General features: G+C 39.8%; 2 protein-coding genes and 2 pseudogenes across 2 annotated transcripts; 2 read left to right on the top strand and 2 right to left on the bottom strand.

Moving 5' to 3' along the window:
• The first annotated feature begins 11,613 nt into the window (after positions 1 to 11,613).
• LOC107796587 (syntaxin-22) lies at positions 11,614 to 17,815 on the top strand. The gene is given in 8 exon segments (XM_016619381.2): positions 11,614 to 12,141; positions 14,688 to 14,781; positions 14,995 to 15,134; positions 15,313 to 15,384; positions 16,282 to 16,439; positions 16,517 to 16,617; positions 17,378 to 17,384; positions 17,387 to 17,815. Coding segments are annotated over 8 exon segments (822 nt in total). The 5' UTR covers positions 11,614 to 11,953; the 3' UTR covers positions 17,449 to 17,815.
• A 1,785-nt stretch (positions 17,816 to 19,600) lies between these two features.
• On the bottom strand, positions 19,601 to 20,767 carry LOC107796583 (mitogen-activated protein kinase kinase kinase 20-like). The gene has a single exon (XM_016619378.2). It carries the CDS (start codon positions 20,730 to 20,732, stop codon positions 19,737 to 19,739), a length of 996 nt encoding a protein of 331 aa, XP_016474864.2. The 5' UTR covers positions 20,733 to 20,767; the 3' UTR covers positions 19,601 to 19,736.
• A 2,318-nt stretch (positions 20,768 to 23,085) lies between these two features.
• LOC142176523 (premnaspirodiene oxygenase-like) lies at positions 23,086 to 25,384 on the top strand (annotated as a pseudogene).
• A 5,521-nt stretch (positions 25,385 to 30,905) lies between these two features.
• Positions 30,906 to 60,410, bottom strand: LOC107796582 (mitogen-activated protein kinase kinase kinase 20-like; annotated as a pseudogene).
• Between the last annotated feature and the right edge of the window lie 11,679 nt (positions 60,411 to 72,089).

Genomic DNA, 72,089 nt, shown 5'->3' on the forward strand with positions numbered 1-72,089 from the left:
CGAATTATCGGACGAAAAATGAGAAGTTGCTCTCATCCAATTGGCCGCCCAAAATCAATGAATCGAAAGATACTATAATCAAAGAATCAAGCTCCACCATTTTAAGCCTGGGGACTTAGTGCTAAGGAAAGTCATCCTGAATACTCGAAATCCGAATGAAGGAAAACTAGGACCTAACTGGGAAGGACCATACCAGGTTCTCGAGAACGACGGAAAGGGATCATACAAGCTCGGCATTATAAACGGCAAACAGCTATTAAGCAATCGGAATGTGTCACATCTAAAATGATACTACTGCTAAGGTACGACCCTTCCATATTCATTTATATTTCAAAATTGACCCCTGCAGAAGTCCGAACATGAGCTAAGATGGATCCTTCGCCATAGATCTGAAAGCACGCGTTGCACTCTTTTTCCCTTAGACCGGTTTTATCCCAAATGGGTTTTTTGGCAAGGTTTTTAATGAGGCAACCAAAGATCGTGCTGCACTTACAACAGTATCCGAGGCGCCCTCAATTATATCAAGTTCTGATGCAAGAAAGTTATTTCGCAACAACGGGGTTCCAGTAGGAAAAGTTGTAAGAGCCAAATGGTCAAAACGAACCATGCTCATGTAGTTGCCCCGAACCCAGGCGCAAAACATGAACACATGTATAGTGACTTGCAAAGAAAGTTCTCCTCTTTACCGACATCTTATATCCAAGAAAAAATCCTATATTTGAAGATTTATTACACAAACAGAGTTAAGATAAATTCGACCACTAAGCCTACATGCTACTTTATTACTATTACACCTACGGGCTATATTACTTCGAGTTCGAATCATTCACTCGACTACTAAGCCCACGGGCTACTTTATTTCGAGTTCGAGCAAGCACTCACTCGACCATTACACCTACGGGCTACATTACTTCGAGTTTGAATCATTCACTTGACTACTAAGCCTACGGGCTACTTTCATTTCGAGTTCAAGCAAGCACTCACTCGACCATTACACCTACGGGCTACTTTTATTTCGAGTTCAAGCAAGCACTCACTCGACCATTACACCTACGGGCCACTTTATCTTGAGTTCGAATCATTCACTCGACTACTAAGCCCACTTGCTACTTTATTTTGAGTTCGAACAAGCACTCACTCGACCATTATGCCTACGGGCTACATTACTTCGAGTTCGAATCATTCACTCGACTACTAAGCTCACGGGCTACTTTATTTTGAGTTCGAGCAAGCATTGGCTTCGACTTCTACGTACGCCGAGCGCTCATGGAGCGATTTTTCAAAGGGCCGATGGGAGGCCAAAATTATGGTAATCTCCTTTCCCACATCATTGATAGTTCGAACTGTTTTCCATACACTCAAATCAATTTTCCTGTGTATAGGTCTGGGAAAGGATGCAGTTTTGAGACCCCTGTCCGGCGAGGAGGAAACTTTGGCCCCAGTTTCTAAACCGGCGAAGGACAATAAGAGAAAAGGGCCTCTACTTCTGAAAAACCAAAATCGAAGGCTCGTAAGTCGAGGAAGAATAATATCCCTTTAACCTTAGAATCAGTTTGGCATCTAAGGGATGAAGATGAGGAAGAATAAGAAGAAGACGGGTTCATACTGGTGGCCCGAGTAAAGAAAACCATCGATGCCCCACAGGCAGCTGGATCGATGATGGTTTACAAGGCTCCGCCTCGAACTGAGGGTATATCGGAGAAAGATTCGAGCAAAGTCCCAAAGCCGTTGGAGATCGAGGATATCTCCAATCGAAGTCAGCGGATGGTGGATATGTTTGGAGGGGCCATCCCTGAATCTCTTCGAACCAAAGAGAACACCCCAAGCGACTCTTGGGGCAGTAGTAATCGGAGACTCACCTACTTTCCTTGCTTTTTCCGAAGGCGCGATTCGGAAATCCCAAGCTTTGGGGGCCCTCGAGGTAGATGTATCTCATGAGGGAGAAGACCTTTTTTGTGATTTGTTTACCGATGCCGAGGACATTGCTGGCACTAGTGATGCATCAGATCTTTTCCTCGGAGTGCAGCAGGCTTTGAATCGGGTAATCCTTAACTTACTTCGTTGGTATTACCTTTATGATTATTTTTCTTTTCTAACTTCGTTTCTTCTTTCTTTGCAGGCCACAACAATTCATCAAGAAGCATGTTCTCGGTCTCGAGCCGAGTTGCATCGATACGAGGCCGACCTTCAACGGGTCATGGAGGAGAGGAACGCCCTTAAAATCCTTTTAGGGCAAATGGGAGAGGAAATCAAAGACCTCCGAGCTGAGTTGGTCAAGGCTCACCAAGATCAGACCGATCTGTCCGAGCAGGTAATGATACTATTAAAAGCCTATGGGCTCGATATCGGAATGATGACTAATATTTCGGTCTCACAGCTGCAACAAAAACTTGAGATGATCGGGAAACTCCGTGAGGAGGTTGATGTGATAAAGGCGGAGTCCTTGAAGTGGAAATAATTTATGGGCCGCTTTGCTGCAAAAAAAGAGGCTATTCGAGCCCAATTATCATCAGCCGAAAACCAACTTCAAAGAATGAAGGAGAAAAGTTCGGTTCAGGTAAGAAGAATAGAGGAGTTCGAGGCTCGGTTGGCCTCCGAACTTGTCAAGGCCAAATCTGATGCTGAAAAGGCAAAGGCCGATGCGGATGCATTCGTGGTCGTCTATCGGGCCGATGCTGAAGCTTCTCAGGCATAAGCAAGAGAGGCAGCCGAAACCGCCAACACTCGAGCACATTAGGTTGCTGAACTTGCTAAGTGCCGATCTCGGAGGGATACCCTCGAGAAGATCCATGCTCGAGGTTTGGATTTCACCGAAGAGATAAAAGGGCTAAAAAGCTCGAAGCCGATACTGAAGTCTTGGCTTTCGATGATGATGATGGTGACGCTGATGATGATGGTAATGATGGTAGCAAGAGTGGGTCCGAGAGCAGGGATGTGCCCGATGGAGAAGAGACTGCCCCCGTAGATAACCAAGAAACTTAGCCCTTAGTTTTCATTTTGGTTTTTTGTGTAGGGTCCTGTTCGTACATTGTAAACATTCTTGTATATATATATAAAGATCTTTTCTTTTCTAGACTTTCATCTATTTTATTCTCTGCCTCGTGAAAATTTTGTTTCATTCATGCATTATGAAGATTTTCATAAGGTTTTAGGCAATTTGATCGTATTTGGACCTTGTAGCCTTTATAACCGAGTGAGTGCTTGCTCAAACTCAAAATAAGATAGCCCGTAGGCTTAGTAGTCGAGTGAGTGATTGCTCAAACTTGAAGTAATATAGCCCGTAGGCTTATTAGTTGAGTGAGTGATTCGAACTCGAAGTAATATAGCCCATAGGCTTAATGATCGAGTGAGTGATTTGAACTCGAAGTAATGTAGCTCGTAGGCTTAGTAGTCGAGTGAGTGCTTGCTCGAACTCGAAGTGATGTAGCCCGTAGACTTTATTAGTCGAGTGAGTGATTCGAACTCGAAGTAATGTAGCTCGTAGGCTTAATGATCGAGTGAGTGATTCGAACTCGAAATAATTTAGCCCGTAGGCTTAATGGCCGAGTGAGTATTTACTCAAACTCGAAATAAGAGTAGCCCGTAGGCTTAGTAGTTGAGTGAGTGCTTGCTCGAACTCGAAGTGATGTAGCACATAGGCTTAATGGTCGAGTGAGTATTTGCTCGAACTCGAAATAAGAGCAGCCCGTAGGCTTAGTAGTCGAGTGAGTGCTTGCTCGAACTCGAAGTGATGTAGCCCGTAGGCTTTATGGTCAAGTGAGTATTTGCTCGAACTCGAAATAAGAGTAGCCCGTAGGCTTAGTAGTCGAGTGAGTGCTTGCTCGAACTCGAAGTGATGTAGCCCGTAGGCTTTATTAGTCGAGTGAGTGATTCGAACTCAAAGTAATATAGCCCGTAGGCTTAATGATCGAGTGAGTAATTCGAACTTGAAGTAATGTAGCCCATAGGCTTAATGGTCAAGTGGCAGTCCCCGATTTGTGGGGTAATCATCGGCCCTTGAGCGTGTTTACGTAATAGATCATGAAATAGAGGATGGGTTGTGAGACATGAGATATGGGCAAAGAAGTTTCTTTTCATGTCGTTATACATGTGTTTATATTTTGTACCAGTGATCGAGCAATCTACATGAGCATGGTTTGTTTTGACCATTTGGCTCTTACAATATTTTCTATCGGAACCCTGTTGTTATGAAGTAACTTTCTTGCATCGAACTTGATATATTTGAGGGTAATGCCCCACCAGTATTCAAGGTTGATTGTAAAGAGGTATCGGATACTGTTAAATTGTTCTAAGTTAGCACGATCAATGGTTGCCTCATTAAAAACCTTACTGAAAAACCCATTTGGGATAAAATCAGTCTAAGGGAAAAAGAGTGCAACGCATGCTTTCAGACCTAAGGCTTCATGTTGAATGATCCATCCTTGTTCTTGATTGAACTCCTGCAAGGGTTAGTTTCGAAATATAAATGAACATGGGAGGGTCGTACCTTAGTAGTAGTATCATTTTAGGTGTGACATGTTCCAATTTCTTGGTAGTTGTTTGCCATTTATAATACCAAGTTTGTAGGATCCTTTACCGACGTTTTCGAGTACTTTATACGATCCTTCCCAGTTCGGACCCAGTTTTTCTTCGTTTGGATTTCGGGTGCTGAGGGTGACTTTCCTTAGCACCAAGTCCCCGATTTTAAAATGGCAAAGATTGGTTCTTCGATTATAGTATCTTTTGATCTACTACTTTTAGACGGCCAATTGGACGAGAGCGGCTTATCGTTTTTTATCCAATAATTCGAGGTTAGTATTCATAGCCTCGTGATTTGACTCTTCTGTTGTATATAGATACGTGGCACTGGGTTCCCCGACTTCGACTGGAATCAAGGCTTCGAAGCCATATACTAAGGAGAACGGGGTTGCCCCCGTACTAGATTTTGGTGTTATTTGATATGCCGAAAGAACTTCGGGTAGGATTTCTCTCCATTTTCCCTTAGCGTTGTTCAACCTTTTCTTTAGGCTTTGAATGATAGTCTTGTTCAACGATTCGGCCTGTCCGTTCCCACTATGGTGATACGGTGTCGATAATATCCTTTTTATTTTGTGGTCTTCGAGGAATTTCGTCACTTTGCTGCCGATAAATTATTTCCCATTGTCACACACAATTTCGGCGGGTATCCTAAATCGACATATGATATGATCCCAGATGAAGTCTATAACCTCTTTCTCTCTTCCTTTCTCAAATGCCTGTGCTTCAACTCATTTAGATAAATATTCAGTCATAAATAAAATAAACTTAGCTTTACATGGGGCCGATGGAGAGGGCCGACGATATCCATTCCATATTTCATGAATGTCCATGGGGATAGGACTGAGTGAAGTTGCTCTCCGGGCCGATGGATCATCGGTGCAAACCTTTGACATTTGTCATATTTTCGAACAAACTCCTTTGCATCTTTGTCCATATCGATCCAATAATATCCTGCTCTGATTATTTTCGGACTAATTAATCGGCAGCAGAATGATTTTCACAAGTACCCTCGTGAATCTCACGTATGATGTAGTCAGTGTCTCTTGGACCTAAACATACTGCCAATGGTCCATTGAATGTCCTTTGGTATAGTGTTCCATCTGCAGTCAATGTGAATCAAGCAATTTTGATTCGCAGGGCCCTCGAATATTTACGGTCCGATGTGAGTTTTCCGTTCACCAAGTATTCAATATACTTATTTCTCCAATCCTAGGTTAAGCTTGTAGAATTTATCTCGGCATGGCCTTCTTCGATCACGTACCTCGAGATTTGAATGACAGTCCCCGAGTTGATCTCATCTTTCTCGACTGATGATCCTAAATTTGCAAGTGCATCAGCCTCACTGTTTTATTCTCTAGGATATGTTGTAAAGTCCATTCTTTAAAGCGGTGCAAAGTTACCTGTAGTTTGTCCAAATACCTTTGCATTCTATCCTCTCAAACTTCGAAGGTTTTGTTTACTTGATTTACCAACAGTAAAGAGTCACACTTGGCTTCAATGACTATTGCTCCGAAGCTTTTAGCTAACTCGAAACATGCAATCATGGCCTCATACTCGGCCTCGTTGTTAGTTAATCTAGTAGTTTTGATAGATTGCCTAATAGTGCTACCCGTGGGTAGCTTTAAAACGATGCCTAGCCCCGACCCTTTTAGGTTCGAAGCCCCGTTTGTGAAAATGGTCCATACCCTCGATGATGTACCCGATTTCAACAAGAGTTCTTTTTTGACTTCAAGTACGAGGGTTGGCGTGAAATCGGCCACAAAGTCCGCTAAAATTTGAGACTTGATGGCCGTCCGGGGTTGATATTCGATATCATACCCACTGAGTTTGGCGACCAATTTGGCCAATTGGCCTGATAGTTCGAGCTTGTGTAAAATATTACGAAGTAGGTAAGTAGTTAATACGCATATGAGGTGACATTGAAAGTATGGTCTTAACTTTCTAGAGGCGCTTATCAGTGCTAGTGCCAATTTCTCTAAGTGTGGATATCTAGTTTCTACTTCCCCTAAAGTTCGACTTACATAATAAATGGGAAATTGCGTACCTTGCTCTTCTCGAACTAGGACACCACTTACCGTGATTTCCGATACTGTCAAGTATAAGCAAAGTTTCTCGTTTGCATTTGGAGTGTGCATCAGTGGTGGGCTCGATAGGTATCGTTTCAATTTCTCTAATGTCTGTTGGCATTCCGGGGTCCAGGCGAAATCGTTCTTCTTTTTTAGTAGAGAGAAAAATATGTGACTTCGATTCGACGACCTTGAAATGAATTGGCCTAAGGCAGCAATCCGTCCTGTTAGCCTCTACACGGCTTTTACACTGTCCACGACAGTGATGTCTTCGATGGCCTTGATTTTATTGGGGTTGATCTCGATCCCTCGATTCGATACCATGAAGCCAAGAAACTTGACCGAACCGACCCCGAAAGCACATTTCTCGGGGTTGAGCTTCATGTTGTATTTCTTTAAAATCTTGAATGTTTCCTGCAAATGAGCCAAATGGTCCTATGCGCGCAGAGACTTAACTAGCATGTCATCAATATAAACTTCCATTGATTTACCTATTTGTTCCTCGAACATTTTATTTACTAGGCGTTGGTAAGTAGCTCCTGCAATTTTTAGCTCGAAGGGCATTACATTATAACAATAGGTTCCATACTTGGTGATAAACGAAGTCTTTTCTCGATCCTCCGGGTTTATTTGGATTTGATTGTACCCGGGATAGGTATCGAGAAAAGTAAGGATCTCGTGGCCGGCCGTGGCATCGATCATGCGATCAATGTTAGGCAGTGGAAAAGAATCTTTGGGGAACACCTTATTTAAATATTTATAATCTACACACATTCTAAGTTTGTTCCCTTTTTTGGGACTACAACTACATTGGCTAACCATTCGGGATATTTTACCTCCCGAATGGACCCTATTTTAAGAAGTTTAGTTACATCGTCCTTTATGAATGTGTGCTTTACCTCGGGCTGGGGTCTTCTCTTTTGCTTCACCGGTTTGAACCTAGGGTCCAGGCTTAGCCGATGTGTCGTTATATCCGGTGGGATCCCTGTTATATCTAAATGGGACCAAGCAAAATAATTTATGTAGTCGATAAGAAATTGAATAAGCCTTTTCCTGAGTTCGGGGGTTAATCCCGTTCCCAGGTATACCTTTCGTTCGGGAAAATGCTCGATTAGTATGACTTGCTCCAGCTCTTCAATCGTTGATTGGGCAGCGTCGGAATCATCGGGGACCACGAAGGATCGAGGGATCCTTTGATCATCATCTTCGTCAATCTTCTGATTTTCTAGTTGGGTCGAAGCTGACGTTTGTGATTGCTATTTGGCATCTAGTTCCCCTTTTGAGTTCGACCCCTTTGTTGACGAAAGTGAGGATATCGGAATTGCTTTTTCGACGGCAAACATTTCTCTCGCGGCCGGTTGTTCTCCATACACTGTTTTGACTCCTTCCAATGTTGGGAATTTAAGAACCTGGTGGAGGGTCGAAGGTACAACTCTCATATTGTGGATCCATAGCCTTCCAAAAAGGGCGTTGTACCTCATGTCGCCTTCTATTACTTGGAACTTCGTTTCTTTGATTGTCCCAGCCACATTTATCAGCAGAATTATCTCGCCTTTGGTAGTTTCACATGCCATATTGAATCCGTTTAGAACCAGGGTCGCGGGTACGACCTGGTCCTGTAGACCGATTTGTTTTACAACCTTCGATCTAATAATGTTGGCCGAGCTACCTATATTAATTAACACACGCTTAACTTTAGTTTTATTGATAAGTACGAATATTACCAATGCATCGTTGTGAGGTTTCATGACTCCTTCTACATCTTCATCATTAAAGGACAAGGTTTCTATGGGTGCGTAATCCTGAGTTCAAGGTCACTTTTCTCTCATAACCGACGTCTTATGAGTTTAAGTATCGGCCCCTAAGGGGTATCGACGCCACCGATGATCATGTGGATGATATGCTGTGGTTCTTCCTGTTCGTTTTGTTTACCGAAATCCCTGTTTTTGAAATAGGTTTTGGCCTTGTCGCTTAAAAATTCTTGAAGGTGCCCTTTATTGAATAACAAGGTTATCTCCTCTCTTAGTTGCCTGCAATCTTTCGTTCTGTGGCCATGGGTGCCATGATATTCGCACATTTGATTGGGGTTCCTCTGGGCAGGATCGGTCTGCATGGGTCAAGGCCATTTAGTGTCTTTGATGCGTCCGATAGCCGACATGATGGCGGATGCATTGATGCTGAAGTTATACTCCGATAACTGTGGTGCTTCCTTAGGTCCGGTAGGCCTGTCAAATCCATTTCTGTTCATCAGCCCCCGAGACCCTTGACCTCTATCACTTCTTTTATTTCTTTGTCTGGGGTTACGTCTTGATTCATTGATCCTGTGGTTTCCACTATATGGTCGGTATCGATCCTTGATCGGATTGACATCCCTTCTAGCAGCGGGTTCAGAACCCAACCGATCATCTTCGACTCTAATTTTTGGCTGGTACCGATTGTGCACGTCGGCCCAAGTAATAGATGGGTACTCGATCAGGTTATGCTTCAACCATCGTGAAGCCATTGAACTTCGTTCGTTCAAACCTTGAGTGAAAGCCTGAACAACCCAATCGTCTGTGACTGGTAGCAGATCCATCTGTTCCATTTGAAGACGAGATACAAACTCCTTTAGCATCTCGTTATCCCTTTGTCTTACTTTGAACAGGTCCGACTTCCTGGTCTCGACCTTTATAGCCCCAGCGTGTGCTTTTTACGAAGGAATCTGCAAGCATAGCAAAAGAATCGATAGAATTAGATAGTAAATTATGATACCATATCTCGAGCTGCAAATCGAGTGCCACCATAAATGTTATTTTCAGGTTCAGAATGTAGATTTGCCTCAATGGCCACATGTAGATTAACGTCTAATGGCACTTCGACTCTAGCTCCAACGGCGTCGACAAACAGCCTTTCGATCCTGGGCGTCAAGTTGTTGTTCTCACCTTGAAGACCGGTTTCGTTGTCGATAGGTAAGGCCATTTAATTGATAGCTCGTCGTTGTTAATCCGAAATCAAAGACACTTCCAGAAACAAGCGTAAAATGGCGTGTTTTGCGGATTCGTATCAAATAACCACTGCTATCCTTAGCCCCACAGTGGACGCCAAACTGTTTACCCAAAAAATGGGTAGAGTTAAATTTGTACGTAGTTCTAAGGGTATGTGGTATAACTTGACACAAATCGTAAGAATGAATAGAAATATCAAGTGTTGACTATAGAGAATCAAAAATAAGCAAAGTTGGAAAGAAGATGATTTATGGATTAAGCAAGATGAATCAATCTATGAAGCTAAAAAAGGATAACTCTTCAATATATGAGTGTATGATATCTCAGTTACAATGTATGCAAAACTTGCTCCTTTACATAAATAATAACCATCCCCTTTATAGTGGAGGGATCCTACTTTAGATATAATTAAAAATACATAGTGGGAGATCCATGATAAATCAGCTTTTCCATAATTCCTGCCATGATTCTCTCCTCTAGTGCGGTTGCAACGGCTCTTGTCTATGAGCTCGATATTGACTCGAGCTTGATATCGAGTCGAGCTCTCGATCTTGACTCGAGCTCGATTCTGACTCAGATCCTTGTATTGATTCGGGGTCAGTGTTAGTCGGTCTCTGCCTCATAAGCTCGATAACTTCACTTCACATCATAGTTCGATTTGGATTCGAGCTCGATAATGATAACGAGCTCGACATTGATCGGTTCCTAGGGCTCGAAGCTTGATGACCTGACTTCGGACCTCAACCTGATATTATGAAGACGCTCTTCGATCCAATGCATTAGCATTTCGACCAGTTCGTACGAAGGACTAACCGGTTTTGATCGTATACACTATCGTTATTTACTTTCGCTTCTTAATTCCTTCTTTTATTTTCTCCTAAAATTATTTCTATTTCATTTCTCATATGCACTTTTATTAGTTAATGTTCATAGGATTATATTTAGGATGATAATTTTTTGGTTTAGTTGGAGTAGCTAACTGATTAAACATATGTTATTGATAGTTTGTGTCCACAAAGCAAAGATCTCCATCTCAATTAATAGGGGAAAAAGAAGAAAAACATCATAATAATGTTTTCTAAGTCGAGATAAATCTCAATTTTCAAACATCTCTGTAAAACTAAATAACAAATAATCTTTATAGGTATGCAACTGTATCAAACATGTTCAAGCGCTTCAGCTTTTAACAAAGATGATCAAAGAAATTTCAAGTTCTTAGTTTGTGAAAGTTTTGATAAGAAAGAGTTCATTTAGAAGTAAACAAAAATTAAGAGAAGAGTAAAAAGTAATTATCCAATTATTGCACCGTCAAGTGAAATAAGGACAGATGAGGAGATATAATACTTCTATTTAAGTGAGTCAATTATTTCATTAATAATTTCGTACTACTATGATTTTTTGACTTCATTCAATTTTTAAAGATTTTCTTAACTTGACAACTGTTGAAGAATTTAGATGAGTTAGTTTGATTCGGCACAGAGTTTAAAAAAAAAAAGAAGAAGACTTTTAAAATTTGTGGTCTTAAAAATTTAAGGGGGTAAAAGCTTTGTGGTTAAAAGCTTTATGTGGTCATGACATTTGTGTGATTATAAAAACTTTTCATTAAGGGTAAAATGGGTAAACTGAAGAGTTTAAAGTTGAATTATTTCCAAATTTAGAAATGTGTCATTTATTTTGGAACAGACTAAAAAAGAAAGTAGCTCATCTAATTTGAAACGGAGTGAGTATTAATTATTACCACCCGAAAAAAACTTCTTTCATCGCAGAAATAAAGAATAATTATGGATATGATTTTAACTTTTTTTGGTAATAGGCTTTAATCTTTCTCAAAACTGTCGAATATCTTGCTAACCAATTTTTGTTTTAATGAAATTAGTTAGTTCTTTTTACTTGATGTTTATTTTGTTATACAATTCTGTTTTGGAAATTAGTGAAGCACATGACGAATATCTAAAAAATATTGATCTTTTTATGGCAATTATTTATTATTTTCTTCATTACCGCGAGCGCGGTTAAATTAACTATATATGCAGACCAAAAATACTATTCTAAAGTTGTAGTGCACTTGAACGTGTCACACAATCCCATCGCTCTCTCATCAAATCAAATGATAAAATATTAAGATCTGGTTTCTATTGTCCAAAAATTCCTTCCTCAATTTTCGCCCAATTTCTCAAATTTTGGCGCAATTTTCCACCCTTTTTACCCACCAAATAACTACTACCTTATAATTTTCCCGGACAAAATTCTCCAAACCCCAAATTCTAGGGTTTTCATATTACTATTGTAATCCAGTTTTTTCCCCTTGGAAACGCATACCTTTAGGTTTGGATTCTGAATTTTTGGGCGAATTTTGATCAGAATTCGAAGAAATAAGAGAAAGAGATGAGCTTTCAAGATCTAGAATCGGGTCGATCATTGGGTTCCCGTCGTGGCTATGTGAATGGGAAGCAAAACCCGACCCAAGCCGTGGCCTCAGGAATATTCCAGATAAACACCGCCGTCTCCACGTTTCAGAGGCTGGTTAATACCCTAGGTACACCTAAGGATACCCCCGATTTACGCGACAAGTTGTGAGTTCTTTCGACATTTCGTTAACATTTTGATTAAATTAAGTTTTTTGTTCCATGATTTTGATAAAATTTTGATAATTGAGGTACATTTAATATTGAATTTTGGGCTTATTAGCCTTTTAAGAATTCTTTGCAAGTGTGTACGTCAAAAAATAGAATTAGATTTTTACGAGTTTACTTTATGCTTCTTTTGTTATGACGTTCTGCAATTGCAACTTTTTTTTTTTTGGAGATAAAATTAGTCAAAATGATACTCCTTTAGTGCTATTTTGCTGGTGATTTAGTCTTCATTGGCTTATTTGGGAATTTTGTGTGATATAGGATGAATTTATTTATCAGCTTCTGCAGAGAGGCAGCTGTATGCTTGACATTATATAGTTCAAAGCAACTTGTCTAAAATATCTTACGTGCATGACAAATGGCAGTGACTATAAATAAAATAGTAAAAAGAAATGGCAATGTCGCACTTATCTGGGAAATGTTTTGAAGGACTATCTCGGCATGAGAAATATACAGCCTGGAAAGAGAGTTTTGGAAGCTTTGAGTAGGAGAAGAGCAAAGAACAAACCTGGTATATGTTGAGAGTGGCATTACATGATGACTAGGATACCATAGTTAGAAGTTAACTGTAGTCAGGGTAGGATCAGTTAATTATTAACAGAATTAGTTAGTCGGTTAATGAGTACAGCTGGCATTGTATATATGTACTACTTGGATGATTAATGAGAAGTAGTTCTTCATTTTACCCAATTACATTTCAGCTTACAGCATACGCTCTCTTCTTCATCCTCTCTAGTTCGTAATCTCCATTTACAGAAAAGCTCAATCCCAGACTCCCAGTAGTATCTGGAGAAGATGGGCTGAAGATCCAGTTTAAGAGTATATACGAGAATGATGAACTTACTGTACATAGAAGTGATGGACCTCTATCTTGGGTTTTCATCAAGAAAACTTGCGTAGAACAATTTTTTTTTTTTTGAGAAGAACTTGCGTAGAACAATTTGCAGGTGTTGGATACACTTTTAATGATAAATGTCAATGTCAACATCTTAATTGAAAGATGAACAAAATGCTTATGTTCTAAGAGATAGTACAAAAAGAAGTTTTCCGTTTAAAAAGCATGAAAACATAAAAATCATTAAGGGTTCGTGAAAACAAAAAGATGTTGTATGGGGCTGAGTGTTGGCTAATCAAGATCGCTCATATGTCCAGAAGATGAAGGTAGCAGAGATGAGAGGATGTTGAGATAGATGTGCGGGCACACCAGGTTAGATAGGATCAAAGATGAGGTTATTCACGACAAGGTGGGTGTGGTCTCTATTGAGGACAAGATGCGGGAAGTGCGGCTTAAGTGGTTTGGTAATGTGAGGAGGAGGAGCACAGACGCCCCGGTGAGGAGGTGTGAGAGGTTAACATTGGAGGGCCTACGGAGAGGTAGGGGTAGGCCAAAGAAGAGGTGGAGCGAGGTGATTAGGCAAGACATGGCACAGCTTCAGCTGACCGAGGACATGACCCTTGATAGGAAGGTATGGAGGTCGAGGATTAGGGTAGTAGAGTAGGTAGTCTAGAGTGTTCATAATAGTAGTATTGACATGCAGTCTTGCTTTCTGTCGATAGTAGGTTTTTATGACTAACCGTTGTTTTCTTTCATTGTTGATCACCTTATTGTCTTGTTGTTTTTATTCTGCTTTTATATGGTTTTTTGGTACTGTCCCTTCTTGTCTATATTTTCATTAATGTGGTTCTTATGCTTTCTTGAGCTGAGGGTCTATTGGAAACAACATCTCTATCCTCACAAGGTAGGGGTAAGGTCTGTGTACACACTACCCTCCCCAGACCCCACGGTGTGGGATAATACTGGGTATGTTGTTGTTGTTGGTTAATGTTGCTCCGAAAGTGGCAGATGTGCTTCACTCCAGTAAAGCATGCAAGTTGAGTAATTAATTTTAAGCAGCAACAATGATTTGCCCGTAGCTACAATAACAAAATAGTTTTTCTCAGAAGGATAATAACAGTAATAGTTAAATTGTGTCTCTACAAAATCCATAAACCTTATTAAGCTTGAATATATATAAAGGCAATAAATATGCTACTATTTGCTGCTATTAGCTGATCTGAATAATTGTTTCATATTTTGCATATGTGCCTTTTGTCCTAGCAGCCTCCTTTCAGAAATCATTTCTGTAATTGGGTGAATAGGTAGTATACCCCAGCGAGGTTTGCAAACCAATTCCTTTAGATTGAACAGGGTGAATATACCTCGCAAGTTTCCCAGGGTGAGTAGTGGACTAAGTTATGGGTTGGTAACAAGGAAAAAGAAGCATTGAGAGGTGGGATTAATGCAATTAATTGATCTTTGGGGTCTGCTATTATGTGTTCAATCATTATTAAGCGCATAATAGATACTAGCTTTGCAGTCCAATGTCTGTGATCCGAACTTTGTGCTGCAGCAACAATAATAGTGTGTTAATGAGATGAAAGGTGGTTCAGTGGAATAAAAATAAATTAATTTTTTTTGGTACTTGTACTGATTTTCTCAACTGCAGGCACAAAACAAGGCTGCATATTGGGCAGTTAGTGAAAGATACATCTGCAAAACTTAAACAAGCCAGCGAAACAGATCATCGAGTTGAAGTCAGTGTAAGTTTCAAGAAGTGATCTCCTTATTTCTCTGTGTTTGTCTTGGTGGGTCTGCGCTTTGATATGTATGTGCAAAACATTAATTCATCTCCTCTCTTTGCGAATTATCCATATTTTAAACATTTGCTAGCCTTATGTGTATTTCTCGCTCTTCTTCTGTCAGACTTCTCTCTTTTGCTTATAACTGTGAATTTGTTTTTTTGTTGCACTCAGGCTAGCAAGAAAATTACAGATGCTAAACTTGCTAAAGATTTTCAAGCTGTATTAAAGGAGTTTCAGAAAGCTCAACGCCTTGCAGCTGAGAGGGAGACAGCATACACACCTTTTGTTCCCCAAGCAGTTCAACCTTCTATGTAAGTGATGGTTATATTTACCGGAATTTTCATACAGTAACCAAGCTAGAAATATGAAAAAGTACATTAAAAGAAACTTGTATCTCGATAACTGATCTTGCTCTTTGATATTGTGAAATAAAACTTTTTACCTTCATTTCACCTCTCATTTCTAGTTCATCATTCTTTTGGTAAACAGTTACTCAGACGGTGAGATAGATGTTACTTCAGATAAAGGTCCAGAACAGCAAGCTCTCTTGGATTCTAGAAGGTGAAGTCTGATATTTTTACTCCTTTATGCTTGCTCGTAATAATCATTATTGTTGTAGTGGTGATGGTTCAATTAATTGCTAAAAGTTCACCAGAAGTTTGCTGTCAAGTTTTTGATGCACAAGGAATTGAAATTGGACTTTGAATTTGGACTAAAGTTGACATATGGTCTAGTGTAAATTAGATGGAGGATTTTTTGGTGTGTAGAGAACTCATTTCAATGTTTGGGATTAGGGGTTGGGATTTTTGGTGATTCACATTGTGCAACACGGTGTAAGGTGGCGTAAATTTTCTTAGTGTTGGTTTTCTGCCAAGACAAATTGTCCAAAAGAGCTGTTGCACATGATTGAGTCGAACTCAGATTCTTCTGAAACAAACCTAACTCTTTTGAAAATACACTAAAGGCAAGTTGATGTTAATGTAATTATGACGTTTTTCCAAATGTGGGCTTGTTATCGATTGTTAGCCGGAATGTGAATGTGAATGTGACTCCTATACTTTTTGTGAGAAGACAAGCTATGATTATTCTGACATCTGCAGGATTCAAGGGATTACATTTGTCATATACAACAATGAATCGAAGTCAGAGGAGATAACTGTAATTCACCCTTAAAATGGGCACTGACATGCAGAGTTATTTGCTTGCATGACAACAGAGTTAAACTTCCAATTTTTTCATCTGCTAAAGTTACAATTCCTTGATCTCAGACACCTCAAATGAAAGTATGCTTGTGATGCAAATGTCATATAAGATCAATGATTTTACCTCGTTAACACATACAACATGCATATATATAATTTTATATATATATATATATATATGTATATATATAAAATTGTAATTTCTGGCTTGCTGATTCTTAGTTTCTGTTTTATCCTCCATGTACTTGTGCTGCAGACAGGAGGTTTTGCTTTTGGACAATGAAATTTCCTTTAATGAAGCTATTATAGAGGAACGGGAGCAGGGAATACAAGAAGTACAACAACAGATAGGTGAAGTGAATGAGATTTTTAAGGATCTTGCCGTGCTTGTTCATGAGCAAGGAGCCATGATCGGTATAAATTCCTCTCCTTCATCTTAGCATTCAGGTACCAAGGGGGAACACATTTTGATGTTTGCAATTCTTTTGCAGATGATATTGGTTCCAACATTGAGAATTCTCATGCTGCAACTGCACAAGGGAGATCACAACTTGCTAAAGCTGCAAAGACCCAAAGATCAAATTCATCTCTGGTAAATCTTACACATCTCACACTTCTTTATCCAGAAGATAAAAATCTGGGTTTGGTGTGCTTGAATATGCTGTACTTTAGTGTGGGGCCTGTCTGTTACTCTTTCCTTCCCCAAAAAATGGCACTACTATTTATTTGGAGCATAATATTTTTTTCTTTTACTAAGATTTTTTCAACTAATTTAGAAGTCTCGTTGACCAAGAAAATGTAATCTATAGTACCATTTTTGTACTCTCTAAGTATGTAGTTTTATTTACCAAAAATTAATGTATTGACCCTCATATCTTGTACCTTTATATTCTTTTTGGGACGGAGGGAGTAGTATTTCTTTCGGTGTTTTACTTGATAAAGGTTTTGTGGATTTTTGAGGAATTTGATTAGGAACACTGGTGGTTTAAATGTAAAAAAGGTATATAATGAACAAGACCACTCAGACAGTGGTCGACTTTGAAATTTTATCATTATTTTGTTATAACAAGTCAGATCATGTAATTAGCTTGTGGAGAGGAGGAATTTGTGGAAGAGCTTAGTGGTTAGGTTATGTGCTTAAAATTTTGGGGGTGGGTGGTGAGGGATGGGAAGTGCAGGAATTTGATAAAATTTCAACTTCTTTTGTGAAGCTTTTATTATTTAATGTGCAGTCACTCCAATTCTGCTTCCCTCTCACTTTGTGCGCATCAGTATTATTGTTCCACCTTATTTTCCCCGAACTAAACAATTTATTGTCTTTATGATTTCCTGACATAGTGTACTTTCTGCAGACCTGCCTACTCCTGGTGATTTTCGGAATCGTGCTCCTTATTGTTATCATAGTACTTGCAGCCTGATTTGAAGACTTTGAGATATAGAGAAGGATACTAAACTCTGTTCAGCAGTGGAGTGATCTTTGTGACTCAAGTTGTTTGCAGGCATACCTGCGTTCGGTTGTGCTGCCTCAAATCTTTGGTCATAGGAGAAAGTTTACTGTCAAATGAAGTGTTGTTTAATCTGGGGGAGGGGGAGGCAGGGTTTGTGTTCAATATTGTAAATTTGGTGCTTGGTGTGTTACTGCCTTGTAATGGCAGTATGGCAGGTGTGTGAATAAAAATAGATTCTTTGGAGGGTCTGCTTTTCTACTTGCATTCTATTATTTGACAAAAGCGTATGACGTTTTATTCTTTATGATACTAGTATGGTGAATAGATAATTTGTCTTGTTTGTTTTTTGCCTGTCTAAATCTTGTGTGGTAGGTTTGTACTTCTGGTTCTGTTCCGAGGTAGTTTTCAAAAAGTTACAACCTAAGCCAAAACTTTTTACTTGCTGTCTTGGAGTTGTTTTTCAGTTATCACTTCCCAAAGGTATTTGTACTGGAAAATATCATAATTGCTTGGATATATGCTTACCAGTTAAAGGGAGTAGCTAATTAAAATTCTACGGTAGTATTAGGATGTACAACTTGGGTATACTATGCTCCTCAATTCGCTGATCTTGAGATTGTTGGTCTGTTGAATCTAAAGTAATGTCTTAGACTAGAAAGTTTTTGAAATATGTATCTGCAAAATGTTTATAATCAATCTGTCTTCCTCTTTATTGTAACACCAAAGTGTTATAGCTGGAATTCGAATTTGGGATCTCTGGGTTGTTACTTGTTACTAACATATTTCAAGAACTAATCTATCCCCTTTGGTACAAGATGTTACGTTCCTTTTCATGGAAACTTCAAGCTGCCACCTCCTCTCCCAGAATTCAAATAAAAAGGGAACATATAAATGGAAATGGATTCTACAGGTTCAGTTAGATCCCATCTCTAGACGAGTATTCCTAGAATCAATTGTTATACAGTCAGACCTCTCTATAATAACATCGCTATATAACAACCATTTATTATCAAAGTTAAGTTTTTTTTGGAATCAATTTCCATGCTGTGTTATAATATACACTTCGTTATAACAGCCAAAAAAATCTGGAACGAACGAGATTATTATAGAGGGGTTTGATTGTATGTCATGCACAGACTGGGAATGTACACTGGACCTTACAAATTTTCATGACAGAAGCAGCGAGTAGTCAGATTTCATACAAGAAATAAAAACCGAAATGAGAGTTTTGGTGTACAAATTATTCTGCAGAAAAGAAATGCGGCAATACTCAAATGAAGTTGTTTGAAGCAAATAATTATTGAGAACTAAAAAGGCAAAATTTTCAAAAAGGGAAGGAACCAGTAGCAGTAACTGTTGTAGGTCACCTAACATCTCACGAATATGGTCAATTCACAAGAGGGACACCTGTAGCTTTTCTTAAAACTACTTACGACTGTTTCAAGTCATCTCTCATCACAAGCTGTGTTACCAGAATTATAAATAGATGCAACAATGATAACAAGTGCTGATACAATAGCAGACAGAAAAGTAACAGCAGATACGACTAACTCTATCAATTCATAATAGCTGAACAAGTCAACAACTTGTAATGCCAAAGCAAAAAATCATAAAGAAGCAGGTCTATCTGCTGATTAACAAAACAGCAAATCTTTCCAAGAAATGACTCAATTTAAAGAGGGTAGGGGTATAATTAAACCCAATGCAAGAAGACTACAGGATCACAACTTCACAAAGGAATTGGCCATTTTTGGCTTAAAAAACAACCAGCAATACAAATACCAATACTGAGGCATGTACTACAAAACAGGTGCCACTAAGCGATATCCAAAATTCACATACAACAAGAAACCTTTTCTTTGTAAGGAGTGTTCATCAACTATAAGCATAGACACAGTTTATTTTTTTGACTAAAAAGGGGCTGCACCTGAGATCATCTTAATCACAAGCTGCCTACGTACCCCAAAACAAATCCTAATTAAAGAGGGATCAAGCCCACACGTAGTTCTTTACATATACAGTATTCAATTGTATTGTTTTTTAACTAAGAAGGGGCTGCACCTGATCATCTTGGTCGCAGGCTGCCTACGTACCCCAAACAATTCCTAAAGGGGGATCAAGCCCACACGTAGTTCTTTTACATATACAATAAATCAATTTTCTAATATGAATCAGCTATCTATTGTTAGTTATAGCTAGGAGCCTTTCACGAATTCCGTTCTCTACTTCCTTCAGATTCAGCAGGTGCATTCTGATTATTGCATCAATGTTCTATAACCAAATCGCGAATGTGTGGCTGTGTCTTGAATGCTGTCTTTCGATGGGGTCTGCGCAAAAGAGACATGTAACCACTTTGCTTCTTCCTCGTCTTTGTTGCAGTTTGGACATTGTTGGCTGACTTCAGAAAAGAATGATTCAAGAGCATGTCCGCCGTCCAACGCAAACTCGGATTCTTGACCAGACAACTTCTCACAAAATCTTTTGCCTCTGCTGACAGTTTCTCATTCTCAAAACTTGGTTCCTCAGACCCGATTCGGCTTAACACATCATCAACCTTTGCATCAGAATTGGATGATTCCCAGAGGGGTTTCCCAGTGATCAACTCGTAGACAGTGCAGCCAAGAGCCCAAATATCCGCTTCTGGACCGTACTCCTGCTTAAGCACGGATTCAGGTGCCATGTACCTTTTAGTTCCTCTCAAACCCTGTTTTTGTGTCCAGCTATCTTCCAAAGTCATAGCAAGCCCGAAATCAGCGATCTTGGCAATCTCTGTTGTATCATCATCAGTAGGAGTAACAAGTAGAATGTTGTGAGGCTTTAAGTCGCAGTGAATAATTCCGGAGCCATGAATACGACTAAGCCCTAAAACGACGTTTTTGGTGTGTTTTTTAACTTCAACCTCTGGCATTCCTTTCCCTGAACAATTCAAGCGATCAGCCAAGCTTCCACCGGAAGCATATTCTAACAATAAGTTGTAGAGGAGTACACCGTCTTCTAGCGTGACTTTAACACCGAAAGAGCGAATAATGTGAGGAGAGTCTTCAAACATGCGGAGAAATTCCCTCTCTAATTGAAGCGATTCAGAACGGCTGAACATACAAGATTTTACCGCAATCAGTGGTGGAATTAGACAATGATCAACAGTACCGGCGTTATCAATATTATCAGTGGAAGCTAAGGAAACAAAGCCAAATCCTCCTTTCCCCAATGTTCTCCCTCTCTTCCACATAACTTCTACTTCTTCTTCTCCTTCCGCCATTAGAACTAATTAGGTTACTTCGAATGTTATGTGAATATCCTCTGTCTCTCTCGCCTCTGCTGCGCAGTGTAGTTTTTGTAGTAAAAGTTTTGTTTCCTATTTGGCTACTAGTCTGATTTACCCTATTTTATTCGGTCTCCTCTCCTATTCCTAAACGGAGTAGTACAAATTTTTAGTATGTGATTTCAATTTTATATTTATTGTTGCATAAATTATTCTAGAAATAATGTGTAAATTAATAAATTAAAAATCCTGAAGAAATTTTATATAGAAATGGAATTTATCCTCTATTATAACTCGTAAACACTTTTTTTTGTTGTAAAATTGTTACCTTTTTAGGTACGTCCATCTATGTAAATTAATTAAGTTGTCCTCAACTTAACCACGGGATATACACCAATAAAAATGCTGATATTTTATTTCAAATGAGACTAATCAAGTTCATTCAACGAAATTTGTTATTTCTACTTTAAGGAAGACTAAAGAGCAACAATTAGAGGAGACATAGCAATTCTTTTTCGTTAATAGGACTATTCTGAATATTTTGTCAATTCCTATTTTTATACATTACTAGACGTAAAATATTCTTAACTCAAAGTTCAATGGTTATTCTTACTCTTTGAGATAATTACCTATTTTTCCATTACAAATTGCTAATTAACGTACTCTTTTTGTTTAATATTGTAAATACTTTGTTTTTACTTATCAGTTGTGATGTATAACAATATAAGTAAGAAATATTTTTTTCATTTTATTTTTATATCTAAAAGCACATTAACAATCCTTTTTACTTTTACTTGAAAGTTGAAATATATAGAATATTAATGCATAAATCCTCAATAACAACAATTTATTTTAAAGCACAAGTGTGAAGCATAGTTTATAGGAGATTTGAAAAATTTATTTAGTAATTGCTAATTATATCTTAATTTTTTTTATTTTAGATATTTCCTTTAAAATAATTGTTAGGATCGGGTTACCGGGTATTGCGGAATTTAGCCAAACAACGTTATAATGATAATAACAAAGACAATACAAGTTGATAATAACAACAATTAAAGAAGACACAAATTTAACGTGGTTCGGTCAAGGTGACCTACGTCCACAAGCGGAGAGGATTAATTTTACTATACCAACAAGAGTACAAAAGAGAGTACAAAATTAGAGTAAATTCTCTAATTAGTCCCAAATACCCCAAGAGAATAACCTCACAAGATCACTCCAAAGAAATGGTTCACACAATTGTTTCCCAACACTTACTCTCTTACAAAATACTTTATAATGAAATAAAGGAGGAGAAAGAAAGACAAGAGTGAAAAGCTCTTGAATTGGTGTGTTTGCAAATGAGGAGAAACTCCTCTATTTATAGCAAAACATCCTTGGACTAATAGTAGATATTATGTCATGGCAAATGTCATGATCCACAAATTTTGTTATAATGGATATTATGTCATGACAAATGTCATGAAAATTTGGCCATATTACAAATCTCCACCTTGGCCTAATTCGGCTTATATATAGTAAATTTGTTCCACTTTCTCTGTAAAAACCTCCAATGGGCAAAATCATTCTTCATAAATGTCAATTAAGTTAGGGAAAGCTTGAACTTGGACACTAGAAGAGATTTTGTGAACATGTCAGCAGGATTGTCTCTAGTGTTATCTTTTGAACAGAGACTTTTCCTTCAGCAATGGTTTCTCGGATGAAATGATACTTTATATCAATGTGCTTCGTCCTCTCATGATACATTTGATCTTTAGTCAAGTGAATTGCACTTTGACTATCACAGAAAATGGTAATACCACCTTGGTGTAAACTGAGTTCCGCAAATAGACCCTTCAACCATAAAGCTTCTTTGATCGCCTCGGTCACTGCCATATATTCTGCTTCGGTAGTAGATAAAACTACTATATATTGTAATGTAGCTTTCCAACTAATAGCGCAACCACCGATGCAAAATACATAGCCTGTCAGGGATTTTCTTTTGTCAAGATCACCTGCATAATCTGAGTCTACAAAACTAACCAAAGTGTTAGTATTTCTCCCAAACTCCAAACATGTGTTTGAAGTACCTCGCAAGTATCTGAGAATCCATTTCACAGCATGCCAATGTGCTTTACCAGGGCAAGCCATATACCGGCTTACCACGCTCACTGTTTGTGAAATGTCTGGACGTGTACAAACCATTGCATACATAATACTGCCGAACAGCTTTAGTTGGATGCAAGCCATCAAAATAGACATGGGCATTCGTCTTTGAACAACCATTTCCTCCCATTTTGCATAAACTTGCAGTTTCACCTTCTTCTATTGATGCAAGTCTGTAGCTTTTAAAGAATAGCTTTTTGCTAGTGATACTCAACTGGTGCTGAGAACGAGTGGGAAGATTTTGTGACCATATTAGTTACTCCTATTTTCAATAAATTACTATGTCTAAGTGACTTTCATATTACTTAGGTAAAGTTAAATAATTTCTTCGTTAAAAAAATATTTTAACGAAATTAGTTGTTTTTGTCACTAACTTCTTCTTCTCTGTATATTATAAAGGGTCAAATCTATGTCAATCCCATCTCGGTGATTAGTTAAGTGGTTCTAATTTGACAAAACAAAAAATTATAGAAGTTCGGGAGGACTCTTAAAAGGGGTACAAAATGCATATATAATTATCATTCAAATGTATGTAGCTAAATAGAGATGTTTAGGTGGAACTCTTCTCATTGCATTGTTCTGATGTTGTTATTTATTATTTGTTGATGTAGGACATGTTTACTGCTGAAACTGAAACTTCATCTACAGCTATTATTTGGGCATTGCCAGAACTGATGAAGAATCCAAACGTCATGGCCAAGGCACAGAGTGAAGTGAGACAAGCCTTCAAAGGGAAGTCGAGTTTTGATGAAGAAGATCTTGATAATTTGCCATACCTAATGTTAGGGAATGTAGGGAACAAACATGTATTGATGGATATACAATGCCTTTTAAGGCCACACTACTAGTTAATACATGGTAACATGGGTAATTGGAAGAGATCCAGAAGTTTGGCATGACCCCGAGAGTTTTATACCAGAGAGATTTGAAAATTCTTCTATTGACTATATGGGAAATCACTTTGAGTTTATTCCATTTGGTTCCGGAAAAAGAATTTGTCCAGGAATGCAGTTTGGTTTAGCTAATTTTAGATATCCTCTGGCTCGGCTCCTCTACCACTTTAACTGGGAGCTTCCATATGGAACTAGTCCGAACGATTTGGATATGAGTGAGATACCTGGAATGAGTGCAGCGAAACAGAAAGATTTGTACTTAATAGCCAAAAACGATGAATGTTTGGATGTCGTGCTTTAGTTTGATGTTTATTTGTGACTCTTTTTTTGTATTTGAAGTTTACCCTGAAAATGAGCAAAGAATAAGCTCCACAATTGGTTTTACATTTTTGGTTCAAAAGGTCAGATCAAAGATGCTGTTGTGCCATTTGTGTAGTATGTAATAATAGGATCACATTTTGTTTCTCATTTCTCTATGTCATTGTTTTTGGTCCACATTGATATCCCATATTTAGTTCAAAAGATCAGATCAAATCCCTTATCGACAAAATATATATTTTAAAACTGATTAATGATTTAATATGTAACTTTCTATCAGGATCTCATTCATTTCATTCTTATCATGAAATTATCAATAATACATTTTTAACATAACCACATTCATATCATTCTAGTTGTAAGTATTGTATAGCAATCTATGAAGGTATTTCATCTTTTTATGTCTTAGGAGATGTCTTGCCTTGTTCTATTTCATTATACATATCTAATTCCACATTCATCCAAGAAACAGATCAGATATGGCCAGCAATACGTAACGGTTATTATCAGTTAAACAATACTGCATATTTGGAAAATCTAAGGCCGTATTAATACATTGGAGATAAGCATCACTGCAGGATAATATCAACAATAAGCAAGGCAAAACTGAATTTGAAACTAAAAGCTAAGCAGCAATTGAAAGAACCAGTCCAAGGAACAATCTATTGAACACGTTACACGCCAAGAAACTTTTGTGATGAATTAACTGCATAAAATGGCATTCCAAAGCTCACTCATGCAGTTGCGAGTTGAGAATGAACCTGTGATATTCACTAGTTTAGACATTTGCAGCTAGAAGACTACTAAACTTTCTCAGTATTGCAACAATGCTTTACTGTTCCAGCAGCAGTGATCTCAAGTCGTGCCATAACCCTGGATTGAACAATAATGACGAACAGTTCTGGAATGTAAAGGCAAAATATACAAATATAACTTCGGGGAACACTTAATTAGTGATGATAAATCATCTGACATATCACAATAAAGGAAGATATAAATTCTCTGCTACCCTGTGTGGCATTTAACACATTTTAATTTCTCTAATTTCATCCATTTAGGGGAAAAATGGAAAAGAAGTTAGCAGATCAAGGGCATAAGGAATGTGCTATTCTACAAGACTGTGCTATTTGTTGGGAAAACGTGTCAGGCTAACAGAAGAAAAAAAATATTTAAAAGAGAAAATTAATAAATTGCATAAGACAAGACAAAAGAAGATTTACGTGGTTCGGCAATTTTTGCCTACTCCACGGCCACACAAAGAATATCTCTTTACTAATTGAAGAGAGAAAGAAGAAGTTGAGGGATGATATACAAATGAAAATGCACACCCCTTTTATAGGCATTTGATGCCCTGCCGACGTAAGCGCTTACATCATAGGAATGCCGATGTAAGCGCTTATATCATACGAATGCCGATGTAAGCGCTTACATCATAAGTTCATCTCTTTTTGACTTTTCTTTCTTTTGTTTTGTCTACTTTTTTTTCCCACATAAAATAACAGGTTTGCTACTATCAATCTCCCCCTCAAACCTATGTTACATCAAGAAAGAAATAAAAAAAAAAGATTTGCTATTCTCTGGTGGCGCCTTCACGCTATTAGTCTTGAAGGCTAACTAAGGCAGTGCACAACCTCAGTTTGTCAACACCGACAACTTTGGTCAACATGTCTGACTAGTTCTTTGATCCTGGTATCTTCTGTAGGGAAAGAGTTTCTTCACTTATCAACTGTCGGATATGATGATACCTCAACTGGATATGCTTCGATCTTGCATGAAACACTGGATTCTTGGCAAGATGAATTGCACTCTGGCTATCGCTGAAAAGCTCAAAATTGTCCTGCTCTTTACCTAGCTCTTTAAGAAAATTCTTAAGCCAAATCATCTCTTTTCCAGCTTTTGAGATTACCGTGCACTCTGTTTCAGTGGTAGATAGAGCAATACTTTTCTGAAGTCTGGACATCCAGCTAACAGCAGTACTGCCCAAGGTGAACACGTAGCCTGTGGTACTTTTTCGACTATCCAGATCGCCGCCTAAATTTGCATCAGCAAAACCTTATAAGATAATATTGCTCCTTTTAAAACAAAGTGTCACACTTGAGGTGCATTTGAGATATTGCAATATCCATTTTACACCTTTCCAATGTTCCTTTCCTGGATTTGACATGTTTCTACCGACAACTCTAACTGCATGGGCTATGTCAGGTCTAGTGCAAACCATAGCATACATCAAACTTCCTACTGCTGAACCATATTCAACTTTTCACATCTACTTCTTTTCTTCATCTTTCTTAGTTGATTGGTCCTTCGACAGATTAAGATAGCTTCCGAGTGGAGTGCTTCTAGTCTTTGTATCATGAAGACTAAACCTGCTTAGTACGTTCTGTATGTACTTTTCTTGAGATAATTTTAAGGTTCCTTCAGGCCTGTTTCTTCTAATCCTCATCCGAAGTATTTGCTTAGCTGGTCCTAAGTCTTTCATTTCAAACTCCTCCGCCAGTTGTTGCTTAATCCTGTTAATCTCATTTATGCTAGATCCTGCAATTAGCATATCATCAGCGTACAACAGTAGAATGATATAGGATTTATCATGATTTTTGATATAACAACAATGGTCCATCTCACATCGCGTGAAACCATTATTATGCATGAATCCATCAAATTTCTTGTACCATTGTCGGGGTGCTTGTTTTAAACCATGCAAGCTCTTCTTCAACTTACACACAAGCTTTTCTTTACCAGAAACTTGAAAACCTTCAGGTTTCTTCATGTAGATGTCTTCTTCAAGGTCACCATGCAAGAAAGCAGTTTTAACATCTAGCTGATCCAAATGTAAATTTTTTGCCAGCTATGATACTTAGCACCAATCTGATAGTAGTTAATTTGACTACAGGAGAGAAGATCTCGGTGTAGTCAATCCATTCCTTCTGCTGAAAGCCTTTTACTACTAATCGTGCTTTGTATCTCTTCTTACCATCATGCTCTTCCTTGATCCTGTATACCCACTTATTTTGCAACGCCTCTTTCCTTTTGGTAAATCTGTAAGTATCCATGTTTTATTCTTTTAAAGAGAATTCATCTCTTCTTTCATGGCTAGCTTCCACTTATCAGAGTTTACCACCTGCATTGCTTCAACAAAATGCTCTGGTTCTCCAGCATCAGTCAGAAGTAAATAGTGGAGAGAGAGAGAGAGAGAGAGAGAGAGAGAGAGAGAGAGAGAGAGAGAGTTAACCTATCTGGAGCATTCGTGACTCTTTTAGATCTCCTTAATGTAGGTTCAGAATTAACTGATCCCGAATTTGATTCAAGTGCTGACTCCAGATCTGGTTTTCCGTCTGATTCTATCTCTGGTTCCGGTTCTGGTTCTGATCCAGATTCGACTTCTTGTTCTTCATCTTTAATTTCAGAATCAGTTGTAATCACTCTACCCACTTCATTTTAAAAGATTTCTTCTAACTCAACTGTTTCAGATGTCTGTTTGCTGGTGCCGGTTGGTTCTACTTCAAGCTTATTTTTGTACATCATATTTTCATTAAATGTGACATTCTAGTGTATTAGGATCTTTCTATTCTGATCATCCCAAAATCGATAACCAAAATTATCATCACCATAGCCAATAAAAAAATATTTCTTGGCTTTAGGATCAAACTTATCTCTATCATTAGAGTTTACATGCACATAAGCAACACAACCAAAAATTTTCAGATGTGAGAGAGTTACCTACTTTCCTGTCCATACCTCCTCAGGAATTTCAAAATTCAGTGGTACAGAGGGTCCCATGTTTATTAGGTAAGCTTCCGTGTTAACAGCCTCAGCCCAAAAATACTTCGGCAATCTAGAATGTATTCTCATACTTCTGGCTCGTTCATTCAGGGTTCTGTTTATCCTCTCAGTAACGCTATTTTGTTCCGGTGTTCCAGGAAATGTCTTGGTCATTCTGATCCCATTCTCAGAGCAGAATGCTTTAAACTCTTGTCTATCATACTCTCCTCCATTATCAAACTTCAGACATTTTAATTTTAGACTTGTCTGATTTTCAACTTCAGCTTTCCATCTTTTAAAGGTAACAAACACGTCAGATTTATTTTTCAGAAAATAAACCTATACCTTTCTTGTGGAATCATCAATGACGGTGACATAATAGCGTGAGCCTCCCAGAGAAGTTATAGGAGTTGGTCCCCACAGATCCGTATGCACTAGTTTCAGCTTCTCTTTCTTTGGCATCCTTCCCGCCTTTGAGAAACTAACTCTCTTTTGTTTCCCGTAAATGCAATCTTCGCACAAACCTAATTCAACATGCTTCAGGTTTTTCTTTGGATGCCAACAACTTTATTCTCTTCTCACTCATATGCCCCAGCCTCTGGTGCCATAATATTGTATCACGACTATGATTAACTATTGCTATAATATCTTTCTGTATTGCAGTTGTATACAGTGTTCCCTTCTTGAAGCCTCGTGCCACAACCAAATTTTCTTGGGTTATCTTTCACGATCCATTACTGAATGTTGTTGTATATCCTTCACTGTCAATCTGACCCATAGATATCAGATTTTTCTTTAGGCTAGGAACATGTCAGACATTTTGCAATTTCCATAGCGTGCCTTGTGAAGTCTTTATATGAACTTCACCATTCCCGACAATGTCCAGAGGTTCACAGACTGCTAGATAAACTTTTCCAAATTTTCCAGCAATATAATTATGCAATAATCTTTTACATGATGTAGAGTGAAAGGATGCACCTGAGTCCAGAATTCAAGATTCGACTGGACTGTCTGCATAACAAATTAGTGCATCACCAACTTGTTCATCCTTGTATTGATCGTTCTTCTTCTTCTTTGGCTCTCTACACTGACTACTGTACCAATACCATACTTTTCTAACAGAATTACACTCTCTGTGCTCTGATACCAATTTTTGAAAAATGTGTCAGGCTAATAGAAGGAAAAAATATTTGAAAGAGAAAAGCAATAAATTACACAAGACAAGACAAGAGAAGATTTACGTGGTTCGACAATTTTTGCCTACTCCACGGCTATACAAAAAATATCTCTTTATTAATTGAAGATAGAAAGAAGAGGTTGAGGGATGATGTGCAAATGAAAATGCATACCCCTTTTATAGATATTTGAATGCCCTGCCGACGTAAGCGCTTACATCATAGGAATGCCGATATAAGCGCTTACATCATACGAACGACGATGTAAGCTCTTACATCATAAGTTCATCTCTTTTTGACTTTTCTTTCTTTTGTTTTGTCTACTTTTCTTTTTTTTCACATACAACAATAGGTTTGCTACTATCTTGTCTACTTTTTTTTTTTCCTTCACATACAACAATAGGTTTGCCTGCGTGAAACGTACGGGGGAGAATCCTAGAGAACTCATCAATGCATTTTGTGACATGAAACCAGTTTCAGGCCATTTATTAGACTGCTGAGAAGTGGCAGGAACAATATATTCCCGATAGATATTACCATCTCGTCAGCATTAAATTTTCTTGTAACAACAACAATAATCCCATAATGTTGGTATAATAGTCAGGTAAACATTTTGGTACTCAAATAATGTTACTATGAAACTTCAAACCTCACAAACAGTTTTATTAAGGGCTTTAAAATTCCCATGTGTCAAGATAACATCTTTATCGGGTACTATTTTGTTATGTCTTGCTGACTAGTTTTAGACCTTCAAAGACCATTTGTGATCACTGGAAATGAGCTTTTATGGAAAACATAACTTTAACTATCACTTGAATTAATGCATACCGAAGTTTCCTCTAGCCTATCTACCAGAATGTTTAATTAATCCATTCATCAACTATGATAGCAGTGATAAAGGCCAGAGTTACACTGTGAGGCTGTTTCTGCCAACTATTTGCTTAAGAATCTCCTTGCGTTCATTATTGTCTAAAATATTTCTGGAAGTTTGTTCTTAAACTTATTATTTTTCTAATAGTTTCCCCTGATGTTTTCAGATTCTTCTTTATCACAAAAAATGAATCTACTAGGAAGCCAGTTGTTCTAAATTGGTTGACAAATGACCGGGCACTAACATGGAAACTAGAAGTGCAGCAGATCAATCATGCTAACAAACTCAAATGCTGAGTAGCGTTTATAAATCTGCAACAGAGTTTGCAGTTTGAAAATCGACTAGCACTTAACATTAATTAATGAAACAGAATAGAACTCTGTCAAATTTACTAAGGTATGTACTAGTACTACCAGTAGCGAAGTTAGGAATTTACTCAATGGTATTCAAATTTGAAAGAAGTGAAAAAATATTCCGACAAAGGGTGTTCAATATGTGTTATATACCTCTAAAACGTAATATTTTTTCTATATACACCGTGCAATTTTTCGACAAAGAGTGATCAACTGTTGTAACCATGTGGCTTCGACACTGTGTACTCCAAACTGATGCCACTCATAAATGACCAAAAAAAGCTTACAACGCCCTTTTTTGTAAGGAGCATTGATCAACTATGACCATATAAAGAAACTTACTTTTATTAAACTAAAAAGGGGCTGCACCTGAGATCATCTTGATCACAGGCTGCCTACGTACCCCTAAAAAATCCTTAGGAGGGATCAAGCCCACACGTAGTTCTTTACATATACAGTATTCAATTGTATTTTCTTAAACTAAAAAGGGGCTGCACCTGAGTTCATCTTGGTCACAGGCTGCCTACGTACCCCACTAACAAATCCTAAAGAGGGATCAAGCCTACACGTAGTTCTTTTACATATATTACAAATCAATTATCAATCTGAGTATCTACTTTCAGTATCGCCAGCAGCCTTCCGCGAGTTCCCTTGTCTAATTTCTTCAGATTCCCTTCTCTGATTATTGCATCAATGTCCTATGATCAGATCACGCTTATGTGGTTGTGTCTTGAATGCTATCTTGTGCTGCGGTCTGCGTAAGATGATCTTTAGCTTTTTAGCTGTCTTTGTTGCAGGCTGGACTTTATCTGCTACTTTGGAGGAATTCAGAAACGGATGGTTCAATAGCATGTCGGCGGCTGTCCAACGTGAACTGGGATTCTTGATTGCTGTCTTCTGCTGCGGTCTGCGTAAAATAATCTTTAGCTTCTTAGTTGTCTTTGTTGCAGTCTGGACATTGTCTGCTACTTTGGATGAATTCAGAAACGGATGGTTCAATAGCATCTCCGCTGTCCAACGTGATCTTGGATTCTTGACTAGACACCTCTTCAAAAAATCTTGTGCTTCGTTCGACAACTTTGCATTCTGAAACATTGGTTCCTCAAACCCGATTCTGTATAAAACATTCGAATCTTGACTATCTTCATCTGATTCCCACAACGGTGTCCCCGTCATCAACTCGTAGACAGTGCAACCGAGAGCCCATATATCAACTTCTGTTCCGTACTTTTCGTCAACCACGGATTCTGGTGCCAAATACCTTTCAGTTCCTCTCAGTCCCTGATTTCCTGTTCTGCTCTGTTCCAAAGTCATAGAAAGTCCGAAATCCGCAATCTTGGCAGTTTCATCAGTGCCCGCAAGAAGAATGTTATCGGGCTTGATGTCGCAATGAATAACTCCTCTGTTGTGTATGTGAATGAGACCTAAAACAATGTTCGTCGTGTGTTTTCTAACTTCAAATTCTGACAGTCCTTTCCCTGAGTTGTAGTTGTGAAGACGATCTGCTAAGCTTCCTCCGGAGGCATATTCGAGTAGTAAGTTGTAAACGGCAACGCCATCTTGAAGTTCAATATTAGGTCTGAAACAGTGAATAATGAAAGGCGAGTCCGCAAACATGCTGAGGAATGCCTCTTCATATTGCAACGATTGAGAGCGATGGAGTAAGCAAGTTTTCACGGCGATGAGAGGTGGAAGACGCTCTAACGTGGGAGGTTGATTATCGGACGATGAAGCTAAAGAAACAACCCCATATCCACCTTTACCCAGTATTCTCACTCTCTTCCACAAGAGTGAAGCCATTTCTGAAAGTAATTTGTGAACGTCTGCTGCTGCTGCTTCGTACTCTTATGTTACAAGGTGAAGTTGAGGAGTATTACGACGTCCCAATCCTTTATTAAGTAGGATTCTGACTTTTGTTTCCTATTTTTACTTTCCATATTTCTGTTACAGCTAGCCCTATTCATTTTTTTTATTTTCTCAAAAGATGACCCTAGTCATTCACGTATTTAAATTCCTTTCCTCTCCAGTCTCCAGCAAAAATTCAAAAAAGAGAACTACTAACTTTTTATTTATTAATTTCCAAAACCGTCCTTTTAAAAAAAAAAATATAAACGTATATAAACGAGAAGAAAAGTCATGTTAACACATAATTAGAAGTCATATGTTAACACATTAGTATAATTAGGCCTATTTTATGAAATTTTGGATGAATTGTTAATTTCTATTATTTTTTGTTTAATCTTCTTCTCGCTTTTACACAATAATTTGTAAGTAATAATTATTTTCAAATTAATATTCGATTTACCACAAGACATGCACCTTAAATTTTGTTGTGTAAGCAATAAAAATGCAAATATTTTATTTAAAATGAGACTAGGGTCATTTAACGAATTTAATTATTTCTAATCTAAGGAAGACGAATGAACAAAAAATAAAACAAATATAACAAGTTTCTTCTATTAATAGGCTGAATGCTATGTCAATTCCTATGGTTATACATTCTAGAATTAGACTTGTTTACCCGAAAAACGGATAGAGTTGAATTTGTACGTAGTTCTAAGGATATGTGGTGAAGAAGAAGATGGCTCGTAAGCCGAACAAGAATGCCATTCCTTTAACCGTAGAATCAGTTATGCGTCTGAGGGATGAAGAAGAAGAAGAAGAAAAGAGAACGATGGGTCTGCTCTGGCAGCCCGAACAAAGAAGACCACCGACGTTCCACAGGCAGTTGGATCGATGGTGGTTCATAAGGATCCGCCTCGATCTGAGGATATATCGGAGAGAGATTCGAGCAGAGTCCCTGAGTTGCTGGAGATCGAAGATGTTTCCCATCGAAGCCGACGGGTGGGGGATATGTCTGAAGGGGCTCTTCCCGAACCAAAGAGAATGCCCCAGATGACTCATTTGGGGCAGTAGCAATCGAAGGCTCGCCTACCTTCCCTGCTTTTTTCCGCAGGGGCAATTCGGGAAGCCCAAGCTTTGGGGGCCCTCGAATTAGATAGGCCTCATGATGGAGAGGATCCTTTTCGTGACCTGTTCATCGGCGTGGAAGACACTGCCGGTACAAGTGACGCATCAGTTCTTTTTCATGGAGGGCAGCAAGCTGTGAATCAGGTAGGCCTTAAATCATATAACGTTACCTTTAAGTTTGCTTTTCTTTTCTGAATTCGTTTCTTCTTTCTTTGCAGGCCGCGACAGTTCATCGAGAATCATGTTCTTAGTCCCAAACCGAGCTGCGTCGATACGTGGCCGAGCTTCAACGGGTTACGATTACGGAGGAGAGGAACTCCTTAAAGCTCCTTTTGGGCCAAAAGAGAGAGGAAACAAAAGACCTCCAAGCTGAGTTGGTCAGGGCTCACCAAGATCAGATCGATCTATCCGAAGAGGTAATAATGCTTTTAAAATCCTATGAGCTTGATACCGGAACGATGGCTAATCTTTCGGTCTCACAGCTGTAGCAAAAAATCGAGATGATCGGAAAGCTCAGTGAAAAAGTCGATGTGATAAGAGCGGAGTCTTTGAAGTGGAAAGAAGGAATGGACCGCTTTGGTGCAGAGAAAGAAACCGCTCGAGGCCAATTGTCATCGGCCGAAAACCAACTTCAAAAAATGAAGGAGAAACGCTCGCTACAAGCAAGAAGAATAGAAGAGCTCGAGGCTCGGTTGGCCTCTGTACTTGCCAAGGCCGAATCTGATGCTGAAAAGGCAAAGGCCGATGCGGATGCACTCGTGACCGTCTATCGGGCCGATGCTGAAGCTTCCCAGGTCCAAGCACGAGAGGCAGTCGATACCGCCGATACTCGAGCACATTGGGTCGCCGAACTTGCTAAATGTCGATCTCGGAGGGAGACCCTCGAGGAGATCCATGCTCGAGGTTTCGACCTCACTGAAGAGATAAAAAGGGCCAGAGAACTCGAAGCCTATGATGAAGCTTTGGTTTCCGATGATGATGATGATAACAATGATGATGACGATAGGAGTAAGAGCGGATCCGAGAATGGGGGAACGGGGGGGAGCCTGATAGAGAAGAGACCGCTCCTGGGGATGACCAGGAATCTTAGTCCTTAATTTTTATGTTGTAATCAATCATGTAAATAATTTTTGTATATAAAAATATCCCTTTTTTTTGCCGACTTGCTTATGTTTTGTTTCCTGTCTTGTGAAGACTTTATCCATGCCTTATGAATATTTTCATAAGGATTTAAACAACTTAATCAAATTTGAACTTCGTAACCTCTATAACCGAGCGAGCGCTTACTCAAACTTGAAATAAGGTAGCTCGTAGGCATGATGGTCGAGTGAGTGCTTGCTCGAACTCGAGATAAAAGTAGCCCATAGGCTTAGTAGTCGAGTGAATGATTCGAACTCGAAGTAATGTAGTCCGTAGGCGTAATGGTCGAGTGAGTGTTTGCTCGAACTCGAAATAAAAGTAGCCCGTAGGCTTAGTAGTCGAGTGAATGATTCGAACTCGAAGTAATGTATCCAGTGGGCGTAATGGTCGAGTGAGTGCTTGCTCGAACTCGAAATAAAAGTAGCCCGTATGCTTAGTAGTCGAGTGAATAATTCGAACTCGAAATAATATAGCCCGTAGGCGTAATGGTAGAGTGAGTGCTTACTCGAACTCGATCCTATTAGCACAATAAATCTCGAAATAAAGGAAGTTTTCTTGGATAAAAGATATCGGTAAAGAAGAGAACTTTCTTTGCAAGTCAATATACATATGTTCACGTTTTGCGTCAGGGCTCAGGCCAACTATACGAGCATGGTTTGTTTTGACCATTTGGCTCTTACAACTTTTCCTATTGGAACCTTGTTGACATGAAATAACTTTCTTGCATCAGAACTTGATATATTTGAGGGCTAATGCCCCCCAGTATTTGAGGTCGATTGTAAAGAGGCCTCGGATACTGTCGTATTGTTTCCAAGTACAGCACGATCATTGGTTGCCTCATTAAAAACCTTGCCGAAAAACCCATTTGGGATAAAACCGGCCTAAGGGAAAAAGAGCGCAACGCGTGCTTTCAGACCCAAGGCTTCATATTGAAGGATCCATCTTAGCTCCTGATCGGAGTTCTGCAGGGGTTAGTTTTGAAATGTAAACGAATATGAGAGGGTCGTACCTTAGAAGTAGTATCGTTTTAGATGCGACACATTCCAATTTCTTGATAGTTGTTTGCCATTTATAATGCCGAGCTTGTATGATCCCTTTCCGACGTTTTCGAGAACCTGATATGGTCCTTCCCAATTCGGTCCTAGTTTTTCTTCATTTGGATTTCGGGTATTGAGGGTGACTTTCCTTAGCACTAAGTCCCCGGGCTTCAAAAGGCGGAGCTTGGTTCTTCCATTATAGTATCTTTCGATTCGTTTCTTTTGGGCGGGCAATTGGATGCGGGCAGTTTCTCATTTTTCGTTCGATAACTCGAGACTAGTGTTCATTGCCTAGTTATTTGATTCTTTTGTTGTATATCGAAATCTGGCACTGGGTTCGCCGACTTCGACAAGTATCAAGGCTTCAGAGCCATATACTAAGGAGAACGGGGTTGCCCCCGTACTAGATTTTGATGTTGTTCGATATGCCCAAAGGACTTCGGGTAGGACTTCTCTCCATTTTCCTTTAGCGACGTTCAACCTCTTCTTTAGGTTTTGAATGATAGTTTTGTTCATTGATTCTGCCTGTCCTTTCCTACTGGGGTGATACGGCGTTGATAATATCCTTCTTATTTTGTGGTCTTCGAAAAATTTTGTGACTTTGCTGCCGACAAATTGTTTTCCATTGTCACACACTATTTCGGCGGGTATCCCGAATCGACATACGATATGATTCCAGATAAAATATATAACTTATTTCTCTCTTACTTTCTCAAACGCCTGTGCTTCAACCCATTTAGAGAAATAGTCAGTCATAAATAAAATAAATTTAGCTTTACCTGGGATCGATGGCAGAGGGCCGACGATATCCATTCCCTATTTCATGAATGGCCATGTGGATAGTACTGAGTGAAGTTGCTCTCCGGGTTAATGGATCATTGGTGCAAACCTTTGACATTTGTCACATTTTCGAACAAATTCTTTTGCATCTTTGCCCATATCGATCCAATAATACCTTGCCCTGATTATTTTTGTACTAATGAATCGGCACCAGAGTGATTCCCACAAGTACCCTCGTACACCTCACATAAGATGTAATCGGTATCTCCCGGACCTAAGCATACTGCCAATGGTCCATCGAATGTCCTTCGGTATAGCGTTCCATTTGAAGCCAACATGAATCGAGCAACTTTGGTTCGTAGAGCCCTTGAATCTTTAGGGTCCGATGTGAGCTTTCCGCTCTTTAAGTATTCAATATACTTGTTTCTCCAATCCCAAGTTAAGCTCGTAAAATTTATCTTGACATGACCTTCTTCGATCACGGATCTCGAGAGTTGAACGACAGTCCCCGAGCTCAATTCACCTTCCTCGACCGATGATCCCAAATTCGCAAGTGCATCAGCCTCACTGTTTTTCTCTTGTGGAACATGCTGTAAAGTCCATTGTTTGAAATGGTGCAAAGTGACATGTAGTTTGTCCAAATACCTTTGCATTCTATCTTCTCGAACTTCAAAGGTTTTGTTTACTTGATTTACCACCAGCAAAGAGTCACACTTGGCTTCAATGACTTCTGCTCCCAAGCTTTTAGCTAGCTCGAAACCTGCAATCATGGCCTCATACTCGGCCTCATTGTTAGTCAACCTGGTAGCTTTAATAGATTGCCTAATAGTGTTACCCGTGGGTGGCTTTAAAACTATCCCTAGCCCGGACCCCTTCACGTTCGAAGCCCCGGCCGTAAAAAAGGTCCATACCCCCGATGACGTACCCGATTTCAACAAGAGTTCTTTTTCGACTTCGGGTATGAGGGTTGGCGTGAAATAGGCCACGAAGTCTGCTAAAATTTGAGACTTGATGGCCGTACGGGGTTGATATTCGATATCGAACCCACTGAGTTCGACGACCCATTTGGCCAATCGGCATGATAGTTCGAGCTTGTGCAAAATATTTTGAAGAGGGTAAGTGGTTAATACGCATATGGGGTGACATTGAAAGTATGGTCTTAATTTTTTAGAGGCGCTTATCAGTGCAAGTGCCAATTTTTCTAAGTGCGAATATCTAGTTTATGCTTCTCCTAAGGCCCGACTTATATAATAAACGGAAAATTGCGTACCTTGCTCTTCTCGAACTAGGATACCGCTTACTGCGATTTTGGATACTGCCAAGTACAAACAAAGTTTTTCGTCTATTTTTGGAGTATGAAGTAATGGTGGGCTCGATAGATATCGTTTTAATTCCTCTAATGCCTGTTGGCTTTCCGGGTCCAAGCGAAATCGTTCTTCTTTTTGAGTAGAGAGAAAAATTTGTGACTTCGATCTGACGATCTCGAAATGAATCGGCCTAAGGTTGCAATCCATCCCGTTAGCCTCTGTACGACTTTCACGCTGTCCACGATGGTGATGTCCTCAATGGCCTTGATTTTATCAAGGTTAATCTCGATTCCTTGATTTGACACCATGAAGCCGAGGAACTTACCCGAACCAACCCCGAAAGCACATTTTTCGGGGTTGAGCTTCATGTTGTATTTCCTCAAAATCTCGAACATTTCCTGTAAATGGGTCAAATGGTCCTCTGCGCGCAGGGACTTAACTAACATGTCATCAATATAAACTTCCATTGATTTACCTATATGTTCTTCGAACATTTTATTTACTAGGTGTTGGTAAGTAGCTCCTGTATTTTTTAGCCCGAATGGCATCACATTATAACAATATGTTCCATATTTGGTGACAAATGAAGTCTTTTACTGGTCTTCCGGGTTCATTTGGATTTGATTATACCCGGAATAGGCATCGATAAAAGTAAGGATCTCGTGGCTGGCCGTGGCATCGATCATGCGATCAATGTTGGGCAGCAGTAAGGAATCTTTGGGGCATGCTTTGTTCAAATCCTTATAATCCACACACATTCTAAGTTTGTTCCCTTTTTAGGCACTACAACTACGTTAGATAACCATTCAGGATATTTCACCTCCCGAATGGACCCTATCTTGAGAAGTTTAGTTACCCTGTCCTTTATGAATGCGTGCTTTACCTCGAACTGGGGTCTTCTCTTTTGCTTTACCGGTCTGAACCTAGGGTCCAAGCTTAGCAGATGCGTCGTTATGTCCGGTGGGATCCCTGTTATATCTAAATGTGACCAGGAAAAGCAATCAATGTTATTGATAAGAAATTGAATAAGTTTCTTCCTGAGTTAGGGGATCAACCCCGTTCCCAAGTATACCTTCTGTTCGGGCCAGTGCTCGATTAGTGTGACTTGCTCAAATTCCTCAATCGTTGATTTGGTAACGTCGGAATCATCGGGAATCACGAAGGATCGATGGATCCTCTGATCATCATCTTTTTCGGTCTTCTGGTTATCTGGTCGGGTCAAAGCCGATGTCTGTGATTTCTATTTGGTATCTCATTCCCTTTCTGAGCCTAACCCCTTTATTGGCGAAGGCGAGAATATTGGTTTCACTTTCTCGATGACGAACATTTCTCTTGCGGCTGGTTGTTCTCTGTACACGGTTTTTGACTCCTCTCGATGTTGGGAATTTAAGGACCTGGTGTAGGGTCGAAGGTACAACTCTCATGTTGTGGATCCACGGCCTTCCAAAAAGGGCGTTGTATTTCATGTCGCCTTCGATCACGTGGAACTTCGTTTCCTAGATGGTCTCGACCACGTTTATCGGTAGAATTATCTCGCCTTTGGTGGTTTCACAAGCCATATTGAATCCATTTAGAACTAGGGTTGCGGGTACGATCTGGTCCTGCAGTCCGAGTTGTTCTACGACCTTCAATCTGATGATGTTGGCTGAGCTACCTGGATCAATCAACACACACTTAACTTTAGTTTTATTCATGAGTACGGATATTACCAGTGCATCGTTATGAGGTTGTATGACTCCTTCTGCATCTTCATCATTGAAGGACAAAGTTCCTATGGGTGTGTAATCTTGAGTTCGAGATCGCTTTTCTCTCACAATCGATGTCTTAGTGCGTTTAAGCACCTGTACCTGAGAGGTATCGGCGCCGCCGATGATCATGTGAATGACGTGTTGCGGTTCTTCTTGTTCGTTTTCCTTGCCGAAATCCCTATTTTTAAAATGGTTCTTTGCCCTATCGCTTAAAAATTCTCGAAGGTGCCCTTTGTTGAATAACCGGGCTACTTCCTCTCTTAGTTGCCTGCAATCTTCCATTCTGTGGCCATGGGTGCCATGATATTTGCACATTTGATTGGGATTCCTCTAGGCAGGATCAGTCTGCATGTGTCGAGTCCATTTAGTGTCTTTGATGCGTCCGAAAACCGAAATGATGGTGGATGCATCAATGCTGAAGTTATATTCCGATAACCAAGGAGTTTCCTTAAATCCGACAGGCCTATCGAACTTACTTCTGTTCATCAGCCCTCGAGACCCTTGACCTCGATCACTTCTCTTGTTATTTTGTCCGAGGTTATGTCTCAATTCGCTGATTCTGCGATTTCCATTGTATGGTCGGTATCGATCCCCGATCGGACATTGTTCTCGATTAATATCCCTTCGAATAACGGATTCAGACCTCAATTGGTCATCTTCGACCCTAATTTTTGATTGGTACCGATTGTGCACGTCGGCCCACGTGATGTTTGGGTATTCGATCAGGTTATGCTTTAACCGCCGTGAAGCCGTCGAACTTCGTTCGTTCAAACCTTGAGTGAAAGCCTGAATAACCCAATCGTTTGTGACTGGTGGCAGGTCCATTTGTTCCCTTTGAAAATGAGATACGAACTCCCTCAGCATCTCGTTATCTTTTTGTCTTACCTTGAAGATGTCCGATTTCCTTGTTCTGATTTTTATGGCGCTGACATGTGCTTTCACAAAAGAATCTGCTAACATGGCGAACGAGTCGATGGAATTTGGTGGTAGGTTGTGATACCAAATCATTGCTCCCTTCGAGAGGGTTTCTCCGAATATTTTTAACAACACAGATTAGATTTCATCGTCTTCCAAATCATTTCCCTTGATATCACATGTGTAAGAAGTGACGTGCTCGTTGGAATCGGTCGTTCCGTTATATTTGGGAATTTCGGGCAAACGAAATTTTGTGGGGATTGGTTTCGGGACTGCGCTCGAGGGAAACAATTTTTGCACGAATTATTTTTGAATCCAACCCTTTTATCATTGGTCTGATCAACCCTAGTGTTATAAGTTTCTACTTTTTTTTCGTTGGCTTCGACTCGCTTTGTGAGTTCCTCGAGTAATTTAGCAATTTCGGGAGTAGTCCTCGATTCTTGCTCATTTGACTTCGCTATAGCTGGCTCCATTCTGTGGGTGACTTTTGTTCCTTAAGCTTTTAGGATCACATATTTCAAAAGTCTTCTTTTTTTCTATAACTTTGTGCCAAGTCAAACTAAATTATCTAAATTGAAACGGAGGGAGTAATTTCTAGCTAGTAAATCTTTTCTTTTTACTTCAAATGTTGATTTTAAGCAACAAATTTTATAATGAATAATTTATCGCCTAGTAGTTTCAGCTTAATTATTACCTCACATTATACAACTTAGAATCTTTCATGGTTAAGCAAATAAAATGCAATTATTTTAATGAGACTAATATAGAGTCATTTAAGGAGTTTAATTATTTCTATTTTAAGGAAGAACTATAGAGCGAAACTCAAAGCATACATATAACAACTATCTTGAGTTAATGATTATTCTAAATCGAGCCTCAACTCCTAATTTCATATATATTACGAGAGTTAAAAATTCTTAACTAAAAGCTCAAAAAGCTAAGTGGTGCAAAATCAGGTTAATTTACCCTAAAAACGGATAACAATTAAATTTATATGTGGTTTTAAGGATATACGAATTAATTCAATACAAATGATAAATGACGTTAGATTAAACAGATCACGTAATAAATTGTCAAACCAATAAGGAGAGTGATCCCGGACTCAGTAACGTCTTAATGAAATGCCTGCCTTCGATCCCGGGCTCACACTAATGAAGAACTGATGAATAAATGTAAAAACTTTAAAAAATAGAGAAACTAAGAGTATATTGCCTTGATATGCGTGTTACAATGTATCCCTATGAATAATAATCTCCCCCTTTATATAATAGGTGAGTTTTATCCTAAATACAATTCTAAAAAAGGTAAAAATCTTTCATTTTGCCGATCACCGATACGAGCTGAGATTCGCGCCGTGATATCCGGTTAGGCACGGACGTCACGGCCCTTTGTTAGTCGTGCGCATCTACTTGGTAATATTCTCTTCAATCTTCAGATTGTCCCTCGAGGATATCCCCGAGGGCAGGTGCCTTTCCCGATCCCTAATACGTAGGGTTCTTCGTTCTGACTCCGATATAATACGACCATGTTCCTGCTCCGATTGGCTCACCGAGAATATGAGTCATGGAGCGGGCTCAGTTTTACCTGTATACAGATAGTCCCCTCATTTCTCAGAGAGTATACTTGCCGAAAATATGGGAAACGACAGATGACTCCGGTTCCTTCCTTCGTACGTTTTGATGGGAAGGCAAAACGTCCCATCAATCGCGTCGTTCTGACTTTGGACATGTATCATTCTCCGACAGGTTGCCTTCGAATGTGAAGCATCAGATGTTTCTCTATAAAAGCATCCTTCCTTTGTCCTTTTTCTACTTTCCGATCAAACCGCTATCTTCGAGCCATCAACCATTATCAGAATCTTCATCAAATCTTCAAATCTTCATCCTGTTCTTCAATCTTCATAGCAATTTCCAGATTTCTACCAAAATTTCTTCAAATCTTCATACCCTGTTCTTCATCTTCAAAACCCATCTTTCCGAAACTTAATGTTTATTCTCCAAATTTCTAACTTTCTCTCAAATGATAATGGCAAAAATATCGAAAACCGTTCCTCAAGAAGTTTTCTCTTCATCTTCTCAGCTGGCCGCTGGTACATAAGCGGTCGCCCCCGAGATGGTGGCCCTCGAAACGACTTCTCCTGTTGCGGCTGTTAATGCATCGCCCCCTGAGCCTCCTTTGTCGGCGTTTATCCCGGGGACTGCTCAATTGCTGATGACTTCAAGGTCGAGAATCCTTCGCACAAACATGACCGGTGAGAAGTGGTCTCGAGATATACATGTTCCGTGATCGAGGACGTTCTTCCCATAGTCCATAAAGACTGCGATTGGGAAGGTAAGGACGTAGTAGTCCCCAGGCTTAATGACGCCTTTACTACCTATGTGAACGGTTACTTAAGTGTTTACATTTATCCTTTCACGCTGGGACCGGTGGATCCGATCATCCTGGATTTTTGCAAGAGGTACGAAGTGTGCCTCGGGAAAATCCATTCGTCAATGTGGAGGATTATGACCCTCCTTCATTACTTTGTGAACAAGACCAAATCTCGTCGATTCACAATCGACCATCTGCTCCGATTATACAGTCCCCTGATGTTCCGAGGGGGACTGATCAAGCTTACACGCTAGGCCATCAAAGCACCCTTCTCTAGTATCGACGAGGACCGAGACCGAGGCTTGCAGGGATGCTTCGTCCGAGTGAAGACCGAGGATTTGATTCCCTCAGAATACATGCCATTCCCTGAGAAGTGGAATGCGTCTCGTAAGTGTAACTCCATCAAAAATCTTCTTCCTTTATTTCGATCTTCTCATTCGTGTTTGTGACTGTGCAATTGTTGCCTGGGTTTCGAATGCGGTCCCTCGGTTAAAGGAGTGGATCAAGGGCATTTTTACTCAGATGTCCTACTTCGAGCACACATATCACAGACTCTCAAAGGGCCGATGGGAAGCCCGTTCTCATGGTAAGGTCCCTTTCCGAATAGTCATCATCATGTCTCCATCTTATATTATACTAACCCCTTCTCTTTATCATTGTAGGTTTGCCTAAGGCCATCAAACTTAGGCCTTCGGAAGGGGATGCAGATCTGCCCCCGCCCATTGATCCCTCTGTTGCTTCCACAGAGGGAAAGAAGAAAAGAAAAAGAAAACCCTCGGGCTCCCCGAGCTTCGGGGCGAAAAAACTGAAGAAGCGGGTGCTCCGCAAGCCCAGGAGGGGATCCAATTCCCGTGTGCCTACCTATGACTCCCTCCTTCGGCTTAAGGATGAGTCGGAGGATAAATCTGTCTTCGTAACTCACGGGACGACCACCTATCCCGGGGATTGGGATGCATCTGAGGGGGGGACTCGCGAGATCGACCCCTTCCAACTCAGAAAGCTGACGCGGATCCCCGGGGTAAAACTTCCCAGGATGCCGGTTCTGCACCGAAGGAAGTTCCTGACGTGATTGAGATCTAGGGGGTGACCTCTTACACCAAGTCTATGCTCGAAGAAGCATACGCGAGGAAGGAGAAATATAACGAAGGGGCTCATGGCGTTGACGATCCCCTTCGTTCCCTTTTTGACGACATGGACTCGTCCGTCTTGGAAGACTTTTCTGGGCTGGGCGACCTAGAAGTTTCGAGAAAGGATCCGTCATCAGAAGTCGGAGGGCTAAACATGATCCCAAAGTTAGTCAACCAGTTCCTCTCCCCTAGTGCGGACCCCGACCGTAAGAGGTCGATAATCATCAGTGTCCTAGAGGATGCCCAGGTTCTTTATGCTCCCGTGGGAGTAGCGAGCCACCTTCGATGCCCGGTGACCGAAGAAGACCAAGCAAAAATGAATAAGGTGGACGTGCCTTGCTTGTTCAACGAGGCGCAGCAGGTACTGAATTGGGTAAGGCATCATTACGCTTTTTTGACCTTTGACTTAGTCCTTGATATTTCTCATATATTCTTTCTTTTACCCTTTTGCATGCCTCAACACTCCATCACAAAAGCTTTCTTTGATACCTGATTAAGACTATCTATCTTGAGGCTGAGGTCAAGGAGCTTGCCGAGAAAAGAGACATGTATAAGCTTCTCAGCGAGCAACACGAAGGGATCGTCACGAACCTCCAGACTGAGCTAGATGTGGCACAAAAAGAGCATGCCGACTTGGTGAAAAAGGTAAAGGTTTTCTAAGTTAGCTATGAAGACTTATCCTTGGAGACTAACGACCAAACCTCGCAAGTTCATTAGAAGATTGACTAGATCGACCAACTCCGAGCTGAAATGAATGAGTTCCAAGCCATGGCCGGTGTTTGGAAGAGAAAAATGGATCGACTGGTTTTGGGGAGGGAGACCACCGAGGCACAATTGGCATTGGGGAGGTTCAACTCCGAGTGGAAAAAGTGAAAGCCTATGCTCGAGCTTGACAAAATGAGGACCTTCAAGCACAACTGGGTTCGGCCATTGACGAATGGGATGCCCTACGTAATGAGCTTGAAATGGAGAGGTCCAAGTCGGAAGCAACCTTGGCTGATGTTGAAGAGATGGTAGCTCAGTATATGGCTGATGTTGAAGCAGCCGAGGCATGCCTGAAGACTATTGCTGAGTACGTGAGGCGGCTATCCCATAGGGAGACCCTTGAGGAGATCCATACCCGAGGCTTCGACCTGTCAGTCGAGCTTGAGGATGAGAAAAGACTTAAGGTCGAGGCCAAGAAGCTAGTCGAACCAGACGATGAAGAAGGATCTGAAAACTCCGGAGAACCCGAAGATGAAGAAGGCCCCGATGGTTCTGGTGATGAGTCGGGTCCTGGTGAAGATCATGCATAGATGCCTTAGGATTTTTTGTATTTGTTTTTGTATCTTGTACATTTATTTTGTTGAGGCCGTGTTCATTGGCCTTTGTAAAGACATTTCAGGGCCCTTTTGGCAATCTTGAAGTCTATTACTTTTAGCATCCTAATGGAAAAAATTTTAAATGCCTTAGCACAGAATCAAACATAATAATAAGTTAGTTTTCGGAGGTCCGAACAAGTCTCGTCCTCGATACAAGTTTTTCTTGAAACTTATGGGGGCTTAGAGTGACCAGAAGCTTTCCCCAAGATGCTCGTTTAAATGTTTTTAGACCATATCTTTGCCGAGGATGGCCTTTGAACAGGTTTGGAATTTTATTGAAGGCCTTATGTTTTGATTACGGGCTTCGAACGTCTCCGACCATTTTTAGGGTGGCCGTAGCCTTTTAGGTTAGGGCACTGCCTAATAGGTTTTGTGCCTTCGAATTTTGATTACCCGAGCCGTCCGAACTTATCAAGGACGGCAATCCCCGAGTGGGGTTAGCCCTTTGGGCTCGGACAGGGGTGGCCCTTGGGCTCGATAGTTCTCGTGTAGGAATAGCCCTTGGGCTCGATACTTTTAAGAAGCAAAGAGTGTTTGTTAGCAAGGTAAAAACTTTCTTTCATTTCTGTGTGTAACGTAAAAGATTGCATAAAATCTCGTGTTGTGGCCGGGGTGACCTACGCAGGCACGATTCATTTGACCGTTTGGCCCTTACAATGAATCCTAATCACCGAGCCTAGACTGTTTGATGACAGAGTTTCCTTCCTTACTAAAAATCATGACCCGAGGGTAATGGCTCCCAGTATTCGAGGTCGATCATCAAGTGGACTCGGATACTGTTGATGCGACCATTGACTCCGATTTAAAACTGGTCTTTGACTCTAAGTTAGCACGATTTATTGTTGCCTCGTTAAAAACCTTGCCGGAAAACCTATTTGGGAGAAATCCGGTTCAAGCTAAAAAGAGTGCAACGCATGCTTTCAAGCCTAATCAGCTACATTCTCCTTTGGCCGTTGCCTACAAGTGTTAGCCAAATAAAATAAATAAAAGAAAATGAATGGTGTCCTACCTTAACAGTAGTATCGTTTTAAGTGGGTCACATTTTAGTTGTTTGGTAGCTGTGTTCCATTTCCCATTTCGAGTTTGTACGAACCTTTACCGGTAATACCGATGACTCAATACAGACCTTCCTAGTTTGGTCCTAGCTTCCCTTCATTCGGGTTCCGAGTGTTCTGTGTTACTATTCTTAATACCAAGTCCCCGATGTTAAAGTGTTGGAGTATGGCTCTTCGGTTGTAATATATTTCTATTCGCTATTTTTGGGCGGCCAGCCGGACTAGAGTGGCCTCGCACCTCTCATCCAGTAGTTCTAGGCTCATGCTCGTGGCCTCGTTGTTTGACTCTTCGATTGCATATCAGAACCTGAGGCTCAATTCTCCCACCTCGATCGATATTAGTGCTTCAGCACCGTAGACTAACGAAAACGGGGTGACCTCAGTACTGGATTTTGAAGTCGTGCGATATGCCCACAAGACTTCACACATGATTTCCTTCCACTTCCCTTTAGCATCGGTCAATCTTTTCTTAAAGTTTTGAAGGATTGTTTTGTTTGTCGACTCTGCCTACCCGTTCCCACTAGGGTGATAGGGTGTTGACAATATCTTCTTGATCTTATGGTCCTCAAAAAATTTGCTGACCTTGCTTACGATGAACTGCTTCCCGTTATCACATACTATCTCGCCCAGTATACCGAACTAGCATATTTTGTGGTCCCAAATAAAGTCGATGACTTTGTTTTCTCGGAGCTTCTCGAACGCTTGAGCTTCAACCCATTTAGAGAAATAGTCAGTCATAAATAGTATAAATTGAGCCTTACCGGGTGCCCATGGTAGGGGACCGACGATGTCCATTCCCCATTTCATGAACGGCCATGGTGATAGGACCGAGTGTAGAAACTCCCCGGGTTGGTGGGTCAATGGTGCGTACCTCTAATAACCATCATATTTTCGCACGAACTCCTTCGCATCTTTCTCCAAGTCGATCCAGTATTAACCAGCTCTGATTATCTTACGAACCAACGATTCTGTCCCCAAATGGTTCCCACAGGTGCCTTCGCGAACATCCCTCAAAACGTATTCGGTGTCTCCCGATCCCAAACATATGGCGAGTGGGCCATCGAATGTTCTTCTAAACATGGTATTATCTTCGTACAGAGTAAACCTGACCGCCTTCATGCGTAGATCTCTCAATTCTTTGCGATCTGAGGGCAGCTTCTCGGTCTTTAGGTAATCTATATACTTATTTCTCTAGTCCCAGGTTAAACTTGTCGAGTTTATCTCAGCATGGAATTCTTTCACTACCAATTTTATGTGTTGTACGATCATCCCCAAGCTGAATTCATCATCATCAACCGATGACCCCAAGTTAGCTAGAGCATCGGCTTCACTATTTTGATCCCGGGGTACGTGTTGTAAGGCCCACTCCTTGAATCGATATAGCGTCACCTGTAGTTTATCTAAGTATCTTCGCATTCGTTCCTCTTTCATTTCGAATGTTTAATTAACTTGATTTACCACGAGGAGGGAATCACATTTGACTTCGATCACTTCGGCCCCCAGGCTTTCAGCCAATTCGAGACCTGCGATCATGGCCTCATATTCGGCCTCATTGCTAGTCAATTTCACAGTTCTAATAGCTTGCCTAACTATGTTAGCCGTGGGCGGCTTCAACACGATGCCGAGTCCGGACCCCTTTGCATTTGAGGCACCATCGTAAAGAGGGTCCAGATTCCCGAGGAGGTCCCCGAGGTTAACAACAATTCCTTTTCGAATTTGGGTATTAAGGCCGGCATGAAGTCAACCACGAAGTCTACTAAAATTTGAGATTTGATGGCTGTTCGGGGTCGATATTCGATATCGTACCCGCTAATTTTCATGACCTATTTGTCTAATCATTATGAGAGCTTGGATTTGTGCATTATGTTCCTCAATGGGTAAGTAGTTATGACACATATGGGATGGTATTGAAAATATGTCTTTAACTTCCTAGAGGCGCTTAGTAAAGCGAGCGCCAATTTCTCCAGGTAAGGATACTTTGTTTTGGCCTCGCCTAGAGTCTTGCTAACATAATATATAGGAAATTGCGTACCTTCTTCTTTCTGGACTAAGACTCCACTTACTGCTATCTCGGATAGTGCTAAGTATAGGTACAATTGCTCGTCTGCCTTCGGAGTATGAAACAAATGTGGACTCGAAAGGTACCATTTGATGTTCTTCCAAAGCTTGCTGGCATTCCGAGGTCCACGAAAAGTTATTCTTCTTCTTCAGCAATGAGAAGAACCTAGGGCGGCTATACGCTCGGTTAACCTTTGAATGACCTTGATTTCTACAACTTTGATTTTTTCGGGATTGATCTCGATTTCCCGGTTGGACACCATGAATCCAAGGAACTTCTTGGACCCGACCCTAAATGTGCATTTCTCTGGGTTCGGCTTCATATTGTATTTCTTCAGTATGTTGAAGGTTTCCTGCAAATATTCCAAATGGTCCTCTGCTCGCAGGGACTTAACTAATATGTCGTCAATGTAAACCTCCATTGATTTTCCTATTTGTTCTTCGAACATCCGGTTTACTAGGCATTGGTAAGTGGCACCGACATTTTTTAGTCCGAACGACATGACGTTATAACAATAGGTACCGTATTTAGTGATGAAGGAAGTTTTTTCTTGATCGCCCTGGTCCATCCGAATTTGGTTGTACCCGGAATAGGCATCGAGAAAGCTGAGTATCTCATGGCCGGCAGTCGCATCGATCATGCGATCAATGTTATGCAAAGGAAAAGAGTCTTTAGGGAATGCCTTGTTCAAGTCTTTATAGTATACGCACATTCTTAATTTATTTACCTTTTTAGGCACTACTACTACGTTTACCAACCAATCCGGGTACTTAACTTCCCGAATGGTACCTATTTTAAGGAGTTTGGATACTTCATCTTTGATGAATGCATGCTTGACTTCAGACTGAGGCCTCATCTTCTGTTTAACCGAGTTTAACTTCGGGTCCAAGAGGGGGTATTTCTGGCAGGATCCCTGTCATATCAAGGTGGGACCAAGCGAAACAATCTATGTTAGCTATAAGGAATTCAATGGGTTTTTTCCTAAGCTCAAGAGTTTGCCCTGTGCCTAGGTATACCTTCAGATCGAGTAAGTGCTCGATCAATCTGAATTGTTCTAGCTCCTCAACCATTGACTTGGTGGTATCGGAATTGTCAGGGGCTATGAACGACCTAGGGACTCCGTAATCATCATCCTCGCTTGTCTCTTACTTTTCTGGTTCGGTCGGGGCCGGTGTCGATGATTGCTATTTGGTTTCTTCCTTGGTAACCGAACTCAGATTCTTTAATGTCGAGAGTACATATATTAGGGTCACCTCATTGACTGTGGAAATTTCTTTTATGACCGGCTGTTATCCGTAAACAGTCTTGATCCCTCCAAGTGTGGGGAATTTCAACGCCTGATGTAGTGTTGAGGGTACTTCCCTCATGTTGTGAATCCACGGCCTTCCAAATAAAGCATTGTATCTCATATCTCCTTCGATCACATAGAACTTTATTTCCTGAACGGTTTCGGTGGTGTTTACCGGCAAGGTTATCTCCCCTTTAGTAGTCTTGCATGCCATGTTAAATCCGTTTAAAACTCGGACTACATGCACTATTTGGTCTTGTAGACCCAGTTGTTCCACAATCCTCAATCTGATGATATTGGCCGAGCTACCTGGATCAATTAACATACGCTTAACTCGAGATTTATTTATGAGTACATATATTACCAGTGCATCATTATGTGGTTGCACGATGCCTTCAGCGTCCTCGTCGTTGAAAGATACGGTTCCCTCCGGTACATAATCTCGAGTCCGTTTTCCCATTCTAATGGACACCTTAGTGCACTTTAACATTGGCCCTTGGGGGACATCAACTCCACCAATGATCATGTTAATGACATGCTGAGATTCCTCTTGCTTGATCTGCTTGTTGGAGTTCCTATTCCTGAAGTGATTTTTGGCTCGATCACTCAGAAATTCTCGGAGATATCCGTTATTAAATAACCGGGCTACTTCTTCTGTCAGTTGTCGGCAGTCTTTGGTTATGTGACTGTGAGTGCTATGATACTTACACATTAAGTTGGGGTCCTTTTGGGCAGGATCAGATTGCAATGGTCGAGGCCACTTAGTATCTTTGATGCATCCGATGGCTGATACGATACCGACAGCGTCGACGCTGAAGTTGTACTCCGATAACTTTGGGGCCTCCTTAGACCCGATGGTTTTGTCGAAACCGTTTTTACTCATGAGTCCCCGGTTATTATGACCTTGATCGCTCTTTCTTTCACTCCTTGTAGGGTTGCGGCCGATCCCATTAACCCTTCGATCTCCATTGTATGGATGATACCGATCTCTATTCGGTCTTGGTTCATGATTGATGGCTCTTTTGGATCTGTCACTAGTTCTGACGGGATAAACGGATCTGGAAGAGGCCCCGAGCTGATCGTCTTCGACCCTAATTTTTGATTGGTACCTGTTATGGACGTCGACCCAAGTTACCGCCGGGTGTTCTATCAAATTTTGTTTCAACTGCTGCGAAGCCAATGAGCTTTGGGGATTGAGTCCTTAGGTGAATGCCTGAACGGCCCAATCGTCTGTGACCGGAGGCAGATCCATCTGTTCCATTTGAAACCTCGACACAAATTCCCTGAGCATCTCGTTATCTCTTTGCTTTACTTTGAAAAGGTCTAACTTCCTGGTCTCAACCTTGATGGTCCCGGTGTGCACTTTTATAGAGGCATCTGTAAGCATAACAAACGAGTCAATAGAATTATGGGGTATGTTGTGATACCATATCATAGCTCCTTTTGAAAAGGTCTCTCTGAACGTTTTCAGCAGAACGGATTCAATTTCTTCACCTTCCAAGTCATTCCCATTGATGGCATATGTGTAGGAGGTCACATGTTCATTTGGATCAGTTGTTCCATTACACTTCGGAATTTCGGGCATACAGAACTTCTTTGGGATCGACTTCGGAGCTACGCTTGAAGAGAAAGGCTTTTGGATAAATTTCTTGGAATCAAGGCCCTTCAGTATCGGTGGTACTCCTGGTATTTGATCGACCTTGGAGTTATAGGTCTCCACTTTTTTGTCGTTGACTTCAATATTTTTTTCTCCTAATTTTACCCGTTTTGTCAGTTCCTCAAGCATCTTTGTTATCTCGGGGTTGGTCCCGGGTTCTGCTTCACCCGACCTTTCTGTGGCCGGTTCATTTCTGCGAGCATTTTCCCAGGATGGTTCAGGCTCAACTCTGCTGGGGGCGCGGCTTTGATTCTGCAACTGGGCTATTTCTGCGAGTGCATGTTGAGCCTGTAACATTTCGAAAACCACCCGCAAGTTGATCCCATCACCTTCGCCGTCGTGTGTACTCCGGGATATCGACCGGGCTCCCCCACAAATGCTGTTTTCGGGGTTAGTAGGCAAGTTTGCTTCGATAGCCACGTGTGAGTTAGCATCGATTAGATCCGCAACTGGAACTCCGTTAAGGTCAATAGAGGGCACCTCATTGCTGGGCACCACGTTGTTGTTCCATGGTGGCCGGACTCAGCATCAACATTCAAATGGGCAAATTGAGAGTTTGATATTTTTAATTTGACCTGAAATTAAAAGCTCAAAGAACAAGGGTAAAATAGAGTGCGTTATGAAAATTTGTATCAATTTGCCACTATTATCCTTAGCCTCATAGTGGGCGCCAAACTATTTACCCTAAAAAATGGATAATAATTAAATTTATATGTGGTTTAAAGGATATGCGAATTAATTCAATAAAAATTATAAATGGCGTTAGATTAAACAGATAAAGGACGTAACAAATTATCAAATCAACAAGGAGAGTGATCTCGGACTCAGTAACGTCTTAATCAAATGCCTGCCTTTGATCCCGGGCTCACACTAGTGAAGAACTGATGAATAAAAGTAAGATCTTTGAATAACAGAGAAAATAAGAGTATATTGCCTTGATATGCGTGTTACAATGTGTCCCTATGAATAATAATCTTTTTCCTTTATATAGTATGAGAGTTTTACCCTAAGTACAATTCTAAAAAAGGTAAAAAATTTCCGTTTCGCCGATCACCGATACGAGCCGAGATTCGCGCCGAGATATCCGATTAGGCACGAATAACACATCCCTTTGTTAGTTGTGCGCAACTACTTGGTAATATTCTCCGAAGTCTTCAATCTTCAGATCGGCCCTCAAGGATATGGCTCTGATATCCCCGAGGGCAGGAGCCTTGCCCGAGCCTTAATACGAGGGGTTTTTCGTCCTGACTCCGATACAATACAATCATGTTCCTGCTCCGATTGGCTCACCGGGAAGACGAGTTATGCAGCGGACTCGATTTTACCCGTATACACCTTTACAAGGAGGAAGAATGCAAAGCAATTCTTAAAAAAATAATTGCAAGAAAAATCATTTCAGACGATTAACCTTAATCATGCTCGATGATGAACTCAACTCATCTCAATTACTTGATTCATAAGGTACGATATTGAAGTTAGGATTCTTCTCTATCTCTCAAATGACTAAGCGCATGATCAACCAGAGAAGAAAGTATTCATTAGGTATATATATATATAAAGGAACGTTCTTGTAGGGGGTGGAGGTTTTCTCTTTTTCATTTCATTCTTTTAAAAATTAATACGACTGCAATAATCAAGAAACTATTGAAATCTGAACGTGTGACTTGTACTACTGCCATGAATTTGTAGTTTCATGGTCAATTACTAAAATGCACATTGAGGATAACACAACCATAATTTATTATATGGGAGAGAGTTGCAGTATGAATTAAAAAAAATAAAATTATTAGAAATTGAAATACAAAAACTCATTTGATTTATAAACAAATCCCGCACCGGTTAATTGCAAAGGAAATCCCGGTAGTGCTGGAGATGGTGGAATTCTAAGGGATCACCTCGGTCAATTGATCATGGCCATCACTGTTTATCTAGGTGTGACCACCAATAATTATGCGGAGGCACATGCTATTAAAATTAGATTGAGATAGTGTATTGGTCATGGCTTCAATAGGCTAACAATTGAATCTGACTCTCTACTTGTGATACAAAAAAAAGAAAGAATTGCACCTCCTGGTAGATCAAGGGTGGATATCCAAGCTATGCTAACTGATGGTTCATTCCAATTTAATCGCATCTTCAGGGAAGGAAATATTCCAGCAGACCTTTTAGCCAATCGATCTTGCTGAACATGACAAGAAAATTGCTTTCTTCATTGAGGCTATAAGCTTACCAAGGAAGACTACAGCCACAATATAGAATGGTGAGAGGAGTCGTCCTAATTTTAAAATTAGGGTGAGGAAAAACACCTTCATATTCGACCCGTTTTGGTGGTACTAAAATTTTAAATTATATTTCTTATCTCATAACCCAATATGATTTATCGATATTCCACTAATGTAATATTGGTAAATTTACTAGTATCCGATATTTACATCAAATCATTTTTGCCTCTAATGTTTCCGGTGCAATAAGCACTAGGTATTCAACCTGCATGTTTGTAATTTGTTAAATTTTCCTTCCCGCTAAATTTTATGTGTTACTTTTTATTTTTGCGCACACCTAAAAAGATACTAATTAAAAGGAGAATATGACTAAATTAACATTATTTTCGTTCATTTCAAAGTAACACTACAAATTGATTTTATCACATTAATCTCTCTCCATATTTATTCTCTTATTTTCTAAAATGGAATATACTTTCCTATTTACTTGTCATTTTCGTTAAAATTCGTTGTTCCAAGATACTTGAAATTTTAGAATATCGAAAAAGAATTGATTAATTTATTCAATTTACCCTTATTACTCTAATAAATGTTCTAGAAAGAACTAAAATGATTGAAAGGTCAATTTAGTCAAAACAACTCATATTATTGACAAGTAATGCTAAATTGACAAGTAAATAGGACCAAAGTGAGTAATAAAAATTACTCTATCTGCTTATCTTAGCATTTTCGTTTAATCTTCAATAAAATATGCTTTTATAGGATTGTCATATCATGTTGAAAACCACGACACTATAATTAACTTATTAGTATGTAAAAGGTCCAATTTTTATTTCTTAAACCAGACTAGTGCAATTGATTATAGATTTTGGAAGTGGTCCAGTAATGAGTAAAAATTCCTCCATTCATGCAAAATCCTTCTGGAATTTTTCTTGTGAGACTATTATCCCAAGCGACTAAGTCCGAAACACTTGGTAGATTCGAAATCTGCTGAGGGATTGAACCATTTAAGTTATTGAAACTGAGATTAATTATCTTCGTTCAGAGTCCTAGCTGAGATGGTATATATGATGCATGTGAGATGATTATTAGGCAATACTAGTTTTTCAAGCTGAGTTTTTCGTGCAGAACTCAAAAGGTACATCCCCTGTAAAGGCATTTGTGCTGAAATCCAGTACTTGAAGTTGATCAAAATTTGCCAATAGTTATCGAGGGACACTGGAACAGGACCAGTAACTCTATTAAATGGTACATGTAAATATATAATATTTTGTATATGGCTTACTACAGAAGCAATAAAATCACCAGAAAGTTCATTTACACCAAGGTTCAGGCTGAAAAGTGAAGAGCATGAAACAAAGGCTGAAGGAAGCCCACCATTTAATCGATTAGTTGAAAGATCAAGCTCCTCCCGTTTGGGTTCGCAATGAAGGGTCCATCCCATATCTAATATGACCATTAATTTGGCTTCTTAACAAATTTGTCGACTAAGTTTTCATGACATTTGCCATGACATCATATCCACTATAACAAATTTGTGGACCAAGTTTTCATGACATTTGCCATGACATCATATCCACTATAACAAATTTGTGGACCAAGTTTTTATGACATTTGACATGATATCATATCCACTTTTAGGCCAAGGATATTTTGCTATAAATAGAGAAGCTTTTCCTCATTTGAAAACACACCAAAATAAGAGAGACGCAATAGAAGTTAGAGAGAGTAATCCACAGATTGTAGTTTGTGAGATAAATAGTGAGTGTGAGTAATATTGTAGTGAGATGTTTAAATAAAGAGTGTTATTTATTTTAAAATTGTAGCAGTCTCTTGACACTACTAAGTTGTAATATTAGTGGTAATATTGCTCCGCTCGGGTATTATATGTTACCTCGTTAAAAGAGTTGGTGTCGTTGTTACTCTCTTGTGTTATTATTATTTGCCGTGGATATTATTTCTGGACGGGATTATTATTTTTTTCCCTACAACGTGGTATCAGAGCGATGTCAAATAATGCTACGCTGTCTTTTCGGTACCTCCGTCTCACAAAAGATAATTATGAAAAATGGTGTCTACGTATGAAAGCCATTCTTGGCTCCCAGGATGTGTGAGAAATCGTAGATAGAGGGTATACAAAACCCGATAATGAGGAAACTATGCCTCAAAATGAAAAAGATGTCTTGGCAAAGACAAGGAAGAAAGATCAACAAACCCTCATGCTCCCCACCAATGTTTGGATGATGCCATGTTTGAGAAAGTGACAGATGTTACCACCTCAAAGGAAGCTTGGGAGATTTTACAAAATTCTCTTCAAGGAGTTGACAAGGTGAGGAAGGTAAAACTTCAAACTCTAAGGGCTGACTTTGAAGTTTTAAAAATAAAATAATTCGAATGCATTTCAGATTATTGTTCAAAAGTGAAGGATGTTGTAAATCAATTAAGAAGATACGGGGAGGACATACAAGATATCCGTGTGATAGAAAAGATCCTTCGAACTTTAACACCTAAATTTGATTTTATGGTGTGTGCTATTGAGGAGTCGAAAGATTTAGACTCTATGCTGGTAGAGCAATTGGAGGGTTCTTTACAGGCCCACGAAAAAAATATCAAAAGAAGACAAGAAGTGCCACTGGAGCAACTTATTAAAACTCAGGCATCCTTTAAGGATTATGGAGGTGAAAAGAGCTATCGAGAAAACGGACGAGGCCGAGGCCGTGGCGGTTATGGAAGAGAAAGAAGTAATGGTAACAACTTCAACAATGAAGTTAAAATCCACCAAACATTCAGAGGTCATGGTCGTGGAAAAAGAAGAGGGAGAAGACGTGGCTACTACCAAGAAAATAATAGACAAAGGTATAATAAATCAAAAATTGAGTGTTATAATTCTCATAAATTTGGCCATTACTCTTGGGAATGTCGTGGCAATGTTGAAGAAAAATCTAACTTTGTTGACGGCAAGAAAGAAGAATATGAGTCAACATTGTTGATGACACTCAAGGAAAAAGACATGGATGATTCCAGCTTGTGGTATTTGGACAATGGAGCAAGCAATGATATGTGTGGATGCAAAGAGAAGTTTGTGGAGTTCAATAACGGTGAGAGGTGATGTGTCTTTTGGAGATACCTCAAAGATTCAAATCGAAGGGATATGTACGATTCTAATCTCTTGTAAAGATGGTAGTCACAAGCTAATTCAAGATGTTTATTATGTGCCAAAATTAAAAAGTAATATTTTGAGTTTGGGACAACTTCTTGAAAAGGAATATGACATCCACATGTAAAATATGCATCTTTGGCTTATAGATTCAGGTAGAATTCTAATTGCTAAAGTGCATATGGCAAAGAATAGATTATTTCTCTGAATCTTAAAACAATTGATGCAAAGTGTTTGAAGGCTAATGTGCGAGATGAATTATGGTGTTGGCACATACGATTTTGACACTTGAATTTTGAAGCACTCAAATCAATGGAAGAAAAGAACATGGTACATGGGATACCATCAATCAACCATCCCAATCAATTGTGCGGAACTTATCTTCTTGGAAAACATGCAAGGAGGAGTTTTCCAAAGGTGGCCATGTCAAGATCAACTAAACCGCTTTAGCTTGTTCACACTGATATGTGTGGACCAATTAATTCACCTTCTTTTGGTAAAAGTAAATACTTTCTACTTTTCATTGATAACTTTAGTAGAAAGACTTGGGTTTATTTCTTGAACCAAAAATCTGAAGCTTTTGCTGCCTTTAAAAATTCAAAATACTTGTGAAAAAAGAAAGTGGCTATGAAATAAAAGCTTTAAGGTCAAATAGAGGAGGCGAATTCAGTTCAAAAGAATTTAATGACTTCTGTCAGTCTCATGAAATTCATCGTCCTCTAATGGTACCTTATTCACCCCAACAAAATGGAGTTGCAGAGAGAAATAATCGAACGATTCTTAATATGGCTAGATGTATGTTAAAAGCTAAAAGTATGCCCAAGGAATTTTGGGCAGTAGCTGTATCTTGTGCAGTTTATTTGAACAATAGGTCTCCAACAAGGAATGTTAGAGATCGAACCCCTCAAGAAGCATGGAGTGGAAGAAAGCCAAGTGTCAAGCACTTGAGAATATTTGGGAGCATAGCGTATGCTCATGTGCCACATTAAGGGAGAGCGAAGCTTGATGATCGAAGTGTCAAGCATATATTTGTTGGCTATGATACGAGTTCAAAAGGCTACAAGTTGTACAACCCAAGTAGCGGCAAAATGATAGTGAGTCGTGATGTTGAATTTGATGAAGAATTGGCATGGAATTGGGAAGCTCAGGAAGAAACTTTATATGATTTCTTCCATACTTTGGCGATGAAGAAGAACCAGAGACCGTGGAACTTGTGCAGGATACAACTCTACCTCCTTTTCCAACCAATGTTGCATCTCCTTCTTCTCAACAAAGTTCAAATGAGCAACCACAAAGGACAAGGAGTATTCAAGAGCTCTATGATGACACGAAAGAAGTTACTAATTTTGATTTTTTATATTGTCTCTTTGGTGATAGTGAACCAATGAACTTTGATGAAGCTGTTATAGACAAAAGGTGAAGACAAGCCATGGAGGAGGAGATTGAGTCAATAGAGAAGAAGAACACATGAGAGTTAACAACTCTTCCCAAGGGTTATTGCGCAATTGGAGTAAAATTAGTATACAAGAAAAAGAAGAATGCTAATGGAGATGTGGAGAGATACAAGGCACGACTTGTGGCTAAAGGCTACAAGCAAAGGCAAGGCATTTACTATGGTGAATTCGCACCTGTTGCCCACAAGGAGACGATTCGTTTGCTGATCTCTTTGGTGGCGCAAATGAAGTGGAAGATCCATCAATTAGACGTCAAGTTAGCCTTCTTGAATGGCTATCTTGAAGAAGAAATCTATGTTGAACAATTGATATTCGTGGTCAAAAGCCATGAAGATAAAGTGTTGCGGTTGAAGAAAGCTTTATATGGATTAAAGCAAGCCCCACGAGCATGGAATAGTTGCATCGACATGTATTTTCAAGACAATGGATTTACTTGTTGTCTCTATGAATATGATCTTTACCTTAAAGTTCATACTAATGGAGATATATTACTTGCTTGTCTTTATGTTGATGATCTTATTTTTACGGGTAATAACCCAAGTTTGTTTGAAGCTTTTAAGAAAGATATGTCCCGTGAGTTTGAGATGACAGATGTAGGGCTCATGTCATACTACCTGGGCCTAGAAATGAAGCATATGGAGGATGGAATTTTTATCTCTCAAGAAAGCTATACAAAAGAGATATTGAAGAAGTTCAACATGCTCGATTGCAATCCCGTGAACACACCGATAGAAAGTGGGACAAAATTATCCAAGTTTGATGAAGGAGCAAAAGTGGATCCCACATTTTTCAAAAGTCTTGTGGGAAATTTGAGGTACTTGACTTGTACCAGGCCAGATATACTCTTTGCAGTTGGAGTAGTAAGCTGCTTCATGGAAGCTCCTACCTCCACTCATTTGAAAGTCACTAGAAGAATTCTTCGTTACCTAAAAAGTACGATTGACTTTGGGTTATTTTATTCTTATTCTAGTGATTTCAAGATTATGGAATTTTGTGATAGTGATTATGCGGGAGATATTGATGATAGAAAAAGCACAACTGGTTTTGTGTTTTCTTGGGTGATTCTGTTATTTCTTGGAGTTCAAAGAAACAATCCATTGTTACTCTCTCGACTTGTGAAGCTGAATATATAACAGCAACATCTTGTATATGTCATGCTATTTGGCTGAGAAGATTATTGAAGGAGCTCAATTTGCCACAAATTGAAACTACAGAGATTTGTATTGACAATACATCCGCACATGCACTTGCCAAGAATTCGGTGTATCATGATCGAAGCAAGCATATAGATACAAAGTATCACTTCATCAGAGAATACATTGCCAAGAAGGAGGTAGAACTCAAATATTTGAAGTCTCATGATCAAGTTGCGGACATTTTTACAAAACCTCTCAAGCTTGAAGATTTTTAGAGATTGAAATCAAGACTTGGAATGAAGAAGAAAAATCAAAATTAAGGGGGAGATTTGAAGTGTCCATCCCATGTGTAATATGGCCATTAATTTGGCTTCTTAACAAATTTGTGGATTAAGTTTTTATGACATTTGCCATGAAATCATATCCACTATAACAAATTTGTAGACCAAGGTTTTATGACATTTTCCATGACATCATATCCACTATTAAGCCAAGGATTTCTTGCTATAAATAGAGGAGCTTCTCCTCATTTGAAAATACACCAAAATAAGAGAGCAGTAATAGAAGTTAGAGAGAGTAATCCATAGATTATAGTTTGTGAGATAAATACTGAGTGTGGGTAATATTGTAGTGAGGTGTTTAAATAAAGAGTGTTATTTTTTTCAAAATTATAGTGGTCTCTTGACACTACTAAGTTGTAATATTAGTGATAATATTGCTCTGCTCGGGTATTGTATTTTATCTCGTTAAAAGAGTTGGTATCGTTGTTACTCTCCTGTGTTATAATTATTTATCGTGGATATTATTTCTGGGTGGGATTATTATTTTTTCCCAACACACAATTCAGGTCACTTTCCTGGCTTCTATTTTTTTTATTATAAAAAACTGTGTTGCTTCTTATCAGTTTATTTTGCTTCAACATCATGTTACTGTGAGGCTTTATGTCGCAGTGAATGATTCCCATGCCGTGAATGCGACTGGGCCTTAAAACGATATTTTTGGTGTATTTTTTAGCTTCAACCTCAGGCATTACTTTCCATGAATAATTCAAATGATCAACCAAATTTCCACCGGAAGCATATTCTAACAATAAGTTATAGAGGAGCACACCTTTTTCTAGGGTGACTTTAATACTAAAAGAGCGAATACTGTGAGGAGAGTCTTCAAACATGTGAAGAAATTCCCTCTTTACTTGGAGCGATTAAGAACGGCTCAACATACAAGACTTTACCGCAATCAGTGATGGAATTAGACTATGATCAACAGTACCAACGTTATCAGTATTATCAGTTGAAGCTAAGGAAACAAAGACAAATCCTCCTTTCCCCAAAGTCCTGCCTCTCTTCTTCATAACTTCTACTTCTTCTTCGTCGGCCATTACAGAACTAGAAGTAGAACTAAAACTAGGTCGTTGTTCTACAGTTTATTTATTAGAATAATTTGCGATTTTCTCTTGTGCTGCTGCTCAGTGTAGATGTTGATGCATTATATTTTAGTCATATAATAAAACCTTTATTTCCTAATTTCTGTTTACCTTATCCATTCCCTACCACTTAACTTCCATTTCAAATTCATTTTGTCTCCTTTCCTATTCCTAATTGGATTACGTAAATTATTCTACAAGTAACAATTTATTAATACGCAGTAAGTTTTCTCAAAAAGATGAATCCTCACACCCCCAAAAAAGAAAAGAAATTTTAAAAAGATGAAACACTTTCAACTATTTTTTTAGTATGATAGAATTGTTTCCTTTTTAGATTTGTCTACATAATTGATCCGTTCTCAATTTTATCACTTATATACACCTTAATTATTTTCATTGTTTAAACTATAAAAATAACATAGAAATGGAATTTAGCCTCTCTTATATTCCACTAGTAATTTAGGATGGTGAAATTGTTGTTCAATTGGAAGAGGAGGATATTGCAGCTGAAACAGAGAAATGTAATTTCGCCTTAATTTCGTATGTGGTTGGCAATACCCCTTCAATTGGAACTATGGAGCGGCTCATAGCCAGCTGTCAGTGGAACTTTGTGACAAAACCTAAAGTACTCCTTCACAATGATGGATACGTTGTTATTCGTTTTGCTAGTACGAATGACAAATATGCAGTCTTATTCTCTAGGCCTTACACATTGTACAATCAACCTATCAAACAAAGAGCATGGTCTATAAATTTTGATTTCAATGAGGAAGTACTAAGGACCATTCCCATGTGGGTAAAACTCCCAAACTTTCCTTTGAACTGTTGGAGTGAAAGAGCCCTAAGCAAAATTGGGAGTGGATTAGGGAAGCCAATACATGCTAATGAGTGTACCTCTAAAGCTGAGAGGATATCCTATGCAACGATCTTGATTGAGATGGATGTAAGTAGGCCTCTTCCTGGCACTATCAAAGTATGTGATCCTATAGGGAAGATTATTGATCAGCCATTAGCGTATGACTCGAAGCCACAGTGTTGTCCTGTATGCTGTCAGATTGGTAATAATTGTAAGTTGAATAAACCTTTGCAACCAAATGGACAGAAAATACATCCCAAACAAGATAACCTGAAGTAGAAATGGAAGATCTCTCGTATTCTGGATCCCACAGTTGATACTCATATAGATGCACATGGCAGGTTCATTGATAATCTTGTTCAGTCACCAAAAGAAATAGCAAAATAATAGATAACAACTGGAGAATGGGAGAGGGCTAGTGGAAAATCTATAGTGAAAGCAAGCAAAACTAAACAACTAGACCACATGGTAGCTGTAGCAAATTGCTTCACACTATTGCATGAGACCACACACTTACCAATCCAGAGCAACGCTAGTATGCAGGAGAAGGGGCAGAGTAGTGGTTCTATGGAGAATGAGCAGAACACTCATAAAACCAATAGACGAATTTTATAGCCTGGAATGTTAGAGGAATAAATCTTTACGAATTTTATAGCCCGGAATGTTAGAGGAATAAATAAGATTTATAAGCATAAAGAGCTTAAAACCTTTTGTAAAGAGAATAAAGTAGTTTTGATAGTAGTTATAGAAAATAGATTGAGAATAAAATACTCCAAAAACTATATAAAAAATAGTAGCAGGATGGGAATGGATTGGAACCTATAATACTGATCCACGAGGTAGACTGTGGGTGCTGTGGGATCCAAGGTCTGTGGAATTCACTATTGCAGGAATACACACACTGGTCATTCATGGTCATGTCAAGATGTTGGAGCTCAACACATGATTTCAGCTTAGTGTATTTTGTGGACTGCATACCATTAATGATAGGAAGGAATTGTGGCAAGAGCTACAGATTATTACTGCTCAAATGTCAGGGCCTGGGGTGATGATGTGATACTTTAATTCAATCCTCTCTATAGATGACAGACTATATGGCAACCCTATCCAAGAGGTTGAGGTGGCTGGCTTCAAGGAATTCCTACAGCAATCTGATATGATGGAATCGGAATTAGCGGGAAAGTTTTACACTTGGACAAATCACCAAATACATAGTAAGATTGACAGAATATTGTTGAATGCAGACTGGGTTTGTAAGTGGCCCAACTTGGAAGGTATCATTATGGATCCTCATTTCTCCGATCATTGCCCATTGAGGATCAATTTTGAGACTGTAATGGAAACATGAACCAAGCCTTTCAAGTTCTTCAATTACCGAGCTGGTCATTATGAATTCAAGCAGGCTATGGAAACTTGTTGGAAAAAGCCTAGCAACCTGCACTCTATGCAAATGGTCTGGCTGAAATTCAAACAGTTGAAGGTTGTAATGAAAAGGCTAGCAAAGAGGGAGCCTGGCAAGGTAGAAGATACAATAGCACAGATAAAGGCAAAGCTGAAAGATATACAAATATAAATGAGAGATCCTGCCAGGAGTATGGAACTGGTGCAAGATGAAGCAACAACAAAAGAAGAGCTTGAGAAATGGTTGATGGTAGAGGAAAATATAGCCAAGAAAAACTTTAGAGTGTAGTGGATGAAACTAGGAGACACTAACACAACCTATTTCAATGCATGCCTAAAGAACAAGCAATCACAAAACTAAATCAGGAACTTGAAGGACTCTACAGGACAGCTGCTGCAAAATGCTGGTGATATACAGGAAGAAATACTTAGGTTCTATAAGGGATTGCTTGGTCAAGCTGCCCATCAACTCCTAGTGGTGCATCAAGACATAATGCAAAATGGCAAGGTGGTAACAAGGGATCAACAACTAAATCTTATCAGGCCAATCACTAAAGAAGAATTGACTGAGGTTGTAAAGGGTATTGGTGATCAGAAAGCTCTAGGGTGTGATGACTTCAATGTATTCTTCTACAAGAGGACATGACTAGTCATAAGTGAGGAGGTAAAAAAAACTGAGATAGAATTCTTCAATTCAAGAAGTATGTACAGACCGCACAACAATCACATTAATCCCTAAGGTTATACTACGATATAACATAAAGGAATACATACCAATTTCCTATTGTACTGTGCTATACAAGATTATTTCCAAAGTGCTAACAACCAGAATGCAAGGGATAATGAACCATCTGATTAATAGCTGCCAAATTGCCTTTGTTCCTGGAAGGTTAATTGGGGATAACATCATCATGGACCATGAACTAGTTAAAGACTATGGGAGGAAGAACATCTCACCTAGATGCATGCTCAAAATTGACATGCAGAAAGCCTATGATTCCCTAGAATGGCCATACTTGCAGCAAATTTTGAGGATGATTGGATTCCCAGAAACATTTGTTGCTTGGATAATGGAGTGCATCACTTAGGTGTGCCCCTAAATACCAAAAGACTGTCGATTCTGCAATGTGAACCCCTTATTGATAAGATGCTGGGAAAAATAACCTCGTGGACAACTAAATTCCTCTCAAATGTTGGCAGAACACAGATGATCAAGAGTGGATATATACCATTCAAACTTTCTGGGCTCAGGTTTTCATCCTTCCAAAAAAGCTTATCCAGTTTATAGAGACAATTTTCAGAAGGTTCCTATGGACATGCACTGCTCAATTCACAAGACAGTCCTTTATTGTATTTGATAAAATATGTGCTCCTAAGGCAGATGGTGGTCTTAATCAGTTGCATATTAATTGTTGGAACCAAGCAACTATAGGGAAGCTATTGTGGCATGTATGCAAGAGAAAGGAGAAGTTCTGGGTCATTTGGGTCCCCACACACTATATAAAAGGGAGACCAGATTGGAGTATTAATCCTAAGAATGCATCATGGGTGGTACAACAGATTTTCGAGGTGAGACACTACCTAGAAGAGGCATGTTACACCCACAATGATATCCCACAACTGAACAACTACTCAGTTAAATAGGTGTATCACAGGTTACTAGGGGAATTCCCAAAGGTGTCGTGGAGGAAGATTATATGCAATAATCAAGGATCTCCTAAGTGGATTTTCATTCTGAGGCTAGATATGTATGGAAGGTTGGACACTAAAGACATATTTTTTCAATGGGGAATACCACTGATCTACTATGCCCTTTTTGTAATAAAGAACATGAAACCACTCAACATCTCTTATTTGGATGTGAGAGAACTGATGGCATTTGGAAGAAGATACTGTTGTGGCAGAACATCAACAAAACCATCATGTTGTGGAACGATGAAGTCCAGTGGGCTATCAATATGTACAAACGGAGAAGTGCAGGTGCTAGTGTTTATCGTATGTGGCAAGAGAGGAATAATAGAATATTCCAAAAGCAAATAAGGCCAACAAAGATTATTATTCGACTGATAGTGCAGGAGGTCTACTTTGGAGCAAGTTTGTCAACTAAATTAGGAGCTTACATAAGGAAGTTGAACTACTATTGTAACAAATCAGCCGATCATTTTGAATGTTGTAGCCCCGTTTCCCTAATTACTACTCCTTTTGTTCTTTACAGTTGTTATATGACTTACCGGGTTAGTTGGTTTGGGTCCGGAGAGATTTCAGAGTGAATTGAGATACTTAGTCTCATAATGTAAAGATTAAGTTGGAAAAGTTGACCGGATATTGACTTATGTGCAAACAACCCCAGATTTGAATTTTGATGGTTCCGTTAGCTCCGTTGGAAAATTTTGGACTTAGGAGCGTGTCCGGATTGTGAATTAGAGGTCTGTAGTTGAATTAATCTTGAAATGGCGAAAGTTGAATTTTGGGAAGTTTGACTGGGAGTGGACTTTTTGATATCGGGGTCAAATTCCAATTTTCGGAAGTTAAAGTAGGTCCGTGGTGTCAATTGTGACTTGTGTATAAAATTTGAGGTCAATCGGACGTGATTTGATAGGTTTCGGCGTAGGGTGTTGAGTTTGGAAGTTTCAAGTTCATTAGGCTTGAATCTATATGCGATTTGTAATTTGATGTTGTTTGAGGTGATTTGATGGTTCGATTAGGTTCGTATGATGTTTTAAGACTTGTTGGTATATTTGGTTGAGGTCCCAGGGGCCTCGGGTTGATTTCGGGTGGTTAACGGACCAAGGTTTGAAGTTAAAGAATTGCTGAAGATTTGCAACTGCTGGTATAATCGCACCTGCGGATTGGGTACCGCAGATGCAAGCTCGCAGAAATGAGGAACGGGCCGTAGAAGCGGTCAAGAAGGAAGCTAGCATAGGTCGCATGTGCGGGGTCCTTTCTGCACCTGCGTGTCCGCAGATGCTGGTGTTGGATCGCAGAAGCGCATGGGCGCTTGGTGAGGCATCTTCCCAGAGCGGACGACCCTTCGCAGAAGCGTGTCTGTAGAAGCGGACTGGGCACCGCAGAAGCGTGAAAGGCCGCAGATGCGGTCAAGTGAACCGCAGAAGCAGTTTTGCTGGGCAGAATTAAAAATATAAGGGTTCACGATTTCTTTCATTTCCAAACATTCTGAGCTCGGACTAAGGCGATTTTTGAGGGGGTTTTTGAGGGAATTCTTGAGATAAGTCCCTTGTGCTTTTTTTGATCAATAATCTTGTATCCCTATTGATTTTACCACCTAATTTGGGTGTTTTTGAGGTGTAATTTTGGAGTTTGAGGCTAGGGATTTGGAGAGTTGATTTTGGGTATTTGGGTGACGATTGGGTGTTAGATTTTGATAAAAATTGTATGGTTGGACTCGTGGTTGGACGGGCTTTCGGATTTTGTGAGTTTTGTTGGATTCTAAGATGTGGACCCGGGGGATGGGGGAGGGGGAGGGGAGGGGGCAGTTTTAAACCAACTTCGGATTTTGAATTATAACTTAGTAATTTCTTGTAGAATTGATTCTTTTAGCCCGTATTGATTGTATTGTACTGTTTGTGGCTAGCTTTGGGTCATTTAGAGGATGATTTGCGAGGCAAAGACATATTGGAGTAAGGATTTGCTCGGATTAAGGTAAGTAAAACTTGTTTCTGAGGGTTCGAAACCCCGAATTATATGTTATGTGATTGGTACTGAGGTGACACATATGCCAAGTGACGGGACCCATAGTGGTCATTTCTTGTTGTTGTCTTACTGATTTCATTGATATTTCGTACTCAGTCATATTCATTCATTTTGATATCATATCTCAGTCTCTGTTCTTATTTATTGATACATCATATCATTGTTTTAGGGCTAGTTTCATGACACTGTGAGCCCGTAAGAGAGAGACTGGAGAGATTGATGACTGAGCGAGGCCGAGGGCCTGACTACGAGTGACATTTATGGGATCGGGCTGCACGCCGCAGCGGTTCGGTTGGTTATACTGAGGGATGGATCTTCTCTGGACATGGATCTTGTCTGACGCATTATATACCTGGATATGGATCTTCTCCACAGGCTAGATTTGTCCCTACTCAGTACTGGGTGACCGATGGTCAGTGATGTATATATTTCGGGATAGATCTTCCATGGGCCGTATGAGCCATGTACAATACTGAGTGATTGAGCATTTGAGAGTGTGAGCACATGAGGCGGTCATCATGGTGTGTCACATACAACATGTGCATTGGCGTGTAGAAGTCGAGGAGTTATATCCTTCATATCATTCAAATTTGATCCATTTTACTGTTTTGAGATATCTATCGAATTTGAAAGCATGCCTAAGTTTCTGCACTGTTATTTTCTATATTGAACTGTTCCCATTGAGTTCGTCACTACTTTCAGTCCAAAGTTTGGATTTTTTACTTATTGAGTTGGTTGTACTCATGCTACACCTTTCTCCTCATGTGCAGATCCAGGTGCTTCTAGTTACGGCAGATGCTGAGTGAGGAGTCGAGATCTCGGAGACTATCAAGGTAGCTGTATGGCATTCGCAAGCCCTAACTCTCCTTCAGTATCTTTATTTGTATTCCAGTTCTTATTCCTCATACATTGTAGTAGGTTGTATCCTGGTATAGATGCTCATGTACTCGGTGACACCCTGGTTTTGGGAGAGATTTGTATTACGTTGTGGTTTTATTTTGGTTTTTAAAGAGTTTTTAGTAAATGTTAACTGCTTCCATTTAATTTTCAATGTTTTTATTTGGTTGAACTGGTTGAGGAGTTGGCTTGACTTATTCCATGATAGGAACCATCACGATGGTTGGTTTTGGGTCGTGTCAAGTTGGCATTAGAGCCTAGGTTACACAGGTCTCACGTGTCATGAGCAGGTTTAGTAGAGTCTTGAGGATCAGTACGGAGACGTCTGTACTTATCTTCGAGAGGTTGCTGAACCCTTAGGAAATTTCACATTCTTGCATTCTTGTCGTGCAGATTTATTGATTACGGTAACTAAACTTCTGTTATTCTATTCTCTCATAGATGGTGAGGACACATACTACTGGGCAGGATGGACAACCACTAGTACCAGCAGCTAGGGCCATGAGAGGTCGAGGTCGTGGTAGAGGCCGCGGTAGGGGCAGGGGTGCAACTCGTACAACAGCTAGGGCAGCACCTGTAGACCCACCAGTCGCTCCAACTCAGGAGCAAGTACCCGATATAGTTGAGCCAGTGGGGCCAGCTCAGGCACCAGCTGTGCCAATTGTGATACAAGGCCTTCAGGAGGCTTTGGCCCAGATATTGACAGTTTGCACTGGCCTTGCTCAGATGGCTTCAGCTCAGGCTACACCTACCACTTCTCAGGTCGGGGGAGGTACTCATACCCCTGTTGCCCGTACTCTAGGGAAGGTAGTGAAGGGACTTCAGATACCGGGGGTACTACCATCCCAGCCGGTTGCAGCTGCTCAGGCCCCGACAATCCTTGTTATGGCTGATGATGAGCAGATGAGACTTGAGAGATTTGGGAGGCTTCGACCTCCATCATTTAGCGGTGTTGAGTCAGAGGATGCTCAAAGATTTCTAGATAAGTGCGAGCGGATGCTTCGGGCAACGGGTATTCTGGAGACCAGTGGGGTCTTGTTCACTACTTTTCAGTTTTCTGGGACTGCCTTCAGATGGTGGGAGGCTTATGAGAGGCGCAGGACCGTCAGTGCAGCACCACTTACATGGTAGGAGTTCTCCGTTCTCTTCTTGGAGAAGTTCGTGCCGTAGTCTCGCATAGAGAAGCTGCGCAGACAGTTTGAGCAGCTTCGTTAGGATGGCATGTCTATGACGCAGTACGAGATGAGGATTTTTGAGTTGGATCGTCACATAGTTTGGCTGGTTTCCACTCATAGAGAGAGGATTCAGAGGTTCATCGATGGCCTCACAAATCAGTTACGGTTGCTTATGACTAGGGAGAGGGTATCTGGTGCTACTTTTGATGCGGTTGTCGATATTGCTCGGCAGATAGAGATGGTCTGCAGCCAGGAGCGGGTTGAGAGGGAGGCCAAAAGGCCTTGGGGGTCATGAGGTTTTAGTGTTATTCCTTCTGGAGGTCAGTTCCACCACGGCAGGGGTCGTCCTTATAGGTATGCTCAGACGGCTAATCCAGTTCACTGTGGTGTATCATCCGACCATAGTTCATACAATACACATCAGGGCCAGTCATCTCTCCGTGCCCTTCCAGCTCAGAGTTCGGCCCATGCACCTTCAGTTTAGGGCTCATCTGCACCGGGCTCTTCTACCGGGTATTCTGGTTCTCGGGGCTCCCTTCTGTCCTCACTGCCATTCGTAGGGAGGGGTTGTTTCGAGTGTGGAGATATGGGTCACATCAAGACATCAAGAGGTATTGTCCCCGTCTTACGGGAGGTCCAGCTCAGCAGAGGAGTCAGCGTATGCCTTCAGCACCCGCCCAGCCAGCTCGGGGTCGCCCTAGAGGGGGAGACCGATCAGGTGGTGGTCAGGCCCGATTCTATGCTATTCCTACCAGACTAGATGCGATTGCTTCAGACGCATTTGTAACGACCCAACCGGTCGTTTTGACTTTTAGAACCCCGTTACCCTAAATAAAACTTCCCGTATATGTTTTAAATAATTTATGACTTGTGGGGATGGTTGGTTCGGGATTTGGAAGTGTTTGGGTTGAAATCGAAACACTTGGTTCCTTAAGTTGGCTTTAAAAGACCAAGTTTGACTTTGGTCAACATTTTGAGCAAACAGACTCGGATCAGTGTTTTGACAGTTTCGGTGGGTCCGTATCGTGATTTGAGACATGGGCGTATGCCCGGAATCATATTTCGAGGTACCTAGCCCGAGATATGGAATTTTGATAAAAAATTAAAATGTTTAAGTTCAAATAGTGATCGGATGTCTAATTATGTGAAAACGGCCCCGGAATAGAATTTTGATGATTCTAACAGCTCCGTATGGTAATTTTGGACTTAGGAGCGTATTTGGAAGTCCGTAGTTAAATTAGGCTTGACATGGCTAAAAACAAGAATTTAAGTTTGGAAATTTGACTGAGGAGTTGATTTTTTGATACCGGAGTCGGAATCCAGTTTCAAAAATTTTCATAGCTCTGTTATGTCATTTATGACTTGTGTGTAAAATTTGAGGTCAATCGGAGTTGATTTGATAGGTTTCGACATCGAATGTAGAAGTTGGAAATTTTAAGTTTCATTAAACTTGAATGGGAGCATAATTCATGGTTTTAGCATCGTTTTATATGATTTGAGGTTTCAAATACGTTCGTATGATGTTTTAGGACTTGTTGGTATATTTGGTTGAGATCCCGAGAGCCTCGGGTGAGTTTCGGATGGTTAACGGATCAAAAGTTGGACTTAAAACAGCTGCTGCAATATTTCCTTTCTGCTGGAAATTCTGGCCCAAAATCGAGCTACCAAGATCGAGGTCGGGGATCGATGCAGAGGATCGAGGCAGAGGATCGAGGCTGTGGATCGAGGCTGTGGATCGAGGCTGAGGATCGAGGCTGTGGATCGAGGCTGTGGATCAAGGCTGTGGATCGAGGCTGCCTGGGCAGAATTATAAAAGAGGGCATTCGTCCCATTCGCTATTTTTAACAAATTGGAGTTTGAGCAGAGGCGATTTTTGATAGAATTTCAAGGAAAAGACATTGGGATAAGTGATTCTAACTTGGATTTGGTCTATAAACATAAATATATCATTGTTTTCACCATTTAATTAGTGTTTTGAGATTGAGATTTGGAATTTTTTTTAAATCTCATAGAAACGAATTTTTGAAATTTCGGTATCGATTCGGAGTCGGATTTGAGTAAAACTGTTATGGTTGGACTCGTAATTGAATGGGTTGTCGGATTTCATAACTTTTGCCGAATTTCGAGATGTGGGCCCCACAGACGAATTCTTAATTAATTTCAGGATTTTTATTAAAAATGTAGTATTTTCCTATAGAATTGATTCCTATAATTTTTAGTGATTGTATCGAATTATTTTGGCTAGATTTGAGCTAGACAGAATTGGATAATCGTGAAAAAGGCCTTATAGTGGATTAAATTGGAGCAAGACGAAGTAAGTCTCTTGTCTAATCTTGTGAGGGGAAAATTACTCCATAGGGATTAAATTGAATAATTATTGCTAATTGCGGGGGCTACGTACGCACGAGGTGACGAGAGTCCGTGCGTAGATACTATTAATACTAAAGTCCGGGTAGTTTAGGACTCAAAGCATGAATTAGTTGTGTAAATTGTATTCTTTGTTTAATTAATATTAATTGATATGTATGAATATATTATATATATATATGTGAATATATTGTGAATTTTCAGATAAAGATATTAAAGGATGGAAACCTTATATGCTTGATTTTATGTTTAAATTAATTAATTATTAAAAGAAATTATTCTTCCTCCCGAATTTGTCTTATAATAAATATACTCTTCTTCCGGAGGTACATAAGAAAATGTCCTCCTTTCTTGTGGAGCGGGCCGAACGCCTCGGCAGGATAAATGCATCTATGGATTGCGCTGCACGTCCCTCGGCAGTGTGCACGAAACTCTGGATCGGGCCGTACGACCTCGGCAGAAATCGTGCTTAATAATAATAATTATTACACGATACTTGGACAGTTTGTTACAGCTTGTAAAGCTATTTGATAAATTAGAAATTTATTGAAATTGAATTGCAGCTTGTAAAGCTATTTGATAAATTTGAAATTTATTGACAATTGAATTGCAGCATGTAAAGTTATTTGATAAAATGGAATTTTTATTGAAATTGAAGGATTTAATTAATAGATTAGAAATTGTTGCATATGAAGGAATTTGATTGATAAATTGGAAATTTATTGGAATTGAAGAAATTTAATCACTTTTGCTGGTTCAATAAAATTATTGTTAACTCTATGAATCACGTTGATATAAATATTTCTATTTTCATGATTATTTAATATTATTGACCCATAGTGAGTGTCAAAGTCGGCTATCTCGTCTCTACCACTTCGAGATTAGGCTTGATACTTACTGGGTACACATTGTTTTCGTACTCATACTGCACTTGCTGTACATTTTATTGTGCAGGTACATATATATATATATATAGCGGCCTTGTGGGCACAGAGGTGTGGTTAATAATTGTGCGGACATAGGTTAGCTGCATTCTATATTACGATCCGCAACTAACAGAGTCTCCTTTAGAGTTATTATATTTTCCTGTCTAATTTGTATTCTAGACAGATGCTGTATTTTATTTTAATTCCCTAGTAAATGCTCATGCACTTGTGACACCGGATTTTGGGATGATTATGGGTTGCACTTTATTGGAAATCTTTAAAGATATTAGTACGTATTTGG

The sequence above is a fragment of the Nicotiana tabacum genome, chromosome 22 (assembly GCF_000715075.1).
Source record: "Nicotiana tabacum cultivar K326 chromosome 22, ASM71507v2, whole genome shotgun sequence".
In the NCBI taxonomy this organism is placed as follows: domain Eukaryota; kingdom Viridiplantae; phylum Streptophyta; class Magnoliopsida; order Solanales; family Solanaceae; genus Nicotiana; species Nicotiana tabacum.

Bases quoted from the DNA above. Each gene is read 5' to 3' on its own strand.
- LOC107796583 (XM_016619378.2), bottom strand. From the start codon at position 20,732: ATGGCGGAAGGAGAAGAAGAAGTAGAAGTTATGTGGAAGAGAGGGAGA.